The sequence below is a fragment of the Apodemus sylvaticus genome, chromosome 10, assembly GCF_947179515.1.
Source record: "Apodemus sylvaticus chromosome 10, mApoSyl1.1, whole genome shotgun sequence".
Classification (NCBI taxonomy): Eukaryota; Metazoa; Chordata; class Mammalia; order Rodentia; family Muridae; genus Apodemus; species Apodemus sylvaticus.
Genome location: NC_067481.1, coordinates 93,213,108 through 93,283,974, shown reverse-complemented (window position 1 = coordinate 93,283,974; position 70,867 = coordinate 93,213,108). Strand labels below are relative to the sequence as shown.

At 52.9% G+C, this 70,867-nt stretch overlaps 1 protein-coding gene across 1 annotated transcript; it reads right to left on the bottom strand.

Annotated features, from left to right (window-relative positions):
- Positions 1-22,151: 22,151 nt before the first annotated feature.
- Neurl1b (neuralized E3 ubiquitin protein ligase 1B) lies at positions 22,152-52,821 on the bottom strand. The gene is made up of 5 exons (XM_052195864.1): positions 52,611-52,821; positions 35,829-36,374; positions 28,910-29,602; positions 27,101-27,226; positions 22,152-26,759 (listed from the first exon to the last, which is right to left on the bottom strand). Exons 1-5 carry the CDS (start codon positions 52,639-52,641, stop codon positions 26,515-26,517), a joined length of 1,641 nt encoding a protein of 546 aa, XP_052051824.1. The 5' UTR covers positions 52,642-52,821; the 3' UTR covers positions 22,152-26,514.
- Between the last annotated feature and the right edge of the window lie 18,046 nt (positions 52,822-70,867).

The window sequence follows — 70,867 nt, the reverse complement described above, 5'->3', positions numbered from 1 at the left end:
CACAGGTCACCTCAGCTCCCTCAGAGCAGGCTGGCTCAGAGGCACAGCAGGAAGCCCTTCCCATCCCATCTCCTCAGAACTGGGACAAGCTTTGACGTCAGCACGGCCACATTCCTGCCCTCTAGGCCTGGGTGGGGTTGTTGATTTCCTCCCTCCAATGTTGGTATCACAAACAGGAAGCTGGGTCATGTGGGCAGGCCTGGGCTCAGGGCTCAGGGAGGACAGGGTCACCCTTCCTGACCGCTCTTCATTTCTAGCAGGTGGTCTACGCTTCTGAGAGGTTGGGATGGGGGGGTGTCTGTTCTAATGTGACAGAGGGCCATACTGTCCCCAGAGCTACTTAGAGGGTGTTCAGTGACCACGCTATCTATCTTGGTCCTCAAAATGCTTACACTGGCCTTGGTACGTAGCTTCCTGCTTCTGCTCGAGGAAGAACAACAAGACCTTTGCTGACTACTGAGCACTGACGCAGGCTATGGGCTTCCTTTGGGCCCTTGAATTCTTCTCATCAGGCTTTCATATCCTTTTACAGATTAGACCAGCCGACAAGCTAACAGGCTAAGCCAATTGTCCGAGCTCCCACAGCTGTGGGGTTGGGTGGGTCAGGGATTTGAACCTGTACAGTGTAGCCCAGAGCTAACCAGCACAGCCTCTTCCTCCTCAGCTCTGCACCCCCACCCCCAGGCTGTAATTCTGGAAAATGCAAACTTGATGGCACCTGTTTTGGGCTAACCTCCTCCATGGCTCCCTATTGCCCCAGGGTTTGAAAACCGTGGTCTGAGGAGTCTATGGCCTAACCTGTGCTGCCCCAGATCTACCTTAATTCCCCACTTTAGATGTACCAAGCTAATACGAATCCCTGAATCCAACTCCTTCACCTGCTAGGACCACCTTCTGTAGAGAGGAATCTCAGGGTATAGAAGGGGTGAGCTTTGTACCCGGTCACAAAGCCAGCTCCCATGAGCCTGTCTAGTCTGAAGCCTTCTAGGGATGTGAGGTCCCCAGTGTTAGCTTGCACCGGGCAGCAGCAGGTTCTGTCCAAATGGCAGCTTCCCAGGTCCCACCCTGAGGTGAGGGGTTTGGCCCGAGTACCTGTGTGTTGATCTTTTGGGGGTGAACCTGAGCACCCTCCAGTCCTCCCCAGCCCCTCTGGCTGCCTGATAACCCCGAGTTGCCATGGAGACGGAATGTTTATATGGGGTTTCTAACCGTGGGGCTCTTTAGAATCCCTTTAGAATTACTCCAGCGTTCTGGAGGCTTTCCCCCACCTCCACCTGTCCTCCGGTCTTTGATCTTTCAGATACACAGTCTGATCTCAGAAGACTTTTGTGCAACTGTCCATCCGAGGCTACCAGCCCGGACCTCCCGAGGCAGCTTGACTTGTTAAGAACCTTCCTTAGAATCTTCCCACTCAGGAGGGATCAGAGCTCTCCCGCCGCCTGGCTCTTCCCACAGATGGTTGCTGTGCTCTTTCTCCCACACGTCCAGGCCCCAGTTCCCGTGAACAGCATGGATTCTTCCATCCCCCTAGGGACAGGCTGCCCTCTGGGCATGGATGGGAGGTAGCATGGGAGGGGCCAAGCCATGGCTTGGTCTCTAGTTACCACCTGTGCTTACCCTTGAAGGAGGAGACCTCAAGAGCCTCGCTTTTCCTCCCAACTGTGGAGCCCCTTCAACTGCAGTAGACTCCATCCCTTACCTACAGGTACTTCAGTCAGAAAGCGACTCGTGGGAGCAGCATATTGGAATCTCACACTAGCCCACTCTGTCCCACTCGGGATAAGACTCCCATGCCCCTTGGCCGCCTGTGGGCTACGTGCCCCACTTACTAACTAACTGCCTCGGTGTTCAGACCAACGGTGTATCCTGATCATGCTCGAATTAGATGACCCCTCTCAGACTTAATAATGGGACGAGATGACATTTTGACTAGGAAGCCTCACAGAGGGCTGTGGAGAGCTTCCTTCGAGCAAAAGGATGCAATCGTGCACAGAAAGGACAGTTTGAGTTTGTTGCTAAGGTTCCTCAAGAATAAATCTACTCATGACGTTTCAAAGGAGGAAAAGGAGTTTCGGGCTAATCATGTCACACGTCAAACTGCAAACGCTCTGCCCACAGTGTGTGGAGGGATGGGAAAGGCATATACACACTGGGAGGCTGCACCGGGCAGCTCACACTGCAGACTCATTGGTACAGTCAGAGCTATCCAGCAGCCGCACTGACTGGATTTTGGAGTGTCACCTGCCAGAGAGGGCACAACTGGGAAGGAAATCAGCCTGGTGTGTTCCCACGCTACAGCGCCCTCTGGTGGGCTGAAGGTGTATGGTCGCTGTGACTCAAGGCTGCTGCAGTTAGACAAGAGGAGAGGAGGAGCAGAGCTCAGCAGGGCAGCGGAGGGTCCGCATAAGGGAGGGGCAATCCCTTATGTACTTGCTGAGCAGGGAGCAGGAGGAGCTAAGCTGCCCTGCAGGCAACGGCCACAGTTTAACGTACTCTGAACAAGAGAGGACTGGAAGTGGAGGTGACTGTTGTGGCGGAGGTGAGGGTCCTACTGTGAGAGAAATTGCTGAGGGGATTAGCCGGAAATGGTTCTGGGACCCAGTTATATGACTCTGCAGGTGAGAGCTAGGTCTGAGTGTGACTCCTAACTTCATAGGAGTCATAGGGCATAGGAACTTGTGCCCTAGCACAGCCCTGATGGAGCTGCGGCCTTTGGTAGTCCGTTAGGTCAGAGAGGCCCTGCCCTTGTGTGTGGATTAGCATCCGTATCAATGCCACCAGGGCTGGGTTTGTGTGAGCATGCGCACCCACCAATCGTCATGTTCTTACCAACCAAGAGCCCCTTGCCAAAATCCCAGCAGAGGCTCAGGAGAAAAGATCCGTAGAAACACAGCCACCACTGCATGCAGGGAAGACTAGTTTGCCCGAGACTGGTGACACGCTGCAGCAGCAACAGGGCTCAGATGATGTGTCTGCTCAGGAATCACTACAAAAGAGATGGCTACTTCTGTTTTGCTGGAGAAGTTGTAAATTGTTTCAATCTTTAGTGGAATGTTTGAGGGTATAGATCTCAACTCTTAGATCTTTGTATTGTGTATGTGTGTGTTAGAGAGACAGAGACAGAGAGACAGAGACAGAGAAGTCATATATATATGGAATACACATTCTGGGATATGGTCTTATCCTGTAGCCCAGACTGGCCCAGCATTCATGATAATCCTGCCCAAGGCTCCCTAGTGCTGGGATTATAGGCCTGCATCACCGTGCCTGGCCGTCTTTGTGTGTCTTTTGAACTTACAGTTCTTTTCGGGCTTTTACCTATGCAAACACTTGAGCTACATAGGAGAAGAGTGTCAGTTATCCACATGGCGGCAGCCACACTCTAGATGGCTGAGATGTCTTATATACAATGACAGTGCTTGTTATCAGGGCTGGTGCCTGAGGTGCGGGGTATCTGATGTTTGGCTAGGTCCAGAGGAGGTGGAGGAGCGTATGGCGGGGCTCGCTGGAGACTTCTCTCCCCATCCATCTCACCTCTTAGCCTTGCCAGCTTTCCCACGCCTACCGGAACTTACACCATGCTGCAGGTTCAGCAGTTCACACCGTGCTGCCAACACAACGGCTCACACCACACTGCCTGACACAGCGGCTCAGCGGACCCGCCCGTCTCCTCCTGCCCCCTTTTCTCTCTCCCCTCCTCATTCCTCACCCTCTCACCCACAGAAGCCCATCACGTATGCACCATGCCCCAGTTACATATGTATACACACTGTACTGACTTACACGCTCAGCCCGTCACACATGCATCATCACCCAGTTACACATGTATACACACTGTACTGAGAGTGTGCCCTTTGCCACCTATACACTCTTTACACACTCAGATGCCTAGCTTACATACTTTCCTTCACACTCCCGCAGACTGATCCACAAGTTACACACCCGCGGTTCCACAATCTTGGCCAACTTCCATCCATACTCGCGCGCCATCACTCAGCCTTCCCCATGGTTCACACCCTTCACGTGCTCCCCCTGGATCCTTGCGTGTGCATCCCCAGGCTCTCTTCTGTGCCTTCTGCTTAAAGAGCCAGCAGTCGGCCACCCACGGGTGACCTGAGGGTCCTCGTGAGCCCTAGCCTTCCCAGGGCTGCCTTGGAGACATGACATCCCTGTCTCTTGGGATGGAAGGTATTTCTCCCTCACCCAGAACTGCTTTTACAAACTGCTGCCTCTCTTTTGGTCCCCTCCCCCATGTTCTTCTGGCTCTTTCCACTTCAGTAGCCAGGGCTAGTTATTCTGTTGTATACACAGAGTCCCTGTCCTCAGAAACTGCCTGACCTTTGACACTTCACTCCGTCCTGGAGTGCCAAGGAAGCTTCCCCCACCCCCCCATCAGCCTCCTCTTCCCACTTTTCATCTCAGCTCACCTCCACCATTGGCTGCCCTCCCTGTCTCCTTCCCTCTAACTGGTCCCCACTCATTTACTGACTTCTGCCATCTTGTTTGCCTGCAAATCGTCAGGCAAGATGAGCTCACCCACTCGATCCTCTCTGACTTACAACTGCCGCCAGGGGCCACAGAGAACCTGCATACCCTGCGCCTGAGAATGGGAAGCAGTCCACCCCTCAAGAGATCAATATGGGGGTAACTCAAGAACCTACAGATAGACCACATCTTACTCCGAGGGACCCCACGTCAGCACATCACAGAGCAGTGTTCACAGTAGAAACTCGGTGCCCAACAACAGAAAAATGTATAAGGTTGTATCTATATAAGGAGTCTCTCCCCCTCCCCCTCCCCCTCTTCCCCTCCCCCTCTTCCCTTCCCCTTTCCCCCACCCCTTTCCCCCTCTCCCTCTCCCCCTTCCCCTCTCTCCTCCTCCCCCTCCTCCTTCCCTTCTCTCTCTTTCTCTCTCTGCGTGTGTGTGTGTGTGTGTGTGTGTGGTGTGCATATGTGAGATACCAGAGATTCATGGTGTAAGTCTTTCTCAGTGGCTCTTTGTCTTGCACTTTAGAGATAGCATCTCACTGGATCTGCAGCCTATCTATTTGGCTGGATTGACCTGCAAACTGCAGACATCCTTTTCTCTGCCTTCCCAGAGCTGGACGGATTACAGGGACGTGCCACCACGCCTGGCGTTTGTGTGGGTGCTAGAGATGCGAGCTCAGGTTATATGCTTGTATGGCAAGCACTTTCCCAACTGAGACATCTCCCAGTCTCCCAAGGATATGTGCTCACACATAAGGAAGAGTGAATCTGTATCATCTGCAGGACAATGGATGCAACTGGAGATAATCATAGTAAGTGATTTTGTATGTTTCAGCAAGGCAAATACTATGTGTTGTCTCTCATTTGTGGGTCTTAGAGTCCAGTGATACATTAGATGCCGTACGTATGGAGAGCAGGAATCTGCCTGAACGGTAAGGGAAGCTTATGGGAGGGGGAGGGGCGACAAGAGGGAGGGGTGTGGGGAACAAGGTGGGTGGTATATACTTGAAGTAATTATGTAATTACATGAAAATAAATCCATGCAACCCTATCTCAGAGTTTTCAAAAAAGTAAAGACATCAACAGAATCATTGCCATCTCCAGGAAAATTATAAAGACACTGTTCACAGAACTAGAAAAAGTAATTCCCAAATGTAAATGGATGCATAGAGGGCCCAGAATGGCCAACACGATCTTGTGTGTGTGTGTGTTGGGGTGCAATGTTGTGTGTGCTGCAATATCTGATTTCAAATGACACTACAGAGCTATAGTAACAAAGACAACCCAGCAGGGCAGAAAAAAACCAGAAGTACAAACCTGTGGGATGGAGCAGAGTCTCCGACACAGTACACAGACACAGCTAAAATGTTTTTTTTTTTAAAAGATGCCTCAAACGTACATTATGGGGGACATCCCTTAACAGGTGATGGGGGAAACTGGATATTCACAAGCAGAAGAATGAGCAGGGACCCCACCTTCTTGCTTTATGTAAAGAACAACTCAAAGTGGTTCAGAACCTTAACGTAAGAACCGAAACTTAGAAACCAATAGCAGGAAACCTCAGGACACAGTCCCAGACGGTGACCCTGGACTCTAGCTGGCCAGAGAATGACAAGGGCTGACCCATGAGGTCACATCACATCAAAAGCTTAGCACAGCAAGAGAGACCCTCCCCTGGGGGGGGGCAGCCTGCAAAATGGAGAAAGTCTTTGTTAGCTATCCGCCTGGCAGCAGACTAATATCTAGAATGCACAAAGAAGTGAGGAATCTAAACGAAAAGGAACAGATGATCTAACCAGTAGATGGACGAATGAACCGAACAGACACTTTACAAAAGAAGAGATATGGAGTCAGAGGTTGGAGGGTCTCTTGAATTTGAGGTCAGCCTGATCTATACAGTGAGATCTTGTTTAAAAGAAGAAGAAAGAAAAAAAGAGGAGGAGGAGGAAGAAGAGGAGGAAGATGAGAAAGAGGAGGAAAAGGAAGAAGAGGAGGAGGATGAAGAGGAGGAGGAGGATGAAGAGGAGGAAGAGGATGAAGAAGAGGAGGAGGAAGAAATATAGATGGCAAAGGAGTCCATGAAAAAAGAAATCAGCATCTTTAGCCATCAAGGAAATGCAAGCCAGACGCCATGGAAACCCAGTTCACATCATCAGCGTGGCTACCACCAAGCCAGCCAACCCTGCTGGCGAGGCTGCGGGGCCCGGCACGGCGCTGACAATGCTCATGGGAATGGAAGTTACTTTAGCCACTATGCAAATCAGCATAGGATTTCCTGTGAAGCTAAAGCTGGAGTTTTCACGTGATCCCTCTTTGTCACTTGGGCTCCCAAGGACCAAGGTGAGGTGCAACAGAGGAGGCGCAGGCCCAAGCGACCGCAGCACAGCACAGTGGCCAAGGCATGGCCCAGCGCAGGTGCCCATCAGTGGAGGCGTGGATAAAGCATGCTGTTACGGCGCATGTGTCTGTGAGTGCACGTCTTTAATCCCAGCACTCAGGAGACGGAGGCAGGTGGCTCTCTATGAGTTCCAGGCCAGCCTGGTCTACAGAGTGAGTTCCAGGACAGCCAGGGCTACACAGAGAAACCCTGTCTAGAAAAACAAAAACAAAACAAAAACACCAAATAAACAAAAGAAAGAATATAAATTGTATCTAAGAGTGGTGTGTAAGCTAGCGTGGTGGCTCAGGTCTGTGATTCCAGCCCATGGGTGAGGGCATTAAAGGCTACAATTTTGATGTTAGTCTGGGCTGCATGGTGCATCCCAGGGCAACCTGGGCTACCCAGTAAGGGCTTCCAGAAACCAAACCAAGGGGATGAAGAGATGGCTCAGAGGTCGAGTACTCCTGCTGTTCTTGCATGGGACCCACATTTGGTCCCCAGCACCCACATGGCAGCTTACAGTTAACTGTGACTCCAGTTCCTAGGGATCCAGTGACTCCTCTGACCTCTTCAGGCATGTGTGTTGCACTTACATGCACATGGAAAAGACAAAAACCAACCAACCAATCAGTCAACAACAACCCAACCAAATTCACCAAGGAAGAGAAGGATAAAAACTAGAAAGAAGACACAGTGGGGGTCTTACTCATCAATAATAACAAACCACTCCCTTGAGGACAAGTGGGTGGGGCCAGAGAGCATCTTGTTAAGACGAGTAAGCCAGACACAGAAAGGCACACAGCATGGACCCTAATTACTTTTCTCATTGCAACAAAATATCCGACAGAAGCAACAGTGGGAAGGAAGGGTTTATTCTGGCTGGCAGTCTGAGGACGCAGCCCATCATGGCCGGCAGGTGGGAGAGTGGGGTGGCGAAGAGCAGTCTCAGCTGTGGCTGCAGGAGCATGAGGCAGCTGGTGACAGTTTCTGCAGCCGGCAAGCAGAGAAAGGCGAATGCTGCTGCCCAGCTGGTGATCCTGGAAACACTGTCACAGACGCATCCAGAGGTGTGTGTCCCAGGTGATTCCAAAGTCCAGTCCCATCTGGAACAAGAGTAAACACTCTCTACCACGCGTTTTCTGTCATATCAAGAGGAAGAAATAGAAGCAGAAGCCAGGCTGTTTGGGGAGAAGAAAAGAACCAGCAATGGGGGAATCCCATGGGGGCTGTAGGAGTGAGCACGACGTGTTGTATGTAGACCTAAAAATGTCAGTGACATCCAGCATCCGATACAGGTCCCAGATGCCAACGAAGTCAACAGGCGCTCGGTTCTCTAAGCTTATTGGCTTCAGTAGGGGGACATTCCGTGTCTGGAACATTTTGGGAGTGCCCAGACTTTGGGGATGGAGGTGACTCCCTCACCCCTGTCTTTGATTTTTAGTGCTCTATTTGCATTCATTGTGAGGAGCCAGTATCTTAAATATTCAGCATGACATGGAAGGTCACTGTGTTGACTCTCCTTAGCCCCAGCACCGGTTTCTTCCGTCGTTACTAAGGGTCAGTCAGCCAGTCCACAGCAAACCTCTGAACACGGCATACCTCCAATCACCGCCTGCTTCCCCAGCCTCTCTTCAGCAACCTGAGAGAGAAGGTATGTCTCCTCACCTCCAGTCATTCTGCAGGGCACTAAGGCGTCCGGTCCAGCTGCTGTCCAGCTCCCTAGCAACCTCGCCATTGCTGGTGCCCCAACCCCACCTCCCTCATTATCAGTAGCACCTTCGATGCAGGCTTCTCCGATCTCTCTCGTCTCCTGGATGCTGCGCCATCTGCTTGATCCCTCAGTCCCAAGTCTCCTTGATCATCTTAAGCTCCCTTCTCTCGGTCCGCCCTCACCTTTTGACCTGACACACTCCATGATTTTTTTTTTAGAAAAGGATTTGTTTATGTTATGTATACAAGTACACTTTAGCTGTCTTCAGACACACCAGAAGAGGACATCAGATTACAGATGGCTGTGAGCCACCATGTGGTTGCTGGGAATTGAACTCAGGACCTCTGGAAGAGCAGTCACTGCTCTTAACTGCTGAGCCATCTCTCCAGCCATGGTTTTTAAATACCTACTATAAGTTGTTGCCCTCACCTGTGTGTCTTGGCTCTAAAACTTCCTAACTGCAGACCCACCCATAGCAGTAATGAGTGTCTGTCTCAGGGGAGTCTCGTGTCTCTCTGCCATCCCCAGACTACTGGCGTGACCACTACCCAGGATCTCAGGGTGGACATTTAGGGTTCATATTTAATTCCTTCCCCATCTGATCCTCCCAGCCTATTCTGCTATTTCTGCCTCAAAACACAAAATCCTAGCTATTACCTTGGTATCTGCACCCTCCTCACAGCTCCACATTCTGAAATCCAAACCTCCAGGGAAAGAGGATATAGGGTATTATACAGTGGGGCCTTTGTAGGCCACTTCTGCTGTGAACGTGGAGCCTTCAAGAATGGGAATTGATGTTTTGAATAAAACATTGCTTTATCAAAGGGAGGGTATTAAGTGCTTTATTAAGGAGAGCATTCCCCATACCGTATAGCATCTGAACGTACATCAAAAGGTCTGCAGGCACCTCGATCTTGGACTTCCTAATCCCAGAGCTGTAAGAAATAAACTTCTGTTCTTGGTGAGCCACACAGGCCAGAGCACACTCACCGACTCCCTCAGTCTTGCTTGGGGGAGTGTGTGTGTGTGTGGGGGGGTTAGTCGCAGGACTCTGGAGGACACCAAAATCCTAGACGCTCACATCCCTTTTACAAACCTTGAGTGATTTGTGCATGACCAATGTACCTCCCAATATCAGCTCATCTGATGTGCAGAATCACCCCCAATACAATGTAAATCTTTGCAAACAGTTGCCAGACTATATTCTTTAGGGAATGACGTGATAAGGGTAAAAAGGGGGAGTGGTCTTTACATGCTCGGTACAGGCATGAACCACATGGTGAGGAGGGTCACCTTATTCTGTCAGAGCAGCCAGAAGTAACTGGCCTTTCTTCTGCCTACTAGTGTCTGTTAAGTCTGCCCTGAGTGCAGCGTTGATATCATGGACCCCGTGAGAGTCTTCTCCGAAGACTGAACACCTATAGGATCAGATGCTGGACATGAAATACAGACCTACACCTTCCCTTTGTGAAGGGAAACGGGGGTGCTGGTGTGGTCAGGAAACCGCTGTACTTACACTGAGGTATCAATACAAATGGCAGAGGCTTCGCAGGCCCTGAGAGCTTCCGGTTTACTTTGGGAATCTGGCAAGGATGACAAGTCTAGGAATTATATAATCTGCTTCATATCTGAAGAAATTCCCTTCTACGGCTAGGTGGACAGTGATTTAGAAAGGACTCAGAGGACTCAAGAAGCACAGTTAGGCCAGACCACGTGCTCAGCCTGCATGCGTGACTCACTGGTGGGGCAGGACTGGGAGGTGGCGCCCCTGAGAACATTGAGTCCTACTTTGAATTTGTGTTTACTGTGGCTAATTGAAAGTGTGGGAAGTAGGGCTGTAGATAAGGACAGACTACCAGGTAAGCTACCAGGATGGCTTAAGGTATCCAGGCAGGTGTGTCGACACCATCCTGACATTTTGGCATCCCCAGGTGTCCTGGAGTGGCTCTCCCTCCAAGATTCCAGGGGCGTCTGCCTTATGCAGACCGAGAATATAAACGTGCTATTCACACTTGGGATAATTATTGAATGAAAGCTAACTAACGCAGGGGAGTTCATGAGACGTCTCTTCCCTTTCTGGAGTCAGGAGGGTGTACAGTAAGAGGCAGGAACTGCCTGTCAGGGTTCTCAAGGTGAGAATGCTTATAAGCTGTGCTTTAGGTGGCCCAATCTGAGACCCCTCAGTGGAATAGGAAGTCCAGACCCACTGAGGAAATTAAGCGGTGTTGACAAGGTGTATGTCCCAGTCACCATGAAGGGGCCTGACATCCGACCTCTCCATCCTCAGAGACTTCTAGACTCAGCAAAATCTCTCCCTGGCCCAGGTAGCATGCCTCCCATGTTCCCCACCCCCAACCCAGAACCCTCGAAGCTTAGGGGAGGGGCGGGACAGAGGCAGGAGGCGGAAGCTGTGCTCTCACATTGCAGGGCCCGAAGCCCACTTGGACCATTAGATCCAAGTCCTTCTTGGAAGTCACGCTGGTGTCGTCTGCACCTCCTGTGCAGTTGTTTATTTAACTGAGGATGGTGTTTGTGTGATGCCTACTGAGCGCCAGCACTGTTTGCTTATTAGGGGCCTCAGGAGCAAATTAACTATGGTCCTTGTTCCTGAAGAGCAGGGGTTGAATGATTACAGATTAACCCAGCCTGTGGGGTGCGGTGGCTGCCAGGGAGCGTCCAGAAATCATGTAGAAATGGGGTGAGGGAAGTGAGCCAGCGGGGGTGATCCAAGCAGAGTCTCTCTCTCTCTCTCTCTCTCTCTCTCTCTGTCTCTGTCTCTCTCTGATTCTCTCTGTCAGTCTTGTCTCTCTGTGTGCATGTCTCTCTCTCTCTCTCCTCTCTCTCTCTGGGTCTGTCTCTCTGTGTGTGTTTGTCTCTCTGTGTGTGTGCCTTTCTGTGTCTGTCTGTCTCTCTCTGTGTGTGTATCTCTATGTGTCTCTGTGTCTGTTTGTCTCTGTGTGTATCTCTGGCTCTGTGGGTTTCTCTGTCTCTCTGTCTCTGTCTCTGTCTCTCTGTCTCTGTCTCTCTGTGTGTGTGTGTGTGTGTGTGTGTGTGTGTGCCTGGAATGAGTGAGGACATTCCAGACTGAGAGGAGCATGGACAACAGGAACAACTCTTGATCCACAAAGTTCATGCACGACATGAACTTCTTTCTGTGACTGACTTCCTGTCCTGAGACCCCCGCCCCCTTCCACCCGTGTTCCCTGCCTCTTCACCAGGTCACAGCTAAGGGCTCAGTACCAAGGTGTTGATGAGAAGCCAGCGGAGAACCAGGAGCCCATTTCCTGTGCCATCCGTTGCTATGGTGATTCAGACAAGTGCCCCCCCCCCCCCACTTCCTATTTGTGTCCTGACCTGGGGCATCTTTCTGGGGAACTGAGCGGGAGCAATTCCAGGTAAGGAGGAAGTGACAGCCTTCGCAGGGTACAGGGAGGCGGGGGTGGGGGTGGGGGGCAGCGTATCAGACTGCAGAACTTGAATGTCCTGTCCACAGGAGCCTGGATTTGACCTCGACTCCAAAAGTAGCTGACCACACTTCGAAAATGGCTGAAAGCCATAGGGAGCACTGCACCCTGGGTTCTTATAGCCCCGACCTCTTTCCTTCCCATGAAACAGGAGTCAGGCTCTTTCCCACCACTGGGGACCTCACAGTTTCACTGTGGCCAGGCCATGCGTCGAGTGGTGGTCTAGGTGCCTTGAAGCCAGGGACAGGAGGTGCCACGGCTGCTGGCACGCTGTAGATTCCAGAGCCAGGGTCTCGCCCACACCCCAGGGCACGCCCCAATTCTACTTCTCTGTTGACAAGTGGGGATGGGTGAATGGGATTCTCTCTCCTTTAAATTGACTTCTTGTCTTAGCATTAGCAGGCCGCTGCTCAGGGGGGAGGCCTCACAGATGGGTCAGAGCCTTTTCTTGTTTAGGTTAAAGGGGAGGGAATTATTTAAAAGGAAGCATTCAAAAGCTCTTCCCAGGGGCTTCAACCTCTTCACCAAATCAATTTTTTCTTAGATTCTTTTTTTGGGGTGGTGGGGGTAACTGGGTAAGGCCTAGTGAGTCCAGGTGGGAGGAAGCTGCCTCTGGGCCTTTGCATATGCTGTGCCATCTGTCTGGCACACCCTTCCTCCTTGGCTCAGTCTGTAGTCTGTGGACCAACTGCAAGAAGTACTTTGAGGCCCCTCCAGAAGCCTCCTGTGATTCACGCAGGCCATGTCAGGGCTCCCTTCATGCCCTAGGCTTATCCCAGACACAGCACTGTCTTCTCTGGTAACATTCACTTCATGTCTGTCCTGGCCCTGAGCACTGAAGCCCAAGAGGAGAATGGAGTTGTGTTAATTAGCTAAGTCATTGCATGAAGTGCTGGAGGTGGCACCTCGGGTCTCACAAAAATTAGGCCAGTGTACTTCTGAGCTACATTTCTTTAGATCTCTTCATCACCCTGTCTAGAACCGTCTGGAATTAATCAATAATTTTCATATTATGACAATGATATTTGGCCCATACAGAATTATTTGTTGCTATTGTCACGAAGAGAAACTAAGAAAATGAATGTGTCTGCTCTCACTTCCACGATTTCCCTGTCAAGACCACCTTTGCTAACATCTTTGCTTACGTGTGTGGCTGTGTGCACGTGTGTGTGTGTGCTGCATGCGTGCACGTGTGTGTGTGTGTGTGGCTTGTGCACGTGTGTGTGTGTGTGTGTGCTGCATGCGTGCACAGCATGAAGCCCATGAAGGGTTGGTGGAGGACAGCTTGCAGGAACCAGTTCTCTCCACCCACCATGCAGCTGCAGGACTCGAACCCAGATCTCCAGCCTTGAGAGGGAGTACCTGTCGCTCCAGCTTCCTGGCCTGCCTTCGGCCTTCTGGACTGACTATCCAAATGCTTTTGAGAATGTGTTTCTTTATTTTGTTGTGGTGTTGGGGACTGAATTCGGGGTTTCCGGTATGCTGAGCACATTGCTTCCCAGAGCTACATTGCCAGCCTCTGTTTATCTATCTTATTTTGGTTTTTAATTAATATAATATTCATTTTAATGACATTGTATCATACAGATGCTTTCATGACTTTTCTTTTTGCTTAGTGTGTCTGGGACATTCATGTCATTCAAAAGCTAGTCCTGCGAGTGAATCTTCAGATCCATTTCTGTGGTGTTGGAGAGAGAGGCCCTTGGCATCATGTTTAAGGATATGATGTAGGCTTTAATTTTTCAAAACCTACTTTTTTGTTTTTTTTTTTTTTTGTTTTTTTTTTGAGTCAGGGTTTCTCTATGTAGTCCTGGCTGTCCTGGAACTCACTCTGTGGATCAGGCTGGCCTCGAACTCAGAAATCCGCCTGCCTCTGCCTCCCAAGTGCTGGGATTACAGGTGTGAGCCACCACGCCCGGCTTCAAAACCTACTTTTAATGATGGTTCTTAAATGCTTTAACCTCCCTCATAGCCCACCGCCCACCAGAGGTAGTGGAAAGGAAAGGATACAGGGGAAGTGGACCTGTTTAGAAATTGATCTTTGGAGCAAATCCCATCTGCGTTGTCAGGAAATCAGCAGTTCAGTCACAGGTCAGCAGTTGCAGCTCCGTCCACTCACAAACACTTCACGGATACACCGACAGTCCAGTTCGGTAGTGTCAGGATAGCAAACACGAATCTGCAGCAGTGGCACGACCTAGCAGAGACAGCCAGGCCTCAGTCGAATTGGCCCCAGTGAGCAGGAGAACCAGGACCACCAGGGACGTCAGGAGAAGTTCTCAGCTCTTCTCTCTCAGTGAGCCGGAAGACATGCCATTGAAGAGGAGAGACCAAGAAGTACTGCACAGCCTGTTCTCCAAGCAAGCCCGTCACTGTCCGCTGGCTCCGATTTATATTCCCTCCAAACATCACGTGTCTTCCACAGGTCTTGCTTCACCACGTCTTGCCTTGGCATGTGAGTCTGACTTAGCAAAACTCCAAGTGAGTCTGTATCAGCTGCCAACCTGCCTGAGTCCATGGAAGCGTCCAGAAGCCACCAGTACAGCACCAGAAGTTATTTTGGTGTGTTTCTCTCTATGGGGTCCTGAGAAGGGATGACCAATAAACAATGGTAAGGGACACCAGTCCTTCTTAATGTCATGTGCTCTTTCGTGTGTTTGGTTTAGAGAAATGTTCCTTTTCAGGTCTGCCTTACCGAAACATCCTCTCACCTGTGTCTGCTTCAGGGAAACACTCCTTCAGGGGTCTTCTCCAGCAAAAACACCACCCGACACAACTGACTTTCCAAAGAAATCAGAAAATTTCCACGTCAGTATGGCCTATCTGCCTGAGGGCCACTCCCGAGAGGGCAGGCTGGCACTTTCACGGCTGTTGGTATCCAGCCTGGCTCCGGGGCTTTGCAGCCCCATTCTAGCTGGTGTGCAGGGCAGTCATACAGGCTGGGCTTCAATTATGGCCCTGAAAAGTAATTGACTCTGTGACTCAGCAGAAACTTGCCACCCACCAAATGAGGACTCTGAATCACTAGGTCACAAATTCCTCAAGTTCTGGGACATTCGTATTCCAGTAACTAAAGCTACACCTTTAGCACCTTTACTATGACCGTGTTCCCTTTGCCTCTCTTCAAGGTTCCTGCATAGGTGGGCTAGATAAATTAAAGTGAGCCTGAGACCAGTGGCCTGAGGCAAGGACAGGTGCATGACCTACCTCCTGGTCCTTCAGGGTGTGGCAATCCTGGGATCCTGTTGGGGTCTGAGCTCCTCCAGTAGTCTCCCACCACAGTGCTAGGCCATCCAAAAACAGCCCCAAAGTCACCCTGATATCCCCGCATACCGATAACACCAACCTGCAAAGTCAGCCACTGGGCTTTCACTTTCCTGGTGGCTGGGTGTCGCCTAGAGGGTGCTGGGTGTCGCCTGGAGGGTGCTGGGTGTGGAAGTGTTGATCTGGATTTGACTTGAGAGCCGGCGGCTTATTGAGTTGACGGGGTGCCACATTTCATGATATCCACTAGGGGGCGATGGTGTTTCATCTTCCAAAAAGATAGCGCACCTCCCTCCCCCCTCCCCTTGCTTCTCTTCCAAAAGCCAAAACCTTTTGACTTCAGCTTTATGGCTTTCCAGGGGCCTAAGTGTGGGCTGTCCCTGAGGAGGGGCCCTTGTGTCGATCCAGGGAGGAAGACTTAAGCTCCTTGCTTAAGAGCTATCACAGAATGGCATCCAGGGACACTGCCCCAGCCTCAGCGGTGCGCCCACCTGCTGACTCTGCTCCTTGGCCGGGCAGCCCCTTTCTGCTGGAGGGATTCAGGACAGTATCTCTTCTGGCCAAAAGCTGCCTGCTTCTAGTACCTGACCATTCTGAAACCTCAGAAGAGACTCACCCAAGCCTAGGCCTCTGTATCGCTGCCACAGCAGCGAAAACAACGCCCCTGTGGAAAGGTATCCGCCATTTGTCAGGGCACAGCCAAAGGGGGCCCATGTGGAGGTGAGATCTGACCAGAGAGGGAGGAGTCTGAGAGGGAACAGTCTGAAGAGTTCTCTTCTAACAACTTCAGACATTTATCCTGTGCCGGCTCAGTAAACTTCCCCGAGGCCCATTTCCATCCCACTGAGGTGGGCTGGCTGTCCCCGGAGGCAGTGCAGAGGCTGAAAGCAGTGACTGGTTTTCAGGCAGCTCCGTCGCCTTTGCTAGGGAAGGCCTGGCTCTTCCCACGCCTCCCCTGGAATGCGAGACTGCTCCTGGGAGTTGAACGAAAGTGTGACTTTCCCTCCAGAGTCAGAAGGTTAGCCTCCCAGGCTTGGACCAACATTCTTGACCAGAAACCAAAACAAACAAGGAGTACTGGGCCAGGGCAAACTCAGAAGCAGCCTGGTAAGCCCCTGTCCCAGCACCCCGTTTTCGTTCTTTGTGGGAAGGAGGTGCGCTGAATTCTCTAGAGACTCCGTTTGGTGGAGGTGGGCTGGAACTCAATAGCTCCACCATGTGGTGGAAGGCTGCAGGGAGCAGAGCTGTGTACAGCCCTGGCAGGCTGAAGGGAAGCCCAGCAGGCTGTCACTGGGGGACAAACAACTGCCTAGCTCCCTTTATCCAGAAGAGACACCTTCTAACACCCCGAGGGGGCAAGTCCAAGCTTTGTGCTGCAAGTGCCTTTCTCCTGGATGGCAGCATGGAGGACAGCGGCCACCGTGCCCTCCGTGGCTCCTGTCCAGGCACGGTCTATAGCTCACTGCTTCTACCTTGGGCCATTGTGAAGTACTTAAGGGTTACTCAGCTAGAGCCCTGCCCAACCGGGACAGTGGAGCTGACAAGCCAATTAACTTCGCTATGACTACCGGCTGGGTAGCATATACATTGGGACACTTAGAAGAAGGTACAGTGTAAGCGGTGGTGGCGCACGCCTTTAATCCCAGCACTTGGGAGGCAGAAACAGGTGGATTTCTGAGTTCAAGGCCAGCCTGGTCTACAGAGTGAGTTCCAGGACAGCCAGGGCTACACAGAGAAATGCTGTCTTGGAAAAAACAAAAACAAAAACAAAAACAAAAAACAAACAAAAAAATACAGTGTAAGCTTGTGAGTCATTTTTCACCAGAGTGTTCCGTGTGGTATTCAGACCACGGCTGGTTGTGGGTAAACCACAGAAAGGAAATCAGACTAACAGAGTCCTGTACTTAGCACTGACTCTGTGACATTTCTGTGACCTAACACACAAGGTGGCAGATGCCTCTCTCTCCTCAGAGATCCAACAAGGCTCAGAGAGGGAAGAGGTCAGAAGCTGGCCTGGATCCGCCTGTGTGTTCACGCTTCCCTCATCCACCACACTGGATCCCGTCAGATCCCCAGAGCCCCTGTGCTAGCTGACACCAAGAGCCCCAGGCTGTATGCTCACCCGGCTGTGAGAAGACGGACTTTAGGGAAGGGCCTCCCTTTCACAGATGTCTCCAGGGTGCAGTCACACACAGAGTGGTTCTTAAGGTGGTGGAGAGGGTCTCACACAGGAGGTGGGTGGAACAGTGTGTGGGCTTCAGGCCTGTCGAGCAACTCCAGTGCTGATCCTCTGCGTCTCAGGCAGCTGAGGCTGCAGTAATGGGCCTTACGCATAGTCTGTGAAGAGATGTCTAGGCCTAGGCGGGCCGTGACAGGGACAGCAGGCAGAGAAGGGACCAGGGCTGGTGCCTCCTCTCTGGGTGTCAAGTTTTGTTTCCAGAACTGGATGCCTGGAGTGCTTGAGCTCCCACATCCTCATGTAGGAACCCAAACAAACCCCAAGACCAAACTGAACCTATTGGAAGCCGAGGTGAGAGCCCGGCTCTGGGAGGGCACGATGGTACCTCACGGTCCAGACATGGCCACCGCTGCTCTTCATTCATCTGTGTTCCACACTGGTCAGGGATCTTTTTCTTCCCTTTCTTTTCTCCCTTCCCTTCCCCACCCTCTCCACTCCCTTTCTCTCTACTGGAGATTTATCCACAGGTCAGCTGGACTGCAGCAAAAGAGCCAGCCTGTTCCAAACCTGCCTCCTCCTCCTCTTCTTCCCTACAGGGTGGGAACCCAAGGGGAGGTGGGGAGGGTTGTGATGAAATGCCTTTGAAAAATTCATTTGCCTTGGAAAAATCACTGGGACTAGATGCTGGACCAGAGAATGAAGACCCCGGAGAAGAAAGCTGTCGGCGCACAGGAAGGTAGAGGACGCCTGGTGTCTTCAGCCCCGGGTTACTTTTCTATCAAATGCAAGGGGCTGTGAGGCCTACTCCGGAGTTTTTGTGAGGACCTATGGAGGAAACGGAGATCGCTCGCATGTAGGAAGTGCACTCTAAACGACCCCTTGGTCGTGCAACTTGGTGTGCGTGTCATATGGCCAAACTCCAGGTTGGCTCAGTGTCTGGCTGCAGGAGTGGTGGGGACCAGGGACCTTGCTTTGCACACTCAAAGAGAAACCGGAGAAGGCGGGGACAAGTGTACAAATCCAGGAGAAAGAGGGACACTAACGACTTCCTTGTATTGTTGGGGTAAAACCACTATGTCCAAAAGTAACTTGGTGGTGCGTGTGTGTGTGTGTGTGTGTGCGCGTGTGTGGTGTTGGGGGGGGAGGATTGATTTCATTTTACAACGCACAGTCCTTAATGAAGGGAAATCGGGGCAGGAACTCAAGGCAGACACCTGGAGGATGGAGCTGAACTAGAGATGATGGAGGAGCACTGCTTACCGGCTTGCCCCACCCCCGCGGCTTGCTCGGCCTGCTTTCTTCTATACCTCAGGGCCACCGTCCAGGGAGAGCACTGCTCACGGTGGCCTGGGCCCTTCCACAGCACTCAGTAAGCATGGAAACGTCCTGAAGGCTTGCTCACCGGCCAACCTGATGACTTTCCCAACCCCGTGTCTTCCTTCCAGATGACCCTGGCTTGTGTCGAGTTGACAACCAACCAGCATAGCACTACGTGATCCATAGCCTTTGCATCTGCATTGGTCCGTCCCTCAGCCTCAGTAATGCACGGGCCCACGCTGGTCTGCTTATGGGTCCGCTTGTTTCTCTGGGGAGGTGGGCTTTTGAGAGCAAAAGAGCCTGGCTTTGTGTCAAGTGTAGACATGTGACAGAGACTGGTTCAGGGACTGGACTATTGGTCTATTGGCTCAAGTTAAACTTTGAGGCTTTTCTAGAAATTTCTATACAGTCACTGCCATGGTTAATATCAACTGTCAACTTGATGGGATCTAGTACTGCACTGGGGTGATAAGACGCCAGGGAGGGATTTTCTAGGTTAGTTCCTCAAGTGGGAAGACCCTGAATGGCACACCGGAAGAAAAGAGGAAAGCAAGCTGAGGACCAGCATTCATCTCTTTCTGCTTTCTGACTGTGGATCAACGTGACTCGCCGCCATTGTCCCTGCCACCATGCTGTCCCTGCCACACTGGACTGGAACTGTAAGCCAATACTGGCCGTTGGTACCAAGAAGTGGAGTTGTTGCAGTGAGGAACCTGAGTGGCCCTTGGGCCTTGGGAAGAGTTTTGCAGGAAGAGCGTGGAAGCGTTTGGGACGTTGGGCTAGAGAAGCCCTTGAGGGCCTGGTGGGCTGTTCTGACGAGGGTATGGAAGGCTGGGGGGTTGGAGGGAAATACCGACAGTGGAGGCTCTGTTCACAGAGGTGTGTGTGGGGGGAGCTCAAAGGATCATGGGCTTTACTGATTAGCTGGGCCAGAGGTCGTTTGTGTGATAGCCTGGCAGTGTCTGGCTGCATTTTCCCTAAATGCTGAGATCTTGAGCCGTGGGTAAGGTCGAGCCTCAGAGCTCCTTCCTTATTGTCCTGGTGCATCTGCAAGTCTCCTCACAGTCACAGCCACCTCTGCAGTACACACCTTGTCTGCAACTTTAAACTTGACCCAAGATCTTCCCTTCAACCAACTGGACTTTCACACGTATTTTCTTCTGCTTTTGCTCTCCCTCCCTCCTCCCCACTCCCCCACCCCCGTAGACCTGGATAAGAGTACCGGGTAATAACCACACCATGGCGTGAGGGCTATTCTACCTAGGACTCGCTTTCACCCAACAAATGACTCATTACTCCTGATCTACCCACCAATGTTCTAAACCGTGAGATGCAATTTCATTTGAGAGGCGAGAGCCTCAACTGAAAGAAGGGGTAGCCTCTACTCCTCTGGGGAGTCCTTGGTCTCTTCCTCTGTAGATGAGAACCTGAGGAGGCCTTGTGGAGATCCTGTGGATGTTGTGGTTTCTGTGGATGGTGATTTCTTTTGCCCCATGTTCCTAGTGCAGTGGCGTGCCTGGGATGTCCTGACAGGGTGGTAAGAGCAGGCCTGTACACTTTCCTCATCTTCCCTGTTGTATTCCCAGTGCTGCTGCAAGCCCACCCCAGTCATCTGGGCCCTAAACCCCCGACTCCAGGAAGCCAAAACCAACCGTCAACCTGGCCTTATCTCACCATGAACAAATGCGGATCTTAAACTCACATATTGGCTTCCTGGGCATTCCGATAAATTCCAGCTGGGGCCAGCTGCTCTCTCTGTGGGCTTTGCAGAGCTGGGAGACACTTTTCACTCTAACCTGAAATTTAAATGACCAGCCATACCTGCTTGCTACAGAAAAGGCAGGAACCACAGGCTATCACTGTACAGTCAGTGCTCAGTGCAGTCCACCCTAGCTAGTTTTCTGTGGTGGTCGTGATGTATAGCCAGCAGTGTTGAGCTGCTACACCCATCAGGTGGGTCTTTTGTTTGTTTGGTTGGCTTTTTTGAGACAGGTATCTCTGTGCATCCCTGGTCATCCAGGAACTCACTCCATAGACAAGACTGGCCTTAAACTCTGAGATCTGCCTGCCTCTGCCTCTTAGTGCTGGGATTAAAGGCGCCCAGCGCTGTCCTCCAGTTCATTATGTGGTTTTGTATCCTGTTATCCCCTGGATGACCTGGAACTTGAACTGCTTCTGTCCTCATGTCTTATTAACATTAATACTGCATTCCTGTTGTGAACACCTATCGTTTGCTGCCCATTGTGAGTCCTGGACGCCAGTGCCCTGAGCGTCTGCAAGCATCCATCAGTTTGTCTGTCTAGGCACTCTTTCATTACTCCAATATTCCTGAGAAAAGGGAATGCCCACTTAACAGTCCTCAGGACCCAGGAAAAGGCCAATGAATGCCCTGGGGCAGGCCAATAAGGATCCACATTGCCTCTGTCCTAGGGATTGGTTCAGGAAGGGACATCATACAGGTTGGTCCACGTAGGGATGATGGAAGGCAGGATGCAGGCAGGGCAGACAGGCGGTTTTGAGAAGGATGCAGGGCAGTCTTCTCAGTGGAGGTGCCTGTGTTATTCCACTCTAATCTTCTGCTCTTCCTGCCTTGGGAACTTTGTTACAAAGTCAAGGCAGCACCTGTGTTGCTTTAAGTGCTGCACACTTCCCGGTCTTGGTTTCCTGCCACACTAACTGATACTGTTGCCAACAGCACCACTATCTGAATTCACCCTTACTGAGAGAATTCCTTTGCAGTATTTTTGAAGATATGGGATGATATGATGAAAGGACAAGCCATCGCAGTGTTCATGAGACAGTGGCCACCACAGTGTTCACGAGACAGTGGCCACCACCAGTGTTCACGAGACAGCAGCCAATCACAGTGTTCATAAGACAGTGGCCATCACAATATGACCATTAAGCACTGGCTGTAAGAGAGTGGCCATCACCCAGTGGCTATCACTCAGTTGTCACTATACTGTGACCATCACACAGTGACCATTACATGGCTATTACACAGTGGCCACTACACAGTGGTCATCACAGAGACCATCACACACTGGCCATAATGGTGACCATCACATGATGGGATCACACAGTGACAATCACACAGTGGCCATCACATAGTTGGCATCAGATAATGGCCATCACATGGTTTCCATAGTACAGTGGCCTCACAGGGACAATGAGACAATGACCATCACACAGTGGTCATTCACACTAAGGCCATTACACAGGGCTCTGCGGACACAGTGTCACCTGTTTAAAGACTGGTAGGATTTAAAGCCCCCCACTCCCCCGCCAACATGACATTCATTATGATTTAAAAAACTGAATTCTGAGGAGACTCTTTTTTTTGTACCAAGCCGAAGTTGTATTTGTTTTCAAACAGTAAAGTTATGTTAATATAAAACAGATAAAAACAGACGAATATCAGAACACACAACACACAAAGACCAACGCAAACCCTTCCCGCTTACTCCCCAAGTTCTCAGGCCTTTAGTACAGTTCCCCCAAGACTAGATGGCATTGGAGGGTCACAGTATTGAATCAGAGAAGACAGACATGTTTCAAAGGGTCTGTACACAGGTAGTGGGGACGGGTGGGGGGGATGAACACTCTTAGTCCAACCGCAAACCGCAAGAGGGCCTCAGGGACTCCTCGCTGGCGTCTGAAGCCCAACCGATGCTTCTTGTCCACGTTGAAGGGTTGCATTTTAAAGGATAAAAAGTGTACACACATACACACACACACACACACACTTCCATAAGGCACAGACAGATTGTCATGTTGGTAGTTCCATTAGGGACTTGAGGGAAAACAGTGAGACACTAAAATATTAAGAAACGCTGGGAGGCCCAGTGTCCCTGAGCCGTGTTCCCAGCCAGGGCAGGATGGGCAATGCAGTGAGCGGTTACTGCTTCCCCTGTTCCAAGGTTGCACAATGCCGTTTGCAGCTGGAATTCAGGGCTGCTGTGCCCAGCCCCACCAGTGCGTGGAAGCAGCAGGGAGCTATCTCCCCAGAGACTCCCTGTAGGTGGCCATTAACTGGTGGGGTCTTGGCTGTTTGGCAAGGGCTCACTCACCACAAAGAACACCCCTAAAATGGGTGCGGAAAGCTTTGTGGGTGTTTATCTAGATGAATCCAAGGCAAAAGAATGGTCAAGAAAGCCCACGTGCTCCTCCCTCCCCGTCTTGCCCGTTGATGGTACCACTCACGAATCAGGGCTGGGTGCTCTCTGTTGCCCCTTAGAGCAGGTAACATCCTGAGGGCACTCAGCAAATGTTTGTTGAATGACTTTGTGTCTGTATATATACAGGATGCTGTTGCACCAACCTCCTGACCACTCCTAACCTGGCTCCTGGTCTGATCTGCGGTCGTTTACTGAGTACCTACTACGTGCTAGCACAAGCCCCAACTCCAGAGTGAGCAAATCAGTTTAGGATGTGGCCTCTTGCCTGAGAGCTGCCCACAGGCCCTGCCTTTTGTCCCAGTCTGCTATCTCATGTCCTGACCACGAGCCATGCTGGTGAGTGGACACTGGACAAGTGAAGACGTGTGTTGCAGCCTGTGCAGGACGGCTGCCCGAGAGGGTCAACCCCAGTAGGAGGAGGACCCGGCTTAGCCTGGGAAACAACTGTTTTCCAGAAAGTTCCAGTGGGCAGATATGGCTGCCATGGATGGGGGTGGGGGAACTTGGCCTCCCCATCCTACTCTTGGCTTTTGAGGTTCACAGGGCACAAATGGGCAGTGAGCCTGGAAAATGGGCTGAGGTACTGCCTGAGAAGGGAGTGGCTGCAAGGTCCCAGAAAGGGGCGGCCTAAAGCCCCTCTCCAGAGCAGCCCCGCATGGCGTCCCAGTGCCGACGGGCGAGTGCATGAGCCTTGGAGGACATCTGTCCTCTCTAGGGTGTGGGCAGCAAGGGACAGTGGCCCAGATCCTTCTCCACAGGTGTGGGCACCAGGCTATCCAGGTGAGTCTTGGGAAAGAAGACTCGGGTAGTACTGAGCTTCCTGAGAAGTAGGGCAGGCAGGCCAGGGAGGGCTACATGCGGGTACTGCAATTCCCCGCCCTGCCACTTCCTGTTTTGTGATCCTTAGGAGTCTCACAGGATCTCAGGGCTCACTTGCCAAGCAAGGACACTTGTGTCCTGCAGCTGACGACCTTTGACCTGGAAGCTGCATCCTAGCGTCCTGTGGCCAAGGTGGGTGTGACTTTAGAAGTCGCCCATAGGATGGTGAGCCTTCTAAGCAGCCAAGTCTCAGATGGGACTCAATATGGCCCTAAAACCTATACACAGGGCCCTGGACAAAGGCGTCTCTTTAACTCAGTGTCCAGGCATGTGCACCTGATGAAAGACACCAGCTTCTTTTCCTCCTGCCTCTTGTTGAGATGAAACACGCACATACACATTGCCCTTAGGGTCCGACTCCATCTTTCAGAGCACAGGCAAATACCTGACTTTTAGAACAGAAACATCCCCTTTGCTCTGTGGGAAACAAGGCAGCTATTTATAGCGGCTGCAGAGCAGGTTAAACAGGCCTGTGGTTCCTTTCTGTCCTGGTAAGAGGTCACCAGAAGCCTGCCTGGTCCACCCGAGTCTGGGACCTCAGCTGCTGATGTCCTGGTGGTGGCTGTGGGTGACCCCCTGCTACATCTCAAGGGTCTAGCTGGGAGGGCAAGAGGCAAAGGGGAGTTTGTTCCCCTTTAAACTGTGGCAGTTAGAGACTCTAGTCAGACAGGGCCATGGCTGTGGACACCCAGTCATCACCACCGGCAATGAGGAGGCTCTGCCCATACCTAGCACGTGTACAGGCTAAAAGCTTGGACTGTGTAAACTGAGCTGTGTACCCAGAGCGCCTGATTCTCAGACTCCCACCCAGGCAGACAAGGGTTACTGTGGCTCCTTAAAGGATTCAGCTGCACCAGGGCAGTGGTGGTGCACACCCTTAGTCCCAGCACTGGGGAGGCAGAGGCAGGCGGATCTCTGAGTTTGAGGCCAGCCTGGTCTACAGAGTGAGTTCCAGGAAAACCAAAACAACAACAAACCAAAACACTAAAAAAAGACAAAGTCACCCTAAAGTGAAAAGGTGGCCGCGTGCCCTGAAGTCCCTAAGGAAAAGCAAGCTCTCAGAGGCTCCTACTGGGAGAGGGAGAAGGAAGCTGTGACCAGGCCAGGTCCAGACTCTCTCAGACAGAGAAGCACTGTAGGCCCAAAGCCTCCAGCCACCAGGGGCACCGAGTGGGGCTTAGGCTGCTCCCGGTGGTCCGAGGCTCCTTGTCAAAGCCTGTTCCATGAACCTCACTTCCTGAACATTTCTCTTCCCCTCTTCTTTCCCCCCTCACAGCAACAGAGGGCCAGATTAGGAGCCGTGAGTAAAACAGTTGCTCCCGGCAAAGGTGTCTCAAGCTTTCTCTCAAAAAACCTGAGCAGGTCTCTCCAGGGCCCTGGCACCAGGCTTCCAAATAGGAACAAAGAAAAGAGAGGCCGAAGAACCCCTCGGAAGGTGCAGCTCAGGGTGGACGGACATCCGGTACAACCCGTGCCTCCTCAGAAGGGAGGGGTGGCACACACAGTCAAAGTATCAGCAACGGCGAGGCCTGGAAGCCGACAGAAACAAGTCTGACCCAGGGAGAGGGGGCCAGGGCCGGGGGCCTGGGAAATGTCAGCAAAGAGACCCAGGAGCCGGGAGCATTTTCAGTCCGCTCCTTGTGAGCAGCTCACCAGTGTAGGTAACACCATTAATAATCAACAGAAAAATGAGAAGGTCGGGACTGGGATGAAGACCAGGCAAGGGAGCCGGCTGCTCACCGGGACACGCCCAAAGCTCTTAATTCTACTGTGGGAGACACGGAGTTGTCCCAGAGAACAGGGAGGACATCACAGAACTCCAGAGCATGTAGGGGCGGGGCTGAGGTGTTTGCTGTTCTACTGGCTGGGGATGAAGGAATCTAGATGCTAAGCTTGGGCACCTGTCCCCAGCTGCCACGGAAGGCCACGCCTAGTCTGAGTGAGAAGTAAAAGCCACCTGTTCTCTGATGTTCTCCGCCCACCTTCGCCCCCTCAGCAGGCACTGCCACCTGGAGCTGTAAACAGTGAGCTATTTTTTTGCTTTCCCTTAGAAAATCTGAATGCCATTGAGGGAGCTTTGTGTAGGTTCAGGCCTCGTGTGTTCAAAGCTAGCTCATTGCAGAAAACCAAATCCCCAAAAAGTAGACAACCATCACATTAACAGTTGGGCCCAGATTGCACATTCCTTAGTGTTAAATACCCTCCAGGAGACGGATCCCTGCATAAAACACACACGCTCGCTCGCTCTCACGCACTCTCCGTGCTGTCTACCCCCACCCCGACACACACACACACACACACACACACACACACACACACACTCAACCCAACCCCAAAGAAGCATTGCACAGACAGAGGGTACCCTTTCCCAGCTGAAGGTCACCAAGTGGCAGGTGATCTACCAGGCAGTTCCTGAGCTGAATCCTGGGACAGGCTTTTGGGGGGCAGTGTGTGTCTGAGTCAGAAGTAGCAAATGCTCGCCTGGCCTCTGGCCCCCCAGCGCCTCATCTCCACACCTGTCCTGCCTTGCTCATCACTGCGGAGTGGCAGATGAGAGATGGCTCCTGCCCCCGGGCTCCCTGATAGCCATGGTGTCGCCCACCCAGCAGGGGCTTCAGAAAGGTGACCTCGCCTTGGCCGAGCCAGCTGCACGGCTACGGCCTGTAGATCTTGATAACATCCTTGATGGGCCGCCGGCAGATAGGACAGCAGGCCCGGGCCTGCCTTCGGAGCCGCAGGCCGCAGCTGTGGCACAGGCACATGTGTCCACACGTGTAGATGACCGTGTCCACCTCGCTGTCGAAGCACACCGTGCACTCTCCGTTCCTGCTGCCTGCCGGCTCGGGGGCAGAGAAGGCTGGGGACACCGGGGGACTCAGTGGGGAGCTGGGGGCTGTCACTGCGAGAAGAGAGATAGGGTTTCATTAATGGCATGGCACTCAGAAGGATTCCGAATGTAGTGTTCCCAGGGTGGCAATGGGCACAGGTCCTGTTTCCTTTTTGAATTTTACCCGGTTTTGATAGTGCTGCCACAGAGAGCACAAAGGTAGACTGCCTTCATCGGCAGCCTTCGGGCTTCTGAGTATCTGTATTAATGTTCCCATGGAGCACAGCAGAGGGGACAGGGGCAATGGCAAACACAGCAGGCCTGCTCAGCCAGCAAAGGCCAAGGCCACGGGCACAGCCAGAGGACCCAGCCCACGAGGAAGTCCCGCCCCTCAGGGGGTTGTGTTTCCTTACCCAGAGACGATTCTGACGCTGAGGACGACTGGTTGACCCCAAAGGTCATGTCTGAATCGCTGTCATCCTGGGAGCCACTGAAGGACCCTGATGGCGTTGTGGTCTCAGGACTGGACTGTAGGGTACCTGGGAGTCAATCAGACTCTATTAGGGTGTGTGAGAGAGAGGCACAGGCTAGTCCCCGCTTGTCTTGTAATGGATGAGGTGACTGTCCGGGGTTCTGTCAATGTAGTGGATGTCTGCACCCTGCCTCCTGTTTAGGTGCCTTCACAATGGTATGGCTATAGCTCTATTATAATATATAATATAGCATACTGTGTATGGCTTATATAGTATATGATATATGATATTTTAGCTCTGTTATGGCCCCTATTTCAAAAATTGCCTTGGGATGCTATTTTTGAACCTTCCATTTTTTCTTTTTCTTCTTTTGGTATTTTCTCTGTATAGCCCTGGTTGTCCTGGAACTCACTCTGTAGACCAGGCTGGCCTCAAACTCAGAAATCCACCTGCCTCTGCCTCCCAAATGCTGAGATTAAAGGCATGTGCTACCACCACCCGGCAAACTTTCCATTCTTTAATCCCACTGTGATTAAGGAAGGGCATATAACCCATGCACGGCCACCACACTGCTGCCATTAGAACTGTTGGCAAAGGAAGGGCTCGTGCCATTGAGGTAGCCTGACATGGCAGAAGCCTCTCTATGCAAGGCCTAAGTGAGATGCAGCCAGCAGAGGCTTCTCCCGGGCACGCACAGTCACCATCCAGACCTCGCGTTCCCGAATCCATCAAGAGACTCCCAGACTTCTGAGCTACTCTACACTTTTTACTTGGGGCGCTTAGAATGGGGGGGGTTGTCACAGCTACAGGATTCCAGACTGTGGGCATCCCTCCCCACCCAAGCTCAGCGTTAACTCGGAAAATATGTCCCTTCTCAGGGATACGAGAGGAGCTTCTTTTACTCTGTTTGAAGGAAGGTCAACCATCATAGTAGCAACTTAGAAAACTTGTCTCAGGCTGAAATCTTAAATTAGGTGGTTCAGGAACACCAAGTGTAAAATGCTCAACAGACACCCTGCTTCTCCTTCAGACAGACACCCAGGCTGTGGTGTTATGACACGATGTGCCAGACACCTGGGAGGCCATTCCATCCCTGGCAACCCACGCTTTCCCACCCAGAAGGATACTGACCCCAGGAGAGTGGGATCTGCCCAGCCCTTCAGGGCTGTGACTCTTGGATTGTGAGATCTGCCTTTCTGTTGTCTTGTGTGTAATGGGAATAGTCACGTGGATTCACAGGCCGCTGGGAGCATCCAGGCCAGCACGGTGGCATGGTGACTCTGTGGGTGGTGCTGTGCTCTCTAGGAAGACTTCCCTGACCACTGCACTCAGTTCCCCAAACTTGGAAGGTCAGCCCTCTGCTGTAGTGGCAAATGTCAGATCATGCAGCTGTCCCTATCAGTTTGTCACATGTAGCAAGTGGGTATCCTGTCCTCTGCTAGCCTGGCCCATAGCTTCTGGCCTCTATCTATTGCAGCTAAGAGCAAAGGCAAGAATCATCTCAAAACAGGATGGCTCAAGCCTTCTCTCCACTCTCTGCACGAGCGATGCTTCTTTTGCATATGTTAGTGAATATCCCTTTACAATTAATATGCATTATGCATTTTCTAAAAAAAAAATCCTAGTAAGATAAAGGAAATAAAAATAAATAAATAAATAATAAAGAAAATAAAACCCATCTTCCAGCCAAGTCCTGACAGCAGCGGGCTGCTACAGTGAGTTTTTATTGGGGACCCAGTGCACACTCACCCAGGAGACGCAGCTGGCCCGCCACGCCGCCGCGCACCACGAAGAAGGCCCAGAGCGCCTGCGAGGTGTCCACGCACAGCAGGCGTCCCCGCGGGCGCCCGTTCACCGCCAGCAGGACATCGCCGCCCGGTCGCAGCGTGAAGCTGAGCGCGTCGCCTCCGCTGGGCACGGGCCCCGCGCGCGCCACCACCCAATATTCCTTGCGGTCCAGCAGCGCAGCGGGATCGGCGGGCAGCTCGGATGGCCGCAGCGCGCCAGGATCGCAGGACGTGATGCCGAAGGCCACAGCCGCGGGCGCCGCCAGCCCCGGGCGCCCCACTTCCACGCACAGGCTCTCCCCCGGCCGCAGCGGCCGCTCGGAGAATACGAGCGTGCGGCCGCCGTCGGGGCGGGGCGCGCAGGCTAGCCTGCGGTCGGCGGACAGGCTCACGTCGGGGCCGCGCGTGGCGTGGAAGCGCAGCTCGGCGTCCAGCAGCGCAGGCGACGAGGCGGGCCTCGCGCGTTCACGGGCCACGCACGGGACGGAGGCGTCGGGACGACCGAGAGCCAGGTGACCCAGCTTGGCCACCACCTGGTTATTCTCCAGCTCATTGTTGTCAAAGTTGGCAGCATCGTGGCTGCCCGGAGGGGGGCAGGCGCTGAGGCGGGCCTGGCCCAGGCGCAGGGGGGTCAGCGTGTCTGCGAAGGTGCTCTCTGTGGGACAGAGGAGAAGCCATTGGCACCCAGGACTTCAAGCCTCAGATCCGGTCCCTTAAGCCTTAAGGGCCCTGGATTCCAGTTACCTGCAAACTCAGATCCTGCACCCCACCCAGATCCACTGACCTCCAACCTCAGGTCTAAAATCCTACACCCCAGATTCCCTCGACCTTCAACTCCACACTCAGGAACCCCCAAACTTCATAACCTGGAGCTTAGAGTGCCCAGCCTTACAACCTTGGACATGAGACTCTAGACTCCAGCTCCTCTAGATCTCCTATCTCATACTCAGACCCCAGGCGGGTCAGGCAGAACCCCACTGCCCTAACCGTAAAGCCCCGGCCCCCAGATTTGCCTGATGTCTGACTGCTAACTCCCTTGGACCTCATGCAAGATCTTCCTGACCGCAGTCTCTGGATGCCAGGTCCCTCTGACCTAATGGCTGCTGCTGGTGGGACTGGATTAAGTGCTACCTGAGCCTCCAGCCCTTTCACCCAACCTCCTACGGCTTTGGAAGGGCCTTCTTTCCCTTCCATCTAAGTCCTGCTTCCTCTTTCCTCCCTCCCTGGCCTGGCTGTTCTTGAATTTGTGATCGTCAGTCTTAGCGGTCCAAGTCCTGGAGTTCATGTGCCACGCCCAATCCCTACTGCCATTTAGCATGGGAACTGAGGCCCAGAACCCGGGCTGTCCTGTCTAGGTTCTTTACCACAATGCCACAGGGAACAGAAAGTACAGAACACAGGACAGGATGGAGATGGGGAGAAAGGAGGAAGTGAGGGTGCCGGGGCTGGAGTGGGTGGTGCCTTTCGCTGACAGTGGGGTCCTGGAAGAGCAAGAGGGAGAAGAGTCAAGAGTTCCTCCTAGCAGGCTCGGTGCAAGGCTGGGGTGTGAGAGAGAGGCAGGGAGGCAGCAGGAGGGTGGAGTGCTCATTTGGGAATTTTAGATTTTGCAAAGTCCCCTGGGGTTCCTGTGTTGGGAGCTCGATTAAGAGGTAGTGCAGGCTCTGAGAGGCAGGGCTCTGTGCCCACCATTGGAAGCGCTAGTCCTCAAGGGTAAATGCCAGGCTGAAGGGTAACTCAGTCCTGTGAGAACAGGCTGTTACGAAGAGAGCAGGCCTGACCACGGACTCTCTCCAGGTTCCCGTCTCACTATGCTATGTCTCCAGCTTGTTCCTGTAGCCCCGAGGCCCTGCCTCATCTGGTCTTACAACCCACACAACATGCTAAACAGATTATTTTGGTGAAGCCTCTGGTATTTTGTTACAGCAGACAGAAGCGTGATTAACATGGAACCCAACAGTTCAGAGACGGCATTCAAGTTCTGCAGATGTCCTCAGGTTGGGGGAAATGGTCTTGCTTCACGAGAGCCTGTTCACGTCTACAGCTGTTTGTATATACGCACACATACCTATCTTTGTATTAGACACACACCCACAACCACACCCTGGGTGGCTCTAAGAGCTGAATATAATATTCAAAATATGTTTATATGTACTTTTTAAATACTTTTGTTTTTATGTTTACGTGTGTATTTCATGTGTGTGTGTGTATGTGGGTGTGTGTACTACATACCTGGTGTCCACAGAAGCCAGAAGAGGGCTTTGGATCCCCTGAGACTGGAGTTACAGGTGTTTGTGAGCCGCCATGTGGGTGCTAGCAATAGAACCCAGGTTCTCTGGAAGAGCAGCCACTGCTTGAGCAATTTCCTCAGCCCCATGTGCACTGTTTTTCACAGATGTTTTACGTGTGCTGTTGTGCACAACTCACAAGAGTGAGTGCACCCAGCACAAAATCCAGGGCCTCCTGTCTCTCTGTAGAGGGCGCATGGTCTTTCCAGTCAGGCACGTGAGGCCTTACAGGGCCTGTGGAGGACTGCTGCTCTGGCTTCTGTGCCTTCCCCCAGATTTCCTTGGAGAGATCAACCCACCCTCGCTGCCATTGCCATCGCCTGAGGAGCTGGGGTCTCTCGACCTGGTCAGTCACTACTACCCCACCCCCTGCCTACAGCCACAAGTCAAGAGATAGGTATGAACCACAATATGTGGATGAAGCCAGTCAGGCTTGAGACCTAGGTAAGCAGCTCATAGGCCACTGGGCTGCCACAGCAGGTGGCCCTTTGTCTGGCCCACAGGATAGCCACGCTGAGGGATACGCCTGCAGAGTACAGCCAAGGGAGGGAGAAGTGAAGATACCTCCCCAGGCTCCGCCCTTTGCTGGTAGCGGCTCAGGCTCACCGCTGTGTCCCTTTCCCCCTTAAATGATACTGAAGCAACTGAGTATTTCAGACTCTCTAGCCTATGATGCCATGACCTTGGTGATGTACTTGTTTAATCTGATCCAGACACTAGGCAGAAGAATGGGAGTCCCTCGGATCCAGACCCTTTGTGTCTGAGGAATAAGTGGATCTTCTTTAGCCAGCAGCCCTGGGACCCTTCTGTGTTTGGAATGCCAGCTTAACTTAGCAGATGTGAGCCTCTGTTTCCTTCTCTGCAGGCTGTCCCAGGGTACAGTCATTAACAACTTGGGCCTGGCATATGTGACACAGGCCAGTGACCACACATATAAATATAATGAGATCGAAAGGAATCTAAGTGACTAGTGGAGATGGGCAGGTACCTAATGCACAGGCCTTCCTCAGAATTACAGCAGGGCCCGGCTGCAGGCTGTGCCACCTGAGAGCCTTGGGTACGCTGGGTGTGGGAGCCAGCCCTCTGTCATTGGCTTAGGTGCAGCCTAAACGGAGACTTTCCAGATCTCCCAGGGGACTCCGTGTACAGCCAGGGCTGAGAACTGCAGAGCCAAATACAGACAAATCCAGCCTTGTAGACCAGGAATTTCAGGACTGGTCACTTTCCTTCTCAGAACCTGACTTCCCAACTCAGCAGAGAACTGTACCCTAGACCTAGCTCATCCAGTATGGTACCTGGAGCCACTGCAGAAGACGCAGGACATACACCTCCACCAGACCAAAAGTTGTGTGCGGCCGGTAGGCCCCTTTGACTTGAGTTCTGGGGCAGTGAAGGCGGACCCAAAGACTGTTTCCCAGGCCTGTGGTGCCAGATGAAATTTATAAGGCCTGGACACACTGGGATTTTAGATAAACAAATTTGGGGAGGAGGGGTTATGAGCATGTCCCCAAAACTGCCACAGAACATACTGGTACTAAATTTTCTGTTGTGTTTATCTTAAATTCAAATATAACTAAATGGCCTGGATTTTTATTGCTCCATTTGACAGCCCCACCCGACATCATCTTTGGGTCTTGCTTCTCAGGATTTATTCCACGGGTATGAGAAGAGAGGGGGGTGATGAGGGGGTACTGAGAGTTGGGTTTTGGGGGGGGTGGGTGGAGGATTTCATAGATGAGAATTTTAAGCAATTAAATTGCCTCCCCAGAAGTCTAGGGTGCTCAGGGCAAATCAGACACTGGCTGCTATGAGCTACCCACGGTGGGTCCTGGGGTACCTCTCTCTGCAAGCCAAGTTCCCTCAGGGATCTCTTGGGGTTGTGCATTACACTACCCCACACCCGCTGCCTGTTCTAAATATTGAGTCATAGTGGCTCAATATCTATTTATTTACTGGTATTTTTAAAAGTCTTACCCAGTGCTGGGGATCAAATCTGGAGCTTGGCATGCTGGGTAGTGCTCTCATGGAGCAACAGCCGCAGCTGAGACAGAGTCCCGTATGTTGCCCTGGCTGGCCCGGGACTGTTCTATGTGGATCAGGCTAGCCTTGAACTTACAGAGACCCACCTGCCCCTGCCTCCTGTTTTTACTATCCCCCCAAACCCCGCACACCTTATTAACTTTGGAGGAGAAAAGAAAGAAAACATTACATAGATTGTTATTAAGCCCTGGCTACTCTGGGGCATTACCCGGACATTCTGTGAACTGAGAATTTCTGGAGTGGTGTGTCTACCCCCAGAAATGGTAGGTCTCTAACCCCCACCCCAGATTCCCCCATTATCCCTTTACTCAGTTGTAACCATTATCAACTTGCTTTCCCCATGGGATGGGGGGAAAAAACTACTTAGGCGCCAGAAGCTTCCCTCACATAGCCCTGGAAATGGTTTTGTTGCTCTTTTTAATTGTACACAGGGCTGGGGTGGACCGATGGCTCAGTGGTTAGCAGCACTTACTGTTCTTGCAGAGGGCCAGGTTCAGTTCCCAGCATCCACATGGTGGCTCATAACTGCTGTAACTCCAGTTCCTGGTGATCTGACGCTCTCTTCTGGTCTCTACCACATGCACACATGTGATGTATGTACATATACACTCAGGCATACATGTGGAAAAAAGCAACACGATTGCATGCACACACAGGAAGGGAAATTCACCCATGACCCCTATCCCAGAGACAGAGCTCCCCCCACACTCGATGCCCCCATTACACGTTTGTGTGATCACTGTTCCGTGCCAAGGGTATTTCATCAATTAGCACAGCTAAGGGACGTATCAAAAATAAGGAAATAGAGGCTCAGGTTTGCTTGTTACATGGTGGGCTCTGCTCAATTATCCCTAAGGGTCATAGAATACTGTGGAGGTGGTGTTGATGATGGTGGTGGTGGTGATGATGGTGGTGATGATGGTGGTGGTAGTGATGATGTTGATGACGGTGGTGGTGGGTTTTCATGCAGGTTTTCTGACTGAGAAAATAAGTGGAGGGGCCCTTGTGTTCCCTAGGTGCGTCATTTAGTCACCAAGGCCAGCCTCCCGTCTGTATTTTTTAAAAAGGCCTAACCCACTTGCACTCTTCATGTGTGGCTGTGGTTTCCTGTCTGCTTACAGAAGTAGGTTTGGGAATCAGACGTGATTGCTCCCCAGTTCTACAGGGATAAAGGGTGGTGGGAGATCTGGTAGGCTTAGGAAAGCTGCGGTTTTCGGAGCTTTTATGGAAAAGCTTTAAGGGAAAAGGGTGGGCAGGGGCGTGGTTAATGCCCAAGTGAGACCCCAGCCTGGAACAGAGCTCTGGTCTGCCTGAATAGCCTGAAGCCCCGCCCACAGGGGCACAGGTCCCGCCCACAGGGGACACAGGCCCCGCCCACAGGCAAGCCAGCACAGTCTTGCTTTCCAGCCCCTGTTCAAGTGCTGGCAGTGCCTCTGCCATGCACCCCTTTAGACACCATTTTCTATAACCCTGCCAGTGATCCTGGGAGGTGAGCGCTATCAGAACCAGCTTTATGGCGGAAAGAACTGACGTCAGTCAGGGAGGGTCCAGCTCGGCACCCAGTCCCCACAGACAGACAGCTTGAGGAGAACTGGGCCTAGGCAGGTATCCTCTCGACGACTCTCATGTCCCTGCCTGCTCTACCCACTTAAAACTTCTGTGGCTTCTTTGTTTCTGGGGGAGAGGACAGGCAGCTCCTGGGCACCAAGTCTGCCTCCCATGCCTAGTGGTGGGGTGAGGGTAGGGTCCCAAAACCAGAATCCAGCCCAAACATTTAGCTATTTAAGCCATCTTCTTATAACAAACAAATCAAGCAACTCACAGCAACCTCTAGTGTAAAGCACAGAGCTATGTAGAAAGAAGAAAGAACAGCTACTTCTAGGGAGGGGTGACTCAATGTGGGAATCTTCAGGCTAAGGACGGTGGGTAAATCGGTCTATCTGTCCATTCCCTCACTTTGCCCCCTCCTCCCCCCCCCCCCCGTGTACTTCCTTGCAGGCAGATTACATGATACATGTGTTCAGCTTCCCTGAGAAACCTATGCTTTTCACAAGTCTAGGTGGTGTTTCAAGTGCAGGCTACAGGCTCAAAAGAGAACAAGGGGCATCCACTGGGGGAGGGGAGATCGGACAATGGCCTCCCCACCCCACCCTGAGCCCCTTCACAGTTAGCCTGGCTCTAGCTGCTGTGTCTGACTGCCCACTGGCATGGGTTCATCTGCAGGGTGAATGAGTAAGAGCCAGCGGAGGAAATGCATGCTGGGATTGGGGGAGGCGCAACATGAACAAAGGAATGGAAAGAGGGGGGGATTGATGTGTAATACTCTAAGACTGATAAACTGGCTAGCCAAGACATGGACTCTGGGGTCAGCCCACGTGGGTTCCCTCCCAGTCCGGTAACAAAAGGAACTCTCTGTGCCTCAGTTTCCTCCTCTGGAAATTGGACACCGTTGCTTTTGTGAGAATCAAGACGCAGTGGGCAGCTGGGTGACTCAGGTGAGCCAAGCCCATGTGGCTGTGAACACTGGGGATGTGCAGGCTGTGCCAACCGACCTACCCAGCAGCTGCACCTCGTCCGTGATGCCATAGACGTCGATGAGTGCCCAGAGCGGGCCTCCCACGGCCACGCCGCAGTGGAACAGCACCGGCTCGCCATCGTTGACGCTGTAGAAGACGCGCCCGTGGCGATCGGCCCAGTAGGCCAGCACCGTGTCCCGTAGCGCCAGGTTCTCGGGCAGCGCCTTGGCCCAGTATCCAGGTCGCGTGACCAGGTCGGGGCAGGCGTACTTGGGGATATCCTGAGCGCTCATGAGCGACGGGTCGTGCGCAGTGAAGCCGAAGCGCAGCGCGCCGCTCCAGCCGGGACGCACGGCCACCAGGCGCAGCCGCACCTGCTCGTACAGGCGAATGGGGCGCTGCGTGAAGGTGACGCCGTTGCAGAAACTGTTCCGCCGCGTGGCCCGGCGCGAGTGGCCGTCCAGACGTACGTTCTTGCCCTTGGCCTGAGCATGGAAGCGGGGCGCCTCGCCCAGGACCGCTCGCCTTTCCGGGCCCGGACCGTAGCAAGGCCGGGTGGCCAGGAGGCGTGCAGGAGGGCTAGAGTCTGTGGGCAGAGAGGAGGCATGTCAGAGCTTACAAGTCCTATGGCCGGAAATTTTACTAACCATTTCCATAAATTCCACCTTAGACTGGGCATGGATACAGTAAAGATTCTAAAATTTAGAAAGCTCTGCGCTAGACCTAAGGGGCTCTTCCACCCCTGTCCCTAAGTCAGGGACAGTCACTGTACACTGTACACTGTTCGGATGGAGGTTGGGATAGAGGGAGTGCACATTCTGTTGGGAACTCTAGGGCAGCCGGCACTCCCGGCCTCTTGTCTCGGGAGCTGGACCCCAGTGACAGCTCTCTCCGCCTAATTTCCTTGTCTGCAAATGGGTGCCTCTCTGCCTAATTTCCTTGTCTGCAAATGGGTGCGGTAAACTCCCATCGCTACTGAAAGGCAGTGTGGATCAAAGCCTACATGTGAGGGAGCACCTAGTGTCTGTGGTGGTCCATTGGAAATGTCACGATTTCTCTGTGGCTCTGTCCTAGCCAGGATCCAGCTTTCTCCCTTCTCTGATGGACATTAAATTAGCTTTTCGAGAATGTACCTTCTGGGGGATTATTTCTAGGGAGATTTTCTCTGAGGGGCTTTTCAGAGAACCTTGCCGTTGGTGGGAATCATCTTCCCTTCTTTCTCGTTTTACTCCGAGGGAGGCAGTAGGTGGGTGGTCAGGAGGAGTTCTGACTTACTACAGCAGCAGAGGCCATTTTCAAATTGACAGGCCACTGTGGGGACAGCATCTCCCACGCTCACCCCAGCATGCATGCACTGTGCTATGGTCCTCTCAGGGATGGACATGGAAGGCTTGGTTCACTCTGAGGCTGATGGCTGGCAGACTAAGGGAGAATAACAATCACAGCCCCTCTAAAAGCTGAGACGGGAAGCAGGCCTCTTCAGATAGTAGGCACCCACCTGCCGAAGACCGTGCCAGGCCAAGGAGCAAGACAGAGTCCCTCTTTAGAGAGAGAGGGAGAGAGGAAGAGGGAGAGGGAGAGGCCTCGGGGACTGTAGTCAACCAGGTACTTAACAAACATCAATCAAGGGTCTACTACTTCTCAGACAGCTTGCTAGGCAGTGAGGATACAACCGTCCCGAGAGAGTCAAAGATCCCCCTCTGAAGAGCTGACAGCCCAGGGACCAAAGTGTGACAACAAATGAGGCGTCTGTGTTGGTGGCGTGTACTGCAGGAACAGTGTGCTGCTCTGGAGCCGAGACCCTGCCCTGGGGCTTTCATGGAGAGCCTCTCTGATGGATAGGTGACTGGAGGCAGAACCCTAAAGGGAGGGAGGGAGACTGTGCGGGTCTAGGGAGGACGCCAGGCAGGGACATCAGTGCAAAGACCCTGATGGAAAAGAAAGTTCCGATGTGACCTGACAAGGATGTGACCCGACAAGGAACCGGTGTGGGTAAGCTGGGGAGTGGGCTCCGGGTGAGCCCAGGGCTGGGGGCGCAGTCGGGGCGGGGCTGATGGATCTTGCCTTCACCTTCACAGCTTTACTCTGAGGCAGCTTCATTACTGGAAGCTCAGAGCTGAGAGGAAGGCTATGCTGGACACTGGGGGGGGTGAGGGGCATGGGCTGTCGGGAGAGCCATGCTCGGAGAGGCCTGTTGGATCACAAGAGATCAGATGGGAGAGAGGGCAGTAGGTGGCAAGGAGGAGTCAGATTCTGGGTGTGTCTTGACGGCAGAGGAGATACAAAGATTCTAATAAAATTTCCACAGAAATTAAAAAAAAAAACAACAGAAGATGTATTTGCTTTGAACGTTTAAACAAAACTCAATGGATAGAACTCGTTTTTAAAAAGGGGTTGATTCTTTAGTGTATATTTGAAGGGGATGCAGAGAGAAGAGGTAGGGGTAGGCTTGTGGTGGGTGTGGCCCAGGGGCGGGGCTTCCATCACACACTCCATGCCCAACAAAGGACTGAGCACAGCAGGTCCTTGAGAAAGGCTAGCTACTGCCTGCTAGCCTAGAAGTTGGCTACACTGGCTTCTCCAACAGTCTGTTTGCAGATAGGGAAATGGGGCAGTGAGGGGCTGCAAGGCCTGAGCTTAGGTCAGTGCCTTCTGTGGACTCGGCCATGCAAATGCCAGGGCCACTAGTGCTCCAGGTTGACCAGACGCAGCTTCCAGGTCTGGGCACCAGTAAGAGTCTATCCTTCTCCACACACACACCCTGCAGTCAGTCCTGTGTGGCCTCCGTTCTGCCTGCCTCCCATGGTCCTTCCTTCCCCATTATCATGCCCAGCTGCCGGGGAGCCTGCACTGAACTACAGCATCTGGGGTGCAATCCTGGTGGCTAACCAGTACAGCCCTTTCTGCTCGGGACAGGCTTTTACTTAGAAGCTGTGCAGTCACCGCATATCCAGCAAACATCCCGAGGCCGCTTACTCTGTGGCACTTGTCTCTCAGTCTCCTTTCTATTCTCTCAATAAAGCAGCGAGGGCCTGGGCGGCAAGGCTGTGGGAAGTACTCACAGGAGACCCCCAAACTGACACCAGAATGTGGCAGGCTGTGTTCCTTCCACTGCTTGATCAAGTCTTTCATTTAGTCACCTGCCCCGTGCTTTCTGCAGACCCCACAAAAGAGCATAAAGAAGGCCTTCTCATGCCCCAGCACCCAGCACCTACAGTAGGTGGCAGTGATGTCCACAGAGACAGGCCTTGAAAGATCAGAGGGGAGTGCTGTGAGCAGAACAGGGGAAAACAGAGGACTGTGGTAATGGGGGGCTTGGGGTGCCAAGGCCGGGCAGCCACTGCTGTGAAGGGTTGCTACATGTGTGGTCAATGTCCTGGGACTCAGCTGGATGGCCCTAAATGCCAAGCCAAGAGGCTCAGCCCAGGTGGCAGGACTCAAGGTGTGAAGGGGCTTCCAACAGACCGAGGTGTGGCCAGCCATTACTGCCTGGGATAAGAAAAACTACCAAGAGCTACAAAAGTCCAGAAGATAAAACCCCAGCCAGCAGGACACCCAAGTGTCAGCCATGAGTAGGGTCAGGCCACACAAGCACCCTTGGGACTGCAACTTATGCGGGTGCCCAAAGACCGAGGCCCCTGCACCTGCCCAGCTCTCCAGGTAGCACCATTGGGACTCCAAAGCAAAGCCGTCAGAGCACTCAAGTGCAGTGTGAGCTTGGTTAACTGCACTTCTCTCCCGGTCCCAGGCTCCTGTCTGACCATCACAGCCCCTCACCAAGCTGCCCTGGAGCCTCAGCCGCTGTTAACGGAGCCCAGTCTGATGACTTGGGCAGGGAGGCAGGCAGAGAGATGGGGAGGCAGCCTCTGCTACGTTCAGGCACGGTCGCTGCAGACACCACTGTGCTTTTGGACAGCAGGCATCCAAAGGCCCCAGGCTGACATATTTGTTTAATTTTGATTACATAGCCCAACTTCCTTCAGGGAATGAGAGATAAACACTCTGCTTCCCCCTGATCCCCTCCCCCCCCCCCACACACACAATGAGGCCAGAGACCCGGTGAGAGGCAAAACCACAGTGATGGACAGGATGGAGAGCTGTTGTGCTCTTGACACAAACCGAAGACACTTAAAGGCCAGCAGGTGTCCTGAGGTGCATCCAACACCGGCTTTGCTGGGCCCAAGGACATGGGAGAATCAAGCTATCAGGAGAGCCAAAGTTCTGCCCACAGCAATGAGAAACTGAATTCAGTCACTTTAACAAGGGTGACAAGAACTATGTTACAGAAAGCTGGGGGAAGAGACGGATCTTATCAACCTAAACCCACCGCACTGTTCATCTCGACGCTGGTTCTCCCATAAGCCAATGTCCTCTACTCTGCATACCCCACAAGGGACGTGTTTCATCATGCCTGCGGTTGGCTTTTAAGACAAACCCTCACCTGCAGGATTATGGTACCCACTTCTGGTAGACAAGTGAGCTCTGGGCAGCTACAACCCATAGTGCATAGCACAGGAGTGAAGGTACGAGCCCCTGTTTGCCAACCCTGTCTCTGCAGAGGGCTCAACCATTTCCCAGCTTTGCTAAGCCTCTGGTGGTGCATACCCCATCCTGCCCCGGCTCGAGCCTTCCTGGCATTCCGTGGTCACAGTCCTGTCACAGCTGCTGAGCTGTAGCAGCCACAAGCACAGAAGTTCTCAGCTGCTGTCACCAGGACTGGATTCAGACACCATCATCATAATAACGTTCAGCTAGGATGAGACTTCCAAATCACACTAGGACAAACCCATGTCCCTCTGTTCACACACATAACCAAGGCCCCAGGCTAGTGAGGCCCATCTAGGAAATGTGAGACCCAGTTAGCAAGGAATTTCCAGAGGTGGGGCAGAGCCGACCTCAGCAGTTACCTTGTCGTTGACAACAGGGACAGTCTCTGACTGAACCTCACAGCCAGTAGTAGCACTGGCCCTATCCGGAGGTACAGGGTTTTCTAGAGTTCACCTAGAGAGGAACATTGCCTGACACTAAACCATGGCAGATTCAGGGCTGGAGAGGTAGACTGGGCGTCTCCAGTGCCCAGTCCTGAACAAGCCTATGAATAATCCTCCTTGGGTGGATCCTGCTATGTGGCTCTGGATTCAGTCTGTGCTTTGCTGCTAATCTGCCTGAGAACCCGAGCCTCTCCCCTTTGCCTCTCAAAGATGTGGCTTTGCCGGCTGCAAATGGTAGATGACCTTAGATCTCCACCCTGGGGTGGTTGGCAGGTATGATGGCAACATCTATAGATGCCTTCCAAAGTTCTGGCCTGTGAGAAGAAAGGTGGCAAATATTCAAGCCCTCCATTAAGGTGCAAACAGTGTGCAAGCCTGCCTCTAACTAGATCTCGATTGGCTTCAGAGAACATGGCCCCGTAGCCATAGAGCCTCAACTAAAACTAGGCAGTGTTATCTTTGCTGTGTGACCTTAAACTCCCTGCTTAACATCTCTGAGCTTCCAGCAGACCTAGAAGACTAGTGGAAATCATGTCTACCTTCTGAGGTTGTTTGGAGGATGGCACAGGCTCATGGTGCACATAGTGGATATCTGTGAGACATCATTTAAACCTTTCTTTTAATCAGTGTATTAGGGACACAGTTTCTCCCAGAAGGCCCATGAGTTTGGCCAGGAAATGCCACCTCAAACCCTTATGGGTCTGTTCTTGAGCCATCGCATGCCAGGCACAGCTGTGCTATGCCAATCATCCCCGATGCTCACGCCATCGACCCTTCGATCTATGTCAAGGAAACTGTGCTAGCTGCCAGGCATGCTGGAAGCTTCCACAGTGCTGGCAGCAATGATGTCATACATTCTGGCTTCCCCCAGAAGCAGAGCTCGCCCACCTTTAACAAGAGCAAACGCTCCATTGGGAATTCCTGCTGAGCTCCTAAGATGTGCTGGACACAGGCCTTGACCTGAAGCTGGAAACACCCCGCCCCACTGCAGAGTCACTACCTTTTATTTCCAACAGGGAAGAGAAACTGAGGCTGTGAGGTCAGACTCAGGGCCTTCCCCCTACCCGCCCATCTTCAGGGCAGCTGTTTAAAGCTTGGGTAAAGGGAAGTGTGGGGTTAGAGGCCTTCCTGAGAGCAATGCAGAGTGGACAGCCTTCTCTCCCCAGAAACACACCCACACCCCATGCGCACAATCAGACGATCACTTCAGAGGCTTCCTGGACACTCGGATCATCCATCCTTAGGCTGTAGACCTTGAGTGAGAAATATCTGGTTCAAGAAATGGTCGCTGTACTTCAAAACGCAAACCAGCTCTGCAAGAAGCAGAAAATAACACAGAGATTGCCTGTGTAGGGCAAGCTTCAGAGATAAGAAACACACACACACACACACACACACACACACACACACACACACAAAACCGAGGCTTCCCGCCATTCCAAAAGGGCAAGGACTTGGGCGTCCTTGGCAGCAGAGGAGACCTTTCCATTGGTGGGTTTGAAGTGGGCAGCAAACGGCAAACTCGCCCTGGCTCCCCTGCCAAACACAGCAACGGGCGCACAGGGGACTTTGTTCTTGGCCTCACAGGCCTGGCTGGCCAGCACCCTGGGTGGACAAGGGCCAGCCCGCGCTGGAAACCGCCACTGGCTGCCTCCTCTTTGCTCTGCAAACAGCTATCAACACTCAACAGCTGTGTGTGGGGGTGCTGGGGGGGTCCCTCAGGGCCGCTGGGGAGACAGTCTTGCTTGCTCTCTGGGCCTGTGAAATGTAACAGCTCCCTCAGCTGCGCTGGCTTTGAAGGGGGCCCAGGCAGAGTGTCATCTTACTGTCCCTCCAACTGTATGGCCCCTTGGCCTGGTGAAAGGACCCAAGGAAACGCCAGCCTGAGGGGCGCCCCTCAGTCCTTCCTGGGTGCATCACTTCCTCCTCCGTCTGACAGCTCTGTAGCATCCATTCTGCGCCAGTGCCTGTGTGGGATGTGGGGTACACGTCCCAGTGAGTCACACAGAGGGCTCCCCTGCTGTCTCCTTCCCCCAAGGAGGTAGATTTAGAGCTGAAAGCAGCCGGAAGGACACATAGACAAACGGCACAGGGAAGTCAGAGGAGCTGTCTGTCAGACAGAAGGACAGGGGGACGCAGTTCAGGCAGGAGGACGGCAGCAGGAAAACCCTGGAGGGGAGGATTAGCAGACACTGGGAGCTTTGGAGGAGCAAGGGGATGCAGAAGCAGGCAAGGGCTTCGTGATAAAGGGTCTTAAAGCCCAGGCAGAGATCTTCAAGAAAGCTCGGGGCTGCTTAAGAGTTTGAAGCCAGACGATGCCCCCAGTGGATCTACCTCTCTGAAGAATGAGGCTCCAACTGTGAACTCTCCTTTCTTTCCTGCCTGTCCAAATGGCCCAATAGAACAGCAGCCAAGATTTTGAACCTCGAGTCTAACCGCCGCACACTCCTGCCTGGCCCATCCCCACCCGCACCCCCCACACCAGCAGCGATTCTCCAGGCAGCCCTGGTAGCTGCTCACTGATAAGCCGGCTAGAGCTGCCCAGGCCTGTGTTTCCCTCTCCTTTTGCCTTGCAGACAGCCACTCCGCCAACCTGGTGTCCTGAGCGGAGGCTCTGTGCCAGGTGAGCGCCTACAGGTGCTCCTAAGCATTGAGTGTTTGTGCCAACAGACCCAGTCCGCGCCTTGAAGGCGGACTTGGACAGGGGTGGCACGGGCTCTCTAGCACACTGCTCTCCCCAGACTCACGCTGCAAAGCATGTCCGCCCCAGGTCTCACTAACATCCCAACCTGCAAGGAGAGCATTGCAGATGTAAGCGAGGCCATTGTGGAACTTGGCACAGAAAGGGACTCTGGCGGGGAGGGGGGGCGGGGGGGCGGGGGCAGGCAGAGTGGCAGTGGAAGCCATCAATCAGCTGGTTCACAGCCTCAAAAAAGGTCATCGTTTGGCGGAACTTGGGATGAACAAAGGCAAAGTATCTAAAAAAGGAAAGCGGTGGCTGTGGGGGGAGGGGAGCTCCAAGGGCCTGCAACCCTGAGAGGAGCTAGAGGGATACCTGCTGAAAGGCTGATGATCCCTGGATCCCCGGCCCACCACCCCAGAGACAGGTGTGGCTGCTGCAAGCCCCGCCCCTGGGGAGGAGGGGCTTAGAGAGGCAGCCGAACTGTAGAAAGCAGAGCAGACTGAGGTGGGCTGTGAGGAAGGTTGGGACAACACAGCACATAGTAGGCAGGGTGTGCTTAGTTTTGCATCCCAGCCTGGCACTTCTAGTGTCTCACAGGCCTCCGGGATAGCCGACTGCCCTAAGAGGCAAAGGCCTGTGCTGGGCCTGTGAGAGCCTCCTTCAGGCACCCTGCAACCAATCTATAGGTCACAACCCATTTCACAGATGGGAAGATCAGGCTTAGAGATGGAAAGGGGTGGGGCCAAAGCCAGGACACAGGTTAACTACTCTTGTTTCCATAGGACAGGAAGGAGATGTTGGGTGTGACATCTCAACAAATCTGGGTGTGCAAATTCTTTGCCTCCAAGCCTAAAGGCCACACATGGAGTCCTACTGTGTGCAGGGATCTAACTTACATCTGTCTTTCATTTCCGGAGCCGGAGGAGAGCGGTACCCTAGTCATTCTGATCCTAAAGATGGTGAGGGGATGGAAGCTCAGAGTGGGAAACTGGCTTGCCCAAGAACACACAGCTTAGAGGCAGCAGGACAGAGAGTTGAACTAAGCACTGCCTCCACGCCCAGAGCGCTTTCCAAAAGAAGTCCAATCGTAATTGCCTTAATGCCCCGGGCCCGGCTCCAGACCTCAGTGCCCAAATCTGACCAGTGGCAGATAGAGCAAGATGGCGCAGCACTCCCTGGTTCTGAGAACAAAGCCTCCGTCTTCCCGGACACATGGAAATTCCACTCTGCCATCTTCTGCCCTTGAACACCAAGGACCTTGAAGGGCAGGAAGCTCCCTTGAGGCCCAAGGGGTGGCTGCCTCCACCAGTGGAGTGGTGCCGAACTCCAGTGGAAAGTTACTGAGCCCAGCTTTGGAGGCACCAGGTGGGGCGTGTGCCTACCCACCCCATAAATCTATCATCCTGGGGGGCCAGGGGAAGGGAGCACATGCCCGAGGGCCATAACTGTGGTATAAACTGGGTGGTGCTGAGGGTGTAAACAAAATGCCCTGGGCCCTCTGCCAGCCCACAGCCAGATGCCCCCGCCTAGCCACTTCCCCAAATGGCTTACTCATTAAAGAGCTTTCCCTACCAGTGGGAGGCGAGGTCTGAGGTAGGGTGCTACTAGGCCAGTGGCGTCCCTGTGAGAAGGAATGAGGAAGGATCAGGGTTCTTGGCGGCTGTTCACAAATACCTGCCATGGAGCTGAACTACACGGGGGCTGGCTAGATTAACTGAAGCAAGTGGATTCCCATCACCTCAGTGTCCCGATCTGTAAAATGGGTCTAACTCCTGCAGACCATTGGGGGACATAAGTGCACGGGTGGGAAAGCCGTAGAAAGCATCCCTGGCTCACATTCCACCCCAAGATTCCAGAACAGACTGTCCTCCCAGGGTCTATGTGACAAATGGCTATGCCAAGACACTCTAGACACAAGCATTCCCTCACCCTTGCTCCAGGGCCCCTGACTTGCGGAAGTCCTTCAGCACTAAAATCTGTCTCTCTGGACACAGCAGACCTCTGCCCACACTGCCCTGCCTATCATGTCTGAAAGTAGCTCACAGGTCCTGGAGTCCCTGAGCTGCCAGGGGAGGGGGGGATACTATTCCAAGGAATAGCCTGTGTCTCCTCCCAGCCCTGCTACCCAGAATGCCCCAGGACAGTGCTTGTCCTCTGAATGCCTTTGGCAAAGACTGGGATGTATATGTCAGATGTGGGGTATTCTCAGATGGACCTCATGGCGAACCAACCCACAGGCCACCTGAAGCGGGGGTCCAACCTACCATGCCTGCAGGTGGGATTCAGGACAACCAAGCAAAGAACACAGAACTGCTTAGAGTTAACCTGCAGGAGGCACCCTCCTCAACCCAGCATTGGTCTCCCACCAGTTACAGGCGGCTAACAGCAGTGGCTATTGGGGCCTGTGCTGAGAGTTAAACAAGTTACTGCCACAGAATAGTGTTTGGCACAGACAGGCTGCAGACACACGGTAGCAGGTATCATTACCCTGTCTGTGTCTGTCTCCTTCAAGAGCACCTGATCCAGGCTCACCGTGGCTGGCTGGATTCATGACTCTTAAGGCACAAGATGAACACTTCTGGCCCAGAGTCTGGCACACCTGGATAGTATTATCACCTCAGTGTGCCAGGAGAGGGTATGGCTTGGAAGATCGTGCTACCTGACAGGCTGAAGGGCATGCGGGACACAGATACGCAGGACCCCGGCCTGTGTGTCGGTGATAGCCAGAGTGGGCACAGGATGTTCTCGCCTGGTATCCAGCCTCTCAGCTTTGCCCACTGAGCTTGGGTTAGCAAATGTGGGCCCTGTGGTGTCGGCTGTGGCCTGGGTATGGGGGTTCTGCATACTGGGCAGGCACATGCACCCTGCAAGAGGCCAGTGCAGAGCCACGCCTACCTTTGTGGGTGCACAGAGCCAAGGGTGCTGGGAGGGGAAGTTTTGCCACTGGCAACTGGGATAGGGATGAGTCACCTTCAGATGACAGAGAAGGTGTGTCCCGGGATGCTTTGGATGAGGACAAGGGGCAGCCACTGGATGGCAGACAAAGGTTCCTGAGGCAGGGCCTGATGCTCACCTGCAGTTTCTCAGCCACCTGACCCAGGGCAGGTTTTATTACTGCTCCGAGTCTGTTTCCTGGTCTTGACCCTTAGCCTCTGCTCCCACTGTCTGCCTCTAGGCATCTATTTTACACCTCCCAGAGTACAGCACTAAATACTGACAGGAAGTACAGACTCGTGTCTTTCCTATGGACAATTAAATAGTCTTCCCCGAATGGGGAAGCTAGCAAGTGGATTGCATCCTGTCTGTAAAACCCTCCTACCATCACGCCCCTCCCCATAAGTCACCCCATTAGTACCGCCCCCCCCCAGACCTCCACAGTTCTGCTCCTGTTTCCACCACCACCACTACCACCCCCACCCCCCGCCGTGCCCCCTGACCTGGGGTCTTTGACCTTGAGCCTTCTGCCTTCAAAGTCACTTCTCCCCAGGATGGAGTACACCTCCTCCAGGAAGCACTCCCCGAATCTTCCTCAGGTCTCTCTGTCACTCGCCATCACTACTGAGTCTTTGCTGGTCTCTTCCACTAGAACCTGACTTCCTAGCATCAGGCTATGGTCCCCATTCCCAGCTGAGGGTGCCAGCTGCCCTCTGAAAAGGAGGTGCTCTAGAAACGGCCGGAGAACCTGAGACCAGTGTCCATGTGCCAGAAGGGAACCTTCCAATCCAGCCCTGGATGAGGTTGAGAGTGACCCAGCCACCTGCCAGCCAGTCCTTATGGCCCCCAGAGGCAGGACTGGGGACTTCTTTCCCCAGTGACAACCATGATCATGATAGTCTGTCCTGTTTACTGCTCAGTTGACCCTGCCTTTCTGGGAGACGCCCCTCATGTCCCTGCTTCCGGCTGAGGATCTTGGGTGCAGTGTGGCCTTAGTCTAAGGTCTGGGCTCCAGGCTCTGCCCCCACCTCCCCTGCAGCCATGTGGCCTCTGTCCACAAAGGCTGTATCCATCAAAGACACATTTGACCTGTGACATGGTCATGAGCTGACACCCTAGCACTTAGGAAGCCTGAGTTCAAGGCCAGTCTAGACCATACACAGAGAGAGACTGTCTCCAAAGAATCCTCTTGGGCTGTAGAGATGGCTCCCGGGATAAGAGAGCGCCATTACTACACTTGCAGAGGACCAGCATTAGGGTCCTAGCACCCATAATGGGAGGCTTATGACTCTATATTACTTCAGCTCCAAGGGATCTCAAAGTTCTTCTGGCCTCTGCAGGCACTACACACACACACACACACACACACACACACACACACTGCTGGAGAGACTGCTCAGGATTTAACAGCACTTACTGTTCCTCTAGAGGACCTAAATTTGGTTCCCAGCACCCACACCAGTCAGTTTACAACCACAGTAATTCCAGTTCTAGGGAATCTGACATCTCTGATTTCCAAGGATATCTGCACTAATGTGCACAGCCTCACACACACATGCATATGCATAATTAAAATAATAAGATATATCTTTAAAAAATTATCCTTTTATAGCGAGTGCATACTAGTACGTTTTCTAGGTTGTACCACTAAACATAGTAGACAGGCACTTTGGTGGTCTGGCTTGGTTTGGGGATAGGGTGGCACTAAGCTGGTCCTATGCTATAGGAAGGAAGCATGCTGCCCCTTTGGCCATGGCATTCAGGCCTGCACCCCATGCTGAGCACATGACATATGTTGGTGGCCACAGAGTAACTAAGGCACAAAGCCACAGAAGACCCTGGCAAGCAGACACTCAGTTGGACTTCCTTTCAGAGGTAACTTCTTCCAGGAAGCCTTCCTAATCACCCACAGTGAGGGAGGGGCAGACAGACCAGGTAGGATGGAACAGAAGAAGCCTAACTTGTCTGTCCAGAACATAGACCAGTTTTCTACCTTGCATCCATCCACCCAGGACAGACCCCAGCCCCTCTCCCTATATCCACCGTCTGCATAGCGCAGCCCACAGGCATCCTTACAGGACCTCACCCAAGGGAACCTGCCCAGCCTACACGGCAGCATGTAGGTCTCGGGGCAGCTGAAGGTGCTTCTGTGCCTCTGAGAGCCTCAGCTCTGATAGAAAAGAAAATGTCCATGACCTGAGGGAGAGAGGGGTATACACAGCCAAGAGGACAAAGGAAGTTTAACTCAGCTCCATGCTACATCTGAGAGAAGAGGGCATAGAGAAAAGCAATTGTCACGTGTTGGCCTTTGACTGGCTACGGCAGGGTGAGCAAGACTGATACCTTCCCAGGGGCTGAGAAACTTATAGTTCACAAACACCAGCAGCTACTTGCTCTGCGAGCCTCCTCTCAGTGGTCAGACAGGATGCTCGACACAGAGCTGCCAAGCAGCTGTAGGGCTCTGCCCGGGTTTGCATGCTCTAGGAGGGTCTTGTTTGGGCCCACCTTGTTCAAGATGGTCGTGTCTGGGAGGACCTTGTTTGAGGCTGATGGGGAGAGGGGCTCCGTGGGAAGGGTCATTTAAGACAGGTGTGAGTATACCCCATCTAGCCTTAGCATCTGCAAGCTATGTAGTAGGTTAGGAATCCTCTACCTGCCTGCCTGCCTGTCTGTCTGTCTTTATATCTGTCTCTGTCTGTCTCTCTTCCAGCCATGTTTAGTGCTTCTGCCCTCGACCTTTCTCAGCCTTCATCTTTTATCTGTGAAATCAAAGATAGCCCCTTCGAACACACACGGTGAAGGTCTGGCCCAGCCCACCATTGGCAGCCCAGCAAAGACTCAGCATACTTCCTACAGGTATTGAGCAGTCACAGGTATTGGCCAAGCACTGGATAAACTTAATGATTAAACCCAGTCTACAGTTTGAATTCAGCATCTCCTCCAAACGGTGCTACAGGTGAACCCAGAGGTCAGGGAAGGAGCTAGAATGTGCCAGTTGGGAGAAAGGGAGAGAAGTTTTCCTGCCACCACCTCATCCTAGAATGGCACACCCCCCCCTCCCATTTCTACTTGTTTATTTTCTCCTTATAAAGTCCCAGGGGAAGCTCAGGAAGAGAACAGTACTGCGGGGGTATTAGGAGCCTGATGTATGTCAGTCAGCTAAGTGCCAGCTTGGATGGAACCTGTGTGAGCTGGCCTTACCCGGTCGGTCTCTCTATGTGGCCCCCTCTAAACTGGAGGGGATAATACCTTACACTGCAGGGCGGAACTGCACCTGGAAACAGGGGCTGACGCACACGGTAGGAGTTCAGCAGATGCAACAGCTCCCGCTGACCCTGCTTTCTCCTGGGTCAAGGGTATACATCAGAATATGTTGGTGCAGTTTGAGAAAGCTGCCAAGGTTATGAACAGCAACCAAAGGTCACTTCCCTTTCTTTGGCATTTCCTTATTGTGCCCTGTAGCACGCCATGTGCATGGTGGAATGCCCAATAAACATTATCTAAACCATGGTGGCACTTAATAAGTGTTATCTGAGCCTCGACTGAGAGGATAGTGCCTGTCAGGAAAAAATAGAGGACTTTGGAGCTAAATAAACCTGGATTTCAATTCTGGCGCTGACAACTAGAGGAGCTCCGTAGGCAAGGAGGAGCCCTCTGACCTCTGAGAGCCTTGGGTTGCGTTTTTCTTTTTCTGTTTTTCTTTTATCCATCCATCAAATGGAAGAAGTGACTCTGCTGGGCGGGGTTACTGGGGGAGGGACTAAACTCATTCATTTATTCCCCAACCATCCACTCTATGTCCTAGCCCCTACTCAACATGCAACAGTGATCAAACATACATGTGTTACACAGCGACTATGCTCAGGAGAATCAAAAGGCAAAGAAAGGGGACTGATAGGGAATGACAATGTTAAGACCCAGTCTAGAGCAGGGGCCTGAGGGAAGAGAAGGGGAAGGGAGGGGAGGGGAGAGGAGGGGCAGCCACTTAGAGGTCAGAGTGAAACTTCCAGGCAGCCTGCTCAGAGTGTGACCATAACGTAGCAGCGTTAAGAAGCGTGCTTGGTTTATGACTGCAGCCACACATGCAGGGAGCCCGACATAGAATCCAGGTGCTCAGCAAATGCCAGGCCTCTATTTCCAGTCCCGTGGAATGAACCCCACCCCACGCACGTGTCCCTTCCCTGGGAAGGAAAGCACAGGCTTCCTCAGGGCAAGCCTGAGCCAAGTATTCCTTCAGCCAAAGAGGCAGGCTCCATGTGTGCTTCGCCACCCGGTTCTGAGCCCGCGCCAGGTGCTAGGCTCCGAGATGGGCAAACCAGGGAACGCGACGATCAAGGCCTGGAGCCTGTCCTCACAGAACCCCTAGAGAGGCCCAAGAAGACACAGAGACAGTGCAGCACAGTCATACAAACACGAAATCTTAGCAAGGTGTCCCCATTAGGGCAGAGTGTGTGAGGTCCCTGGGAAAGGTGACCGGGAACCTGGTGTTGAGACATTGACTGGACAAGAAAGAACAGTCCAGTGTGAGAGGATGTATAGATGCCAGAAGCTGATGGCAGGCACATCTGAGAACAATACAGAAGTCTTTAGTTTGGGCACCTGCTGTCCGATGTGCCTCCTCACTTGGTACAAGCGTTAGTTCCTGAGGGTAGGAGGTTCCCACACAGCATGGGGTGACCTGCCTTGGCCCTGAGCCCCCCAGCCTAGAGTGCTCCACCCACAGCATCAGGCCCCAGGGGGAATGGGCACCCCAGCAATGTGTGACCACCTGGTAAGATTGCCTGTCCCTTGCCTTTCTCCAAGTGTGACCCACAGGTGGCAGAGTGGCTTTTTAAAAACGAACCAGAATAGCACAGGCATTCTCATTGAGTACGGTGTGGTGTCTCAGCCACGGACTTATGTGACTGCCATCTCTGATGAGACCTTGGGTCCCTCCAGATCTGTGGCCGGGTCTCCTCAGTCTAGCAATAGCCATGCGCACAAGAAGCGGTTGTTACTCTGTCTAGTACAGATCCAGGTACTAATGCCACCTCTGAAGCTGACCAGCCTGTGACTCAACCTGGCTGACCTTAGGAATGATACAGTGAAAGCTACCCCGGGCCTTGTCAGTAGAAGGGGCTGTCTCCCTCCCCAGTGGCACTTGGGCCTCCGGTTGACCCAATCCCTTCCAGGGGAGGAGACAACTCTATTCACATACTGCTGGAGGAAGGGCTGTGGGGGTTTCAGAGCAGAGATGGGGTGTCGGCTGGACTGCATTAAATCTGACCTACAGCCAACTTGCTTTTTCTCTGAACTACCCTCCCCCAACACACAGAGCCACACACACAGACACAGACAGACAGACACAGACAGACTGACAGACACACACACACACACACACACACACACACACACACACACACACACACACACACACACAGCCTTTGCCCAAGGATGCTGCGAATGCCCAAACACTTCTGAAGACTTGGGACACAGCGGTGGGGGGGGGGGGTGAGGGGCGGGGCAGACGGGATGACCCAGCCCATGCAGTCTCCCACCACTGCCTGTCATCTGGTCATTTCTCCGGTTCTGAGCTTCAACTTCTTCTTGTGTAAAATCGGGGTGTCTTTTCTTAGGAGGACGCTTCCTTGCAGATAGGTAGTGACAGCCTCAGCATGCTGACCTGTTCTACCATCACTAGGTATTTTCAGCAAGGCGTGGCGTCCCCGGCCTCCGCACACCCGCCCCACGCCCCTCGCCCACCGTCTTTCTCGGGTCTGGGAAATTCTAGGGCGCTTTTAACTAGGGGGCGATGCGCTCCGCAGCAGTGGCTCAGATGGGACTGGGAGGGCCCCCAACTGAGCGGACACCCAGTGGGGCGCAGCCCGGCGCGCGTGGGAACGCCGCCAAGAAGTAGCACGTGTGGCGGGGGCGCCTGTGGACTGTACGCGGAGACCCGGGACACCCGCGCCCTGCATCCCCCCCTGAAGGGCTCCAGCCGAGGGAAGCCCCGATGCCCCCCTCCGGCTCGCTCATCAGCGACCTCGGACTAAAACAAAGGCGTGGGGCGCACGGCCAAGACCCGGAGAACCAGGAGGGGTCCGCACAGCCCCGCTGGGGTGCGGCTCCGTGGCTCCGGCAACCAGGCTCTGGCTTGCACCAGGGCTCCGCGACTGCGGCGACCCAGGGAGGACCAGTCGCTCCGCGCCACCTCGGGGCGCGGCTCCGGGCGTACCTGGCAGGGTCCGGTGTACCGTGTTGCCCATCGCTGCTCCGAGAATCGCGGTGCGGGGCTAGCTGGGCGGGCCGGGGGCCGCGGCCGGGCTGCGGGGCATTGCCGCTGCACCGGCGACCGGCGGGCGGCAGATGGGCGGCGCGGGCGGCGGCGGGAGGAGGCGGAGCCACCGGCCCGGGCGCGCCCGCCCCGCCCCCGCGCCCGCCGCCAACCGTGCCGGGGCGGGGCTGTGGCCGCCGCCGCGTCTTTTGAAAGTTTGCACCGGTAGCGCGCTGGAGAGGCGGGGCTGGCCTCCCGCCCTCGTCGTTCCCGCGCGGATCATGCTGGCTCTTTCTGCCACTCGGGAGGGGCCACCCGGTGCCGAGGCCTTGTCCAGGCACTGGGCCACTTTGGGAGGTGCCTCGACTCCGGGGCGACACGCACACATGCAGGTCACTCCGGACAGGGTCAAGGGCTCCATGACAGTCCATCCAGGGTGAGATGGGGAGGGGTAAAAATTCGACTTCAGCTCACTGTGCCTTCTTCATTAAAGTACTGCCCACACCCAGTGTACCAGGCCCTGTGCTGAGCCCCAGATTCAGTCCCTCCTCTCAAAGAAGCGACAATTAGTAATTAAGATCACATAGTGACCAAAGCCAGCAATAACATTGAAGTGTCAGGTAGTACTCACTGGTTGAGGGTTTTTGAGATACGGGGCAGGGTGGGGGGTGTTGGGTGTGGCTTGTGAGCTGGGTAGTGTTCCGGGGGAGGGGGGAGGCGCAACCAGTCCCACCGCATAGGTCTTTTCGCCGCACCTTCCAGCCTTAGCTACTCTCTTATACAGACGCCATCTAGCCCATGCCTAGTCCCAATTCACAGGCGGACACACCAAGATGGGGGAGGTATGGTAACTCTCCGAGGAGACCCAGTTCCCAACCACTACTTTCAGACTTCCACACTCTGTATTCTCATCAGCTTACGAAACAGGGTTCTTACCTGCACAGCACAGACAGGGTAACGGGGCTCAGTGGGTGGAGGAGATGCCCAAACTTATCTCCCAGTTGCTGAAGGCAGCTCCCTCTGAAACTGTGTGACTAAAAAGGGTGCTCAAAGGAGAGCCTCCTGCCTTGGCTTCTCGGTTGTCCTCAGACTCCTCCACCTCCAGGAAGTCATGACCAGACCTGTTCTGTACTGAATTTTTAATTCTCAATTACATGTGCTCTCAATTATTTAAAATTTCACCCCAAACTTTGGTGGGGAAAGGTACTTTAGCTGGGTGGGCCTTCAGTCTGTATGACCCTAGGGTACTTACAGAGGTCACCAGTGCTATAAAAGGAATCGAGGAATTTCACTCTGATAAAATGACTCAGGACAAAAGGACTTTGTGGCGGCAGGGTGGGACGCTGCTGTTCGATGGTCTTTAAAAGGCCATTTTCAGAGCATTCCAGCAAGTGGCTGTGTTTCAGTCACCTCCCCGGACGCTCACCTGCAGCCGCTGAACTCACCCCACCCCGACTGTCCTGGTGTGGGAAAGTTGGGCGGGGTGGGGGTTGGAATCTGGATTTGAAAGGTTGAGGTTGAGCCACAGCAGACCACGCCTAAGAGTCAAGATCAGAGAATCTCTTGAAGGTCCAGATTCCAAATTAGTGTGTTAAATAACAGAGTTTAAAGCCATGCTGTTTTCAGTGGAGCTGATACAGCCCCGTGCAGCCGTGATAACTCAGTGCGGTGGAGGTGGTAAGCCTGTGAGGACAGATAATGAATTACCCTTAGAGGTGAACATCTGACTGCCTCTCTCTCTCCCCTTCTTGTCTTTTTGGACTCGAGCTGGACATGCGGGGCTCTTGGGAAGGATGGGGGTTGTCCTTCCACCTACACTCTAGGTAGATTCTAGGCTGTCTTTTATTGGGTCTGTATGGTAATTGCTCCATCACAGAGGTCCCCTGGCACCTTGTCCTGTCCTTCAGCTACACCCTTGCTGCAGCTGCTGCCTTCCTGTCCTTCCCACTCAACCCTGCCTCCCCACATAGGGCCCACTCAGTGCATACGGAATAAAATATCTGCAGAGAGGCCTGGCTCTGACAGGTAGAAGACAGGAAAGAAGGAGGGAGGCAAAAGAGAAAGGAAGAGGAGGAAGGGAAGAACTGGGAAGGAATGAACTGTAGTAACGGTAGTCCCGCCTACTCATCGTGAGTGACAGGTGTGGGCAAAATAAGCAGAAAAAGCAGCGCATTAAAACATAAACCGAGGCTGTGGCCACTCCAGGGCAGGCTGATTTGCTCATACTAGAAGTTGCTTTGGCTCTAGAGCCCAACCCTGAGAAGAAAGCTAAGCTGTTGAATAAGGGTGGGTGGGGCCAGTGGCTTAGCCACAAAGGGAGACCCCTATGGCAGGAGTAAGGAACAGCTAGGACCATTGCTGTGAGGGCTTCTGGGTTCCACAGCCTCTGAATTTACCAAGAGGCAGGAGTGGGTCATTCTAGAGTCCCAGGCTAGAAAAGCCACAGAGGACATTCCCCTGCTCCGGGCTGATCTCCTATGGCCCTGCTTCTGTACTCTTGACCAACCCAGCTCCTCAGCAGAGCCAGTTGAGAAAGCAAGAAACTTCTATCTGCATGGGTTAGGAGATCTGGGACCAGACCTGGGGCAGAAACATGGAAAGACAGGAGGAATGTGGACCCCTGCTCATGTGCTGCGCCTGGGGCTCTGGGAACATAGATGCACTCCATGATCCTCTCCTGCCTCTGCCACATCAAAGAAGACAGCTTGCAAATTCAGTTGTAGACACAGAGCCCCAGAAATTGGAGTCCCTTGCCTCAGGCATCCAGCAGCTAAGAGAATGGAGGTGGGAACTCAGGTGGGACCACCTCCAGATAGTGTGTGTACCTCAAAAATGGGAAAAGAGAGGCTCTACCAGGATCCAGGGCACTGGAGCTTAGAGGAGTGGGTGGCAGGCAGAAGTGTCCCCATAGGGGACAGGGCAGGTGGGATACCATTGGACTTTGGCCAGAGCCCTCAGTAGCACTGAGAAGCCTGGTCCTGGCTGTGCTTCTGTGGGGCAGCTCTGACAGATACGGCCCTGGCAGTATTAGGAACGTACACCTGCAAAGACTCACCCTAGTTGGGGTGCCCATCACGGGCACATCCACAAACTCAGGGAGCCAGAAGCCAGGCTGCAGCTGAATTACAAAACTGGTTTAAAGTTGCCACAGGAAGGTTGCAGAAGGCTGGCAAGTCCTGGTAAGTTTGGGCTTCCCAGAGCAAAGCTTGTGTCTCATAACACCCAGGGATATACTTCTGAGGTAGGGCGCTTGCCTGAAATGCACAAGGGCCTGGGTTTGGTTCTCATCATTAAATTAAAAAAAAAAAAAACCTCGATTTGCAAATCTAAGGGTCATAACCTCTCATTTTATCAATTGCTGTACACAAAGTTCCAGCAACGGGGTGATAGGTACCTGGCACCACTGTCTGAGTCCTCACCACTACCCGCCAAGGTGACCATGAACCTCCCAGGAAAGGAAACAGCTTCAGGGATGAGGAGGAATAGCTGTCAGGCTCACCCAGTCTGGAGAAGGTAGACCAGAAGGTCCTTATTTCTCTACGGAGGAAGAAGCAGGCTCAGATCAATGAAGACACCTAACACGGCCCTAAGCAGAGGAGCCAGGGCGTCTGCATTTCCCTAGCTCCAGGATTCACTCCTGCTGCTCTGCTCTCAATGAGCAAATCAGTTTTGTCTGGCACAGAACCCAGCAGCCACACACCTGGCAGCCAAGGGAAAAAGGAAAACAAGCCTTATGCCATGGATTTTCTCATTTACTTATGGATACACGTCTGGTCCTGAAGATAGCTGCAGTAGAAGCTAATCTCAGGGCCACACGAAGGTCATTTTTATCCAAAAACATATCAACTATGTTCAGATGGATGTAGACATCAAGGTAGAAATGTACCTAAAACCTAATGGAGGTCACTGTGCCAGAACCTGAGGCATGGGTGTCCAGACTCAATGTTTCCATGACCCAAATCCAGAGTGGAGGTGATCTGACTCACTCTGTGGGCACAGGGTAGACATCTGAGGCAAGCGGGGACTGGAGTCAATCCACAATCCTAGCTCTCATTGGCTGTGGAAGTACTGGGGTAGTTACAACACAAAGGTGACCCACACTGTGTGAGTAGTGGGCCCTCCAAATCCCTTTGCACATGCTAACATTGCAATAGTGGAAGGAGGTAGTTTTCCAAGATCTCTAAGTCCAGCATGTGTGTATAGCTCATTTGCGGTTATACAAGAAAAGATGTTGAACATCTGGATCTGGGCTCTGGTCTGTTTTTGTTTTTGGTTTTTTTTGTTGTTGTTGTTGTTGTTTTTTGTTTTTGTTTTTCAAGACAGAGTTTCTCTGTGTAGCTCCGGTTGTCCTGGAACTCACTCTGTAGACCAGGCTGGCCTCGAACTCAGAAATTCGCCTGCCTCTGCCTCCCAAGTGCTGGGATTAAAGGCTTGCGCCACCACCATCCAGCGGCTCTGGTCTGTTAATGCCCAGGGTAACTCTTGTGGTAAGGTAAGGTAAGATAGATAGATAGATAGATAGATAGATAGATAGATAGATAGATAGACAGAAAAAAAATAAAAGGAGCTGAGGGTCATGGGCTTGTTTCTGAAAGCCCCATTTTTGTCACCTCCTTTAATCTTCGCCTCCTTCAGCAAGGCTGGTGCTATTGTCATCTCTGCTCTACGTTAGGAGACTCAGAGCAGGAGAGAAACGTATCTAATGCCACTCAGCCAGCTGTGGCACAAGTGAGCCTGGAACCCAACCCGGTCTGATTCCAGAGTCTGTGCTTTTGTTATCTTGACCCTAAAGTGGCAGAGAGTGTGTAGCGAGACCAGCCTGTCTTACTGGAACAGCCAGAGTTCTGATGACTTCCTGGAGTTGTAGCAAACTGGCCTCGGGCATAGAAGGAAGGGTTATGTGGTGCTTAAGAGCCCAGCTTCAACCAGTGCTTTTCCCTGACTTGCTGGAGGACCCTGGGAGGGTCACAAGCCCCTGTCTTCCTTGTTTCTGAGCCTGTGCAGTTGAGATGGCCAGGGCACACGTGCATCTCGGTACTGGAGAAGTGGGTCATCAGCCAGCCACAGGGCCACAGCATGGGGAGCCTCCTGTGTACTCAGGATGCTAGCCACCCCTGGACCTGTCGCTGTGTGCCTGCTTGCCGTAGCATCCTCTATTGAGGGGTCCAGCTTGGTCAGGTAGGGTGGCTTGAGTCCACATGCTGCTCTCTTCTGGTTGGTGTTGTTCCCAGGTTCTGGGACTACATCCCTATAACAGGGAGGCATTGACTTTCAGTATGGTCCTCTGTGGCAGCAAGATCTCCCACTTTGTCAAACAATAGTTCACTTGAGAACTATTCTGACTATCAACCGTGTTAAGGGAAATCTAAATGAGCTAAAATAAATGAAGGGTCACGTGCTATTCACGGCCTGCTTGGCTCAGTGTTTTAGAGAAGTCAGCTTCAAGATGATGGACAGATTCCAATGCAAAAAATGACAGGTGTGTGTGTGTATGTGTGTGTGTGTGTGAATGTGTGTGTGTGAGAATATGTGTGTGTGTGTGGTGTAAAAATACATTCAGAAGAACTAGAAGCAGAAGGATGGAAGACAGTTATTTACAATGAAGGAGAGGGGGGGAGAGAGAAGATTGAAATAGGAGTTTCTTTAGTGGGTAGTGTTTAGCTTGTGCGTTTTTTTAAATTAGTGCACAAGGTAACAGGTTTCATAATGACATATACCTACTTTGCTGGGTCAAGTCTCCCTTGTCTCCTCCTTCTCTCCCTTCACCACCTCCCCCATGTCCACAGTCCTCTCTAGCGTTCCTGGATATTAATGCCAATCATAAGACTAACTAAAACACTGTGGCATTGTGTTTGGATAAATGACCAGACCTGTTGGGTAGAAGACAGAAGACAGACACAAACAGACATGTGGTTTGTGCCAAGCAGAGGATTTAGACAGTCTTTAATGACTGGTATGGGTCCAGCTGGCTGTCCATACAGGAGCAGAACCCTGCCCACACCATCACAATGGCGGCAGAAGGATCTGGGATAAAGGAAAGAATGACATGGAAGAATGTCTTCAGAGACAGAGTGCAGGTCAGTCCGTAAAGTGCCTGTCTGGCATGTGCAACACTTCATGTTCAAACCCCAACACCTCATGAACTGGGCGTGGCCATGCACACCCACAATCCCAGGGCCAGCACCTGGGAGGCAGAGGCAAAAGGATCAGAAGTTCAAGGTTACCTTGGACTCTACAAGGAGTCTGAAGTCAGCCCGGGGTACATGAGATCCTATCCCAAAACCAAAATCCATACATGTGGGCACACAAAAAATGATCTTCATGTCAGGCATGACCCACGCCTGCAATCCCACGTTCAGGGGGTAGAAGCAGGAGTTTGCTACATAGGGCATTCCAAAACAACAGCTGTAAAAACAAACAAAAAATTCATCCTTAAAAGAAAAATGTAGATGGGCATGGTGACTCAGGTCTCTAATCCCAGCAATCGGGAGGCTGAAGCAGAAGGATTGTCACAAGTTCCAGGTCAGCCTGGTCTACAGAGTGAGTTCCCGGACAGCCAGGGCTATGCAGAGAAACCCCTGTCTCAAAAAACCAAAACCAAAACCCAAACCCAAACCCAAACCCAAACCCAAACCAAAACCAAAACCAAAACCAAAACCCAAACCAAGCCAAAATAAAACAGTAAACAACATGACCAAGAGGTGTGGAGCCGGCTTGGTGTGTAAACTGACTGCCACCCAAGCATCAGGGCCCTCGTTTGAATCCCCAGAGCCCACGTAAAATGGGGAGTGTGGTGGCAGCAGGTGCTGTAACCTTGGCATTGGGGTAAGGGTGCAGGGGGTACAGCTTCAGGCTCACCCTGTCTCAAAAAATAAAGTGGAGAGATGGAGGAAAGACACGCTACATTGAACCTGTAGGTTCCAAATACGTGAATATACCCAGACTAATAACTACATAACATGCATTTGGGGGTGTGAATGCAATATAAAAGGGGGCAAAATCCAGATATTTCACCATAATATTTTAGCTGCCAATGAGTATGAAGGTACTGAATCTCATCAATGATCAGAGAAACAAAAATCAAAGTGACAGAGAGCACCCCAGCTGACTGGCTAAAACTTAAAATCTTGATAATACAGAGTGTTGACTAGACTGTGGGAAACCAGGAAATCTTACATTACCGATGGGGTATAAAGTAATTACATATTTTGGAAACCCATTTAGCAATATCTACTATGTTTATATCTAGTGTTTATTTATGCCCACTCAGCATGCATTTCTATTTACCTGTATCTTTTAGATATCTATTTGACAGTACCATCAGTACTATAACCAAGCCTGTCTCCGTGATACCGCAGTCACACTGACCGCTGTGCATGGTCATGCTCTGGGCCTAGCCAAACTGACAGAAGAGACAGCCTGGATGGAGGAGGGGTGACAGGAGGTGGAGGTCACCAGGGCATGGTGTGGTGGGCAGGGCCCGACCAAGGAGGCCTGTGGGAGCTTCAAAGTTTGTTGTCTTTTAGAGGAATCTCATTGCAGTCTCTCCTGAGCTGCGGTGTCTCGGCTCTGAATTCCACCTTGCATCTCTGGTCTCAGAGTCAGAGCTGGGCCTGAGGAAAGCTGCCCCAAGCTGTGTGGTCTTGGCTGGCACCTTCCAGACCAGGGTGGAAGGTAGGCCCTGGAGCCAGGAGACTTTTACATTTATACTGAATGGTTCCTTCACATCCTGCTACAAATGTCTGTTTCAGGAATGTTTTCCTCAAGTCTCGGGGTTACAGGACCTCAAAGAGAGGAGTTGAGGGGGTGACCCCAGGGCACTCCAGGACTAGATAACCTGGCAAAGGTGGCAGGTCTGCTTGCTGCAGAGGGGAACAGCAGGGGGGCTCTGCCAGCGCTGAGGGGTCACCTTGGGAGTTGAGTCCCTGGAGTTCGTGGGAGGAGCCCTTTGAGAAACAGGTGGCCCAAAGGGAGTGGCTGAAAGCAAAGAAAGAGGTATCCCAGATCTGCCACTGTGTGAGGCTTCCCTCTCGAAAAAGCCCAGCAAAGCAGCGCCCCCCATGCAGCAGCTGCCTTGAGAGGCCCATGTCTGTCTGTGTCTCCTCTGACTGCCACAGTCTCCTAGTGCCACAGGCCTGTCCGCGTCAGGTCAGGGGCAGCAGACGGAAGCAGAAGGCTACCCTGTCACTTGGCTAGAGATCAGACACTGGCAGTGAACCTTTGTGAAGCAGGAGGGGAGGGGACACTGTCCTTCAGAAAATTGTCAATACAAAGGGGAGCAGGTATACACAGAGTGGGGCAGGGAGGAAAGAAGGGAGGAAAGGAAAGAGAGAGATAGAGGGCGAGGCTGTGTTCTAGAGAAAAGAGCCAGAGCCTGGCAGACAGCTGGAGGGGGTGGGGATGGCAGCTCTGCTGTGTAAGTTTGAACCAATCCCTTGCCTCCCTGAACCTCACTTCTACATCTGCTAAATAAGTTGGTATGAATGGCTACCAGTATCAGGACATTCCATGATATGAGTCTCCCCAACAGCAACGGTCCCACCACGGAAGGAAGCATACACTGGCACTACCTCCTGCCATGAGCAGAGCTGAATTTCCTAAGGGAGGTCCCTGCTAGTGAGAGGCAGAGACACTGGATGCAGGTGATGTGACACCAGGGCGGTCAGTTGGGTAAGAGAACCAGGGTGTCACCTGGCCAAGGGGCTACTGGGGCTGCTGTCCTTGGGGACAGGCATTGCCTTCAAGTCACATGAGAATTCCCTTTGCTTAGTGGTTTGTTTGCTGAGATGGGGGTCTCTCTAGGTGGCCCCTGGCTGTCCTGGAACTCCCTGTGTAGGCCAGCCTTGCCTCGAATCACAGATATTCACCTGCCACCCCCCCTTCCACCGGATGCTGGGATTGAAGGTGTTCACCACCATGACTGGCTCACACAGTGTTCTTACGGAAAGAACAATTTAAAAAGGCACAGAAATCAATTTAAGGACACATGGGGCCCACGGGACAGGCAAAGAGGTTTCAGCTGGTTCTTCTGACCTTCAAGACCTGGACCCTGAGGTGTCCCAAACAAAGAAGGCTAAATGGCATGCTGTCCCAAAAAGTTTAGTGCCCACCCCATCCCTAGAGTTCTCAAAGGGCAGCAGCCATTGGCTCAGGAGCCTCTCCACAGGGCACCCTTCATCGTTCCTCTGCAAAGACAAGACGTGCCCTGAGCTGGATCCCAGAGAGGCTCCAGGTCACCAGGTCACCCTGGGTCACTCTCTGGTCCATCTAAGGGACAAAGCACCCCTCAGGTCTAGTCTCCCCTACAGTGAGGGCCTAGTACAGATCCTAGATCAGGCCTGAGACAGTTGCTGGATATTAATGAAATAGGAGTGGGTATGAGTGGGTGTAAGGGAATGACTGAAGGGCACCTAGGCAGACAGGAGGAGCCTGCCTGGCCATGGGAGGGCCAGGGAGGACTAGGGATGGACAGGGAGGACCATGGAAGGACCATGGAAGGACCATGGGAAAGACCAGAAGAGCCAGGCTCTATAGAGCTTTCTTTCTTACAAGAAAAAAATGCATATTGATTGTATGAAGTCAGAGGATATTTTTCTCATCTCTGTGATAAGTTTTTATCACAGTCCCGGGACCCTTTCTTGGGCCCCCCATTTTACAGATACTTCTTTACTCCACACAGTTATGCTTGCAGACACCCAAGGGCCCCTAAAAGTCTGGTCCCGGGCATCTGAAGTCAAGGTTTCGCGGGAAGACAGCATCAGGAGTTGGGCTCGGGCAGGGGGTCAGATGCCGTTACCCTGCCTCTCTCCAGAGGCACCCGGGATGGGCACGCACCAAGTCTTGGGGTCTCGGGTTGTCACAAAACCAGGCTTTGCCGGGAGCTGGCTCAGCCGCTCAGCCCGCGCTGCTGCTGGGGAAGAAGAGAAGAGGTGGTATTTTTGGGACCCATCACATGAAGCAGGCTGAGGTTCCCCCTATTTTTAGCACCAAGCTGCAGGTACCCGTTTCTCCCCCATTGGGAGGCTAACCTTCAACACACATCCGTTCACACTAGCCCAATACATTCCTTAAATAAAGCCGCTACATTTTGGCATCCCTTGCACTAACACACGCTCCCTGGGTTTTTAATATCACACACGTGGCTTGCATAATTTTAACCTGACTGCATGGTTGCTGTCTTGTTCCGTGAGTCACTGTTTGGGGTGTCAGGATATGGGGGTGAGATGGGCGGGCCATGTGCAATGCAGGTGGTCTGTTTCAGGCTCTCCTGATCCTTAGAGAGGCAAGGCAGTTACAGGGAGGCCCGGAGGCCACTGTGCTACATTTCCTGAGTCTCCAGACCATGTGGCAGACTCCCTCTCCACAGTCTCTGCTGTGGTGTCATAGTGGGTAAAGCCTGCCTCCCCACCGACCCATCAGATACCTGTCTGGCCTGGTTCCGGGGGACTTCCATAACCTCAACCCTTCCTTGGCTGTGCTCAGCAGGCACGCTGAGTCTCCTGTAGCTTCAGGGTCCCTGTTGTCCCTGTTGTCCCCAACCCTGGAGTGTCCCTTTCCCTAATCTCAGGGCTTCATCTCATGGCTGGGGTCTTAGCTCATGCCATCGCCTCTGAGAACCCCACCGTCCTGACCATGTTGACTATGCTGTTCTATATTCTCCTGAGTTAGGGGTTGAGAGGGAAGGGGGGATGGGTGGGGAGTCTCGCTCTACTTCATTTCATACCAGGCTCTCAGTCACGCACTGACGGGGTTGCTTCCTAGCTGTCTTCCTTTCCCCTTGAGCCTAACATGGTCAAGGCGGGCCTTTCACTTTCACTGTCCTCCAGATGGTCTCTGATGCGCCTTTAGTAGATGCTCAATAAATATCCACTGAACGAATCAAGGAGCAAGTCCTTCCAGCTCCCAGAGAAGCTCTTTCCTGCTTCAGAGATGAAGAAGTGAAGGCTCAGAAAGGTCAGTGACTTGCCCAGGGTCACATAACCGTGGAGGGACCCAGCGTGAGCCCAGGGCTGGGGGTGCACCCGGCACTGGGCCCAGTATCTCCTTTTTCCCCTCTGTGGATATGGTCAACACTACTTTGCAGGGCAGGCGGGGAGAGGCTGAGTAACATTAATTAGCCAAGTTGGGTGCTGTACAGTGAGGACCTGTGTTTGATCATAGTCCACAGGGAGCGGGGAAGGAACGCCATCCACAAAGAGTGTGTCACTGTGGCCATTAACTCTGCCTATGTGTTCACTGGGTTATTGTAAGGTCAGCTTGTGTTGAGCACTGTTGTCGCCTTACAGAGCTCAGAAACACAGGGGTCGTTTAAAGCCCAGTAAGCTGGCTCCAAAGGTCTACCATCAGCTTCCTGGAAGGCGGCTCCTTCCATTCAGAAGCTCTTCCATTTGTCCCTCCTTCTGCTGCCCCAACTCCCTGGCCCATGACACCGCCACCAGGAAGCCCACCCTGATCTCAGGCACATGGGAGTGAGGAGCAGCCAGCCTCAGAGAGATGAGCCACAGAGTGCCTCCACTCACAGATGGGGCTCTGCTGAGGTGCAGAGGCCCAGTGAGGGCTGTGATGGTGACCTCGTTGTTTCCGTGCTGCCCATGGTCTCCACAGCGCTGCTGCTGGCTCTACCTGGGCTGCCACCTGCTAATCAGCTGCCCGACTACTGTCCATCTGCCCCAGTAGCTAATGCAACCCTGCCGCGGCCTTCCCCACTTGGCTCTGTGGATAAGTCTGTAGGATGTGCGTGACTGGGAACCAGAATTGTAGAGGCATCAGGGGTGGGCTCATTCCCTCCTGTCTGTCAACAGAGACATGGATGGAGTCACCCTGGTAGTCTGGGACCTTAGTGGACATTAGCATCTGAGGGGCCAGAGAGTTTGGCCTTTGGAACTTCTTGTTCTGCCGGCCCAAGGGAGGCCCGGTTCCTCATCCTGCCCTGCCCAGTGACACTGCTGTGGGACATTGAAAGGTTTGCTTTGAGCTAATCCTGACCCCATGCAAGGGCCAGTTAAAGCTGGTATAGCAGTGAATCATGGGAAAGGGGCAAGATCATGTCCCCTGTGCCACACACTATTGAACACAACCCCTTCTGTCCTAGGCTGACAGACCTGGATCCCCAGTGCCCTTCCTGAGGGCCGTGCTCAGCTGTGTGGTCCTGCTGCATAGAGAAGAAACCCTTCCTTGCTGAGGACCATCGACCCCAGACAGTTCAAGCCATACCCAGGTGCTGCTGGAGAGGTGAGGAGGTCACCGGGGATGGAGCCAGTCTCGTCTTCCATCAGGTGGTCCCCCATGGTCAACAGAAAAAGGGACAGATGGCCTTGCCCTAGGTTGTCCTCTACTGATGCTTAAATATCACTTAACAGGACCTAGGGCAGGGAGGGGGCGGGGCACGCTGGAGGGATCCCTGCACACCATGGGCTCTGGCTGCTCCTCTAGGGGTCCTCTGAGGGCAACAGAGAGATGTGGAGGGGGGCTCTGTACACGAAATGAGTGCATGCATGGGGTAGGATGTGCGGACGATGAACAGACCTGTGCTGAACTCAACCACGAGGGAAGAGAAGGCCCTACCACCTGGAGCCACAGCCTGCTGCGGCAGGGGATTGGTTGTTTTATCCGGTGCACATAAGCACCCTTCCTTCTTACTCATCCTGGAAGGCCAGGTTTATGTCACAGCTGGCAGAAGGCCAAAGGAGCGTGCATTTTGGGATGGCCTCTTTCCTTCTTCTTCCTCTTCTCAACGTTCTATTTTACTTTACTTCCCCCAACACTGGCTTTTCTTCTGGCCGGCTCTCCACATGGGCTTTGATGAAGCTTGTGGCAGTGACACCAGCAGGTCTAGCTCCCGAGTGGTGTCCTGTCTGTTTCGGCTTCATGAGATAGACTCCTGCCCGTCTTGCTGTGAATGGCACGGCTCTCTAGTAATGCTGCGTCACACGTCACACGGAGACTGGGAGGCGCACAAATAGGCAAGACGCTCACTTCAGCAACATCCCTGGTGACACAGCCTCAGCTACGTCCCTGGTGAAATTTCTCTTGATGGCCTCTCCCTTAGTCACGCATCTGGTGCTCTTCGTATAGCGAACGGGCTTTACATAACTGTGGCCTCTTTTTGTCATCAAGGATCCAGGGGTGGATGCCTCACCCTTTAGAGCCTGGTAATGTGACTTCCATACTGTACCCTCATCTTTGTGAGGCAGCATCAGGGCAGCCCCGGCTCCTCAGGCTGACGGGAGGTCCCAGAGAAAACACAAGTACAGCCGCACCTGCAGGATGGGCAAGCAGCCTGTAAGGACCCTGAGCACTGGAAGAAATGACGGGGTGGGGTACAGATGGGGCAGACTGTGATCAAGACGGGTGTGGGAATTCGGGGTCCTTTTCCTCTCTCTTCCCTCCTATGACCCATGTGCTGAGCCATCTGAGATTGGTATCCTTGTCAATTACAGCCGAGGGTCTGGAGCTGTAGCTCAGCGAGAGGGGCTTACACAGCTCCCTGCCTTCAAGCCCAGCACAGCAAACAAAGGGAAGTTATCATTGTGTTTCATTTTGGAAAATTTTCGATTCTCTGTCTTCAAGGTCACTAAGAACTGGAGGCCTGGACTCAGCCCAGGGCCTGGGCCTGCTCAGCCTGCCAGGTGCTCTCCCACTGCACTGAGCCTGATCTCCAGGTTAGTCCTGCACCTTCCCTCTTGTGTGTGGCATGCTGGAGCTTTCTTCTCCTGAACTAGTGGGGCAGGGCACTTGTCGAGATTCATTTTTGAAAAATGTAACTGGCACACACTGCATCCATGCGTGGCGGATGGCGGACATTGGGTATTCCGAGAGACGCATGCGCTGTGTGGAAGCGCAGATGAGGTAAACCCACCAGCAGTAGCCAGCCTTCTCACACGCGTAGTCTTTTATTTTGGTGATCATTTACGATCTCCCCCTTGCCTCTTCAAACACACACGACACTGCTGTTAACTGTGTAACAGTCTGCAGAATTGACGCCCCTGGCCTTTTCAGATTCTACACGCAAGAGCATACGCAGCCGTCTCTCTGTGTCTGGTTTGTTTCGCTTGATATAATGTCCTCCAGGCTCGTGTGTGCTGTTGCCGGTGGCGGGTGTTTCTTTATTTTCAGAGCAGGGTTGTCCTCCACGGGCATGCAGGCCGACAGAATGGTGCGGCTGCTCAGTGCTCAATCCGGACAGAGGGCTGCCGTCTCTCCAGGACACCAACCTCTGGCCTTCTGGGAAGAACCAGTACACGTAAGATCCTTCTGTTTTTGATGTACCCATGCTGCTGCTGAGGCAATGCAACCCTTTCCCCTCATGTCTGGTCTTGCCCTTTTGCCTCTTGCTGTAGTGATGATAGCTTGTGTGGTCCTCAAAGCATCTATCTCTTTGCAAGGGGAAGAAGGTTCAGCATCTTTTATAGTTGGACTCACTCCTTGGAATAGTCCTTTGCCTCGCTCAATAAAAAGGACCTAGCACATGAATTGGGTAGACATTTTGCCAAATATAAGATGCTACTTTACACATAGAGAACAATGAAACAAAACTAACACACAGCCAACAGATCAGCCCATGTGGAGATTTGGATAAGAACAGCCCCCGGGGGCTCACATGTTGAGTGCTTGGTCATCGGGGAGTGGCACTACTTGAGAGGAATGAGGAGGTGTGGCCTTGTTGGAGGGAATGTATCACATGAGGTGGGCTTTGGGGTTTCAATAGCTCAGGCTATGCGGCTCTCTGTCTTCCTACGGCCTGAGGATCTGGGTGCAGAACTCTCAGCACCATGCCTGCCTGGATGCTGCCATGCTCCCCGCCATGATGATAATGGACTGAACCTCTGAAACTGTAAGCCAGCCCCAGTTTAATGTAGTCCTTTATCAGAGTTGCGGTGGTCATGGTGTCTCTTCACAGCACACTGACCAAGGCAGTCCATTCAGAAGCATTTCTGAGGTCCCAGTGATGCCAAGGCCAGGCAGCAGCTGAGTGTGTTTCTCTTTCCTGTGCTAGAGCTGTGCAGGTGAGGGGGGGCACGGCAGCAAGAGCTAATTCTCAAATGGTCACAGAAGGCACAGCGTAGGAAAGGGTGGCCAGTGGAAGGAGCTGGGCCTCTATCCTCACCTTTCGAAGGTCCCACCAAGGTGACACCATGCTGCTGTTTCCTGGGGGGCGGGGGATGTCTAGATGTTGCACACTACCCAGGTGTGTGGGCACATTTGCTGTCAGCTGTGTGTTTGCAAATCCTGTCTTGCTGTGGCCTCCCCCAGGACTATTGTCCCATGCTAGTCCCAAGCTCGCCTCCTGCTGCTCCACTACCTTTCTGCTGGATTTGAATGTTCCTTACAGCACGAGCACCAGTATCTGATTGGTGCTTGGACCTGGACATGTCAGGCGAAGTCAGTCATCCATGGTCAAGGCCATATAGTGAGGTTAGATAGGAATGACCAAGCTCCAGGGCCACAGGATTCCCGAGATCCTTAGTGTCCACGCCCACACCGGCATCGATGGATTGGTCCATCTATTTATTGAAAGCCACCAACATGTTCCCAATGGAACTTGGTCTTGGCTCATTCCCACGAGCTGTTTTCAGCAGGCAAAGTCCCGCCCGTGGTGCAGTCTGGCACTGTGTGCTGTCCTCCTTCCCTTAGAATGAATTCCCCTGCAGCAAGCTGGCACGTCACCGTCACCGTAACACAGCCAGCGGCACAGTGAATGGAGCCAGCCTCAGAAGGTGCTATCACCTATCAGACCATCAGCCTGCAGGGAGCGACAGCTGCTTGTCTGCCCCACCCTCCGACGAGCCGTTGTGTTGTGTCCTCTGTCGATGGCAGCTCCAGCTCCTTGCTGCGTTCCTTTGCTGTGCTCTGCCGAACATCCAGCATCATGTTCAGTTGCGGCAAAGACGGCCATCTGGAACCTTCAGTCCGCTGGGGGCCCCGAGGTCACGTTGTTTAGGAGAGATTTGGGAGTCCTGGCTTGTCGCCTGCTTCACTCACTGATGAGAACAAACTGAAAAGCCGCTCTTTCCTCATCCAGTGCCTGGCTATTTCCCAGAAGACACCTGCCTATGTTGCTCAAGCCCGTATTGTCATGGCCACCACACCCTCTGCGCTGTCACCAACCTCCTACCTTTGTCTCAGGCAAAGCCACCTGGCACTGGCCCTGTAACCACTTGGCGTGCCGTGGGCAATGGCACTGCCTGAGAGTTGGGTGGGAGAGAGGCATAATCAGGCAGCAGCTGTGAAAATGGCCAGGGGCTGGGAAAACAATTGTCATGCAGCTATAAGGCCCTGAGTCTGAATTCCCAGTATCCACATAATTCCCAGCAACCGGGCACAGCGATGCATACTTTGCAACTCCAGTGCTAGGGGAAGCAAAGGCAGGGGGATTCCTGTAGCTCGTTGGCTGCCCATCTTAGTGGAATCGATGATGTCCTATAAGAGGCTGTGTCTCAAAATAAAACAGAACAAAAACCTTGAGAGTCGTAGCGGAGACATCTGAACCCTGGCTTCCACGTGCAGGCGTGTGCTCAAACGTGGACGGTTCCACCTGAACACGTCCATACACTGCAAATGTGCACACGCGCCACCTGGCCTTGGGGAAACCTGTCTGCTCTCAGGAGCTGTGTGACCTTGGACAAGTTAGATCACCTTCCTGAGACATATTACCTTTTTCTGCAAAATGGGACCGCCAGGGCCTCTGACTGTGCCGTCCATGGGAGACCAGGCAAGCACTGGGGATTAGCTCAGGGCCTGGTACTCAGTGAGTGTTCGACAACTGACATCGTCACTGTCCCTCTGAAGGAGCGTGCTGAGCCACATGCCCCTTGCACCTGATCTCCCAGATCTCCTCCAGCCCTTGGATTTGGATTGGTGTGATCACCATACACCTCACACAGCTAGCTCCAAACAGTCTTGAGAATGACTGGCCACCATTTGACCAAACACAACCATTCATGTTCAGAACATAGTTACAGGTTTTCTTCAATATCCTGGTCCCTTCCTCCTTGTGTGGGTGGGACAGCATTGTGATGGGGGCTCCTGCCTCTTTCCCTTCTTCCCATCAGTAACCTTGGCCTGAGATGCTTCCTGAGACTTTCAACTGCCCCACCCTCCAACGGGCCAGCTCTCCGTTGTGTTGTGCCCTCTGTCGATGGCAGCTCCTTGCTGCGTTCATTTGCTGTGCCCTGCCGAACATTCGGCTATTCAAAAGATAGCCTTTCATTCCTTCATCCACCCATCATGCACAATCACCTATCCATCACCTATCTACCCAGTACCCACTCGTGACCCATCTATTCATCCATCCATTGCCTGTCACCCACCTATCTACCATTTATCCCCTATTCATCCACCCACCTATCCATCCATCCATCCATCCATCCATCATCCATCTGTTCATCCATCCATCCACCCATCTATCCATCCATCCATCATCCATCTGTTCATCCATCCATCCATCCGCCCATCCATCCATCCATCCATCCATCCACTCAGTCATCCATCTTGTCCCTCCATTCATGCATCCATCCTTCTAACAAGCTGATGAGTCAGCTCTGCTCTCTACTCTACAACACAGTCACTGAAATTCACTTTCCAGGGAAGCTAATGTCAAGGAAAAGAGGCAACAAACCGAGCACAGCTTTCCAGGCCCCTCCCCTCACGCTCTGGTCCTGGCTTCCCTTCTCTTCCCCTCTCCTACCATAATCCAGAAACTCAGTGAGAACTGCCCTCAGTGGGGAGAGTCGGTCTTGGATCGTTTCCCGGGAGTTCCTTTTCACTGTTTGGTATGCAGGCTGCCCCCGGTGTGCGACCTGAGGATGGGTTTGTTGACTGACTAAGGTAACATCTGACTAGTGCACCCACCAAGAGGAGTCATGAGCAAGGTCACTAGAAAGACAGTTGTCCACCCTCCTCCCAATACTCTACATCTGGGAACGGAGGCATAGCCATGGGGACTCTGGCTGAAGGCCTTAGCCTGTGACCCTCACAGGTCTGGCCATCCTCTAAGCGCCTCTGGCCTCCTGTGTTTCAGTCAGCTGTAGTGCCCACATGGGAGCTCAACTCCTTAGGATTCTCCTCCCTGCTCTGTTCAACCAAGTTCTTCCTGCCCTTTACTCTAGAACTGCCTCAGTCCCCAAGGGTCACCTGAAGGTCACCTGGGGGCCACCTGAGGGTCAGTTTATACACCGCCTGTGCCCTGTGACTCTCTATGGCGTATCCCCCTTCTCAGA

Bases quoted from the DNA above. Each gene is read 5' to 3' on its own strand.
- Neurl1b (XM_052195864.1), bottom strand. From the start codon at position 52,641: ATGGGCAACACGGTACACCGGACCCTGCCAG. The intron at 36,375-52,610 runs GTACGCCCGGAG...CTCTGCCCACAG, and splicing joins GGTACACCGGACCCTGCCAG to ACTCTAGCCCTCCTGCACGC. The intron at 26,760-27,100 runs GTAAGGAAACAC...CTCTTCTCGCAG, and splicing joins AGCGTCAGAATCGTCTCTGG to TGACAGCCCCCAGCTCCCCA.